Source organism: Centroberyx affinis, unplaced genomic scaffold (assembly GCF_046629955.1).
Source record: "Centroberyx affinis isolate AG114_WGS23_722 - 3 ecotype Tasmania unplaced genomic scaffold, CSIRO-AGI_Caff_v1 ptg004519l_1, whole genome shotgun sequence".
NCBI lineage: Eukaryota > Metazoa > Chordata > Actinopteri > Beryciformes > Berycidae > Centroberyx > Centroberyx affinis.
In genome coordinates, this window is record NW_027282163.1 from 1 (window position 1) to 52,525 (window position 52,525).

Sequence of the window (52,525 nt, forward strand, 5' to 3'; positions counted from 1 at the left end):
TTTTTTTTATTGTTTTCTGTTGCTTTCTGCAAACTACCAGCTCTCTAATCTTATTTATGATAATGATAATATTTAAAGTTGTTTATTAGTTTATTTTATAATAATAATTATTATCGTTATTTTTGGTAGTAGTGGTAGCAGTAGTAGCATTTTATTTTATTTTATATTTAAAAAATATTTTGTGTGTGTGTGTGTGTGTTCAGGAGAGACAGCTGGACCAGGATCAGTTGTGTCTGCAGGTGAAGAGAAACGTGGGACAGAAAACTGAAACCAGTTCAGCAGCAGCCAGCGAGCCTGAGAGACAGCTGGTGAGAACTGACATGGAATAGAATGGAATAGAATGGAATAGAATAGAATAGAATAGAATAGAATAGAATAGAATAGAATAGGTCTCCATTAGTCCCATAAACGATGAACAAAGTCAGACACAGAACATACAGTGCAAGTTAGACAACAGTTCACCTAGAAATCACAACATATTAAGGAGATTTTCTACTGTCTTTTTTCTACTAAATAAGTAAAAATTAGTGTCAGTTTGTTTCTAATGAACCTCTCCTCTGCTCTTCTCTCCTCTCCTCTCTTCTCCTCCTCTCCTCCTCTCCTCTCCTCTCCTCCTCTTCCTCTCCTCTCCTCTCCTCTCCTCCTTGTTTCCTTTCCTCCTCTCTTCCTCTCCTCCTCTCCTCTCCTCCTGTCTCTCCTCTCCTCCTGTCTCTCCTCTCCTCTCCTCTCTCCTCTCTCCTCTACTCCTCTCCTCTCCTCCTGTCTCTCCTCTCCTCCTTGTTTCCTCTCCTCCTCTCTTCCTCTCCTCCTCACCTCTCCTGTCCTCCTCTCCTCCTCTCTCCTCCTCTCCTCTCCTCTCCTCCTCTCCTCCCCTCCTCCTCTCCTCTCCTCCTCTCCTCTCCTCTCCTCTCCCCTCCTCCTCTCCTCCTCTCTCCCTCTCTGTCTCTCCAGGTGTGTGACGAGCCAGATGTTTCCCCTCCCTCTGTCTTCACCCTTCAGTTTTCCCGGCCGGACGCTGCTGTGGACTTCGGTGAGAAAATATCTTCTTGGTTCAGTGAGCGGACCGACCGGAGGACCTGTGAGTTCCCCGCTCTGCTCTGCTCCGCTCTGCTGAGTCTGACCTTTGCCCTCTGACCCCGCAGGCTTCGCTGTCACGGGTCATGTGGACGGAGCGGGGAGGAGTCACGTGTTCGTCAGCGAGGTCGACCCGCTGGGCCTGGCCGCCGGCGAGGGTAAACACACAGGACAGAGACAGAGACTGAGACCGGAATGGATCTCTATTCCCTCATGTGTATTTCCCTATATAGCTCTGCTCTATTAGTGCACTAATTAGCGGTAAATCACACATGATTAATGAGTGAATCCGGACACTTAATTCATCATCAACCTGCATCTGCATTCACCTGCATTCGCATAAACAAATGTTTCAGCTAACATTTGACAAGTTGCCAATATTCCTTCGAAGCCACATATGTGTCACTCAGGGTTTCCGTCCAAGTGTCCCGGAAGATTTCAATGTCCCGGACAAATGGGAGAAATTCCGGTCAAATATTATCTGTGTTTATTGAGCTTAAAGGCAGGCTATATAAAGAATGACATCATCAAGGCATGTCGATTTATAATATTTTTTTATTGAAAAGTAGGCTAATTTTCCTTATACATTATATTCCAAATAAAATAAGTCCCGTCAATAGACTCACGTGCATAACGCTATCTCTCTCAAACACACACACAACGTTACCATGCCAAATAGAAAAATAGGATCATCTACTATGAAAATTTGCACTTTACTTTGTTCCTGAAATGTGTTTTGTTGCCAAATTGCCATATGCTGTCACCATTACGCAATGCCAAATGTGCACCGTGCACGTCCCGTTAACCATCATCACACATTGCCAATTGCTAAATACTCAACTGACAACCAAGAAAAAACAACACAGTAAATATGTAAAAAGCAAAGCCAAGCAAAAAGTCATGAAAATAAACTGTCAAGTCATCTTACCTTCACCTGACACACACACACACACACATCACCATCGCACACGAGCAGATCCGTTTCCTCAGCAAGCACACCTGGCTCTTAAAGGGAATGGGAGATGATGCTCTGATTGGTTGAGTTCATGTTACGCCCAAAACACACCTATGATTCATTAAGGGACTTAACAACCCCTTTGCACCTTGTGCCTTACTTTGCACCCACACTACTTTGTACTTATACTCCACTACATTTTAGAGGGAAATTTTGTACTTTTTACTCCATTACATTTATTTCACAGCTATAGTTACTAGTTACTTTTCAGATCAATATTTTATATTTAAAACATTTGATCATCTTCATAAAATAACTATAAAATAGCATTGTTATAGATTAGACTACCCAAAAGTATAGCTAAATTGTTAAGATTAGCTTCACGTTGACAACTTTAAAATGCTGCTTACATGTACATGTATGTCAATAAATCAGTATTAATATTCCAATATTTATGAAAATATAACTCTCTAAACGGGACAGTTTGCATAATGAGTACGTTTACTTTGATACTCTAAGTACATTTTGCTGCCAATACTTATGTACTTTTACTTAAGTAAGATTTTGAATGCAGGACTTTTACTTGTAATGGAGTATCTTTACATTGTTGTATTGATACTTTTACTGAAGTAAAAGATCTCAGTACTTCTTCCACCACTGGCTCTAGGTTCTCTGTATCTGACCTCTGACCTCCCTGTGTATCAGTCATTTGTAAAAAAATAAAAAATAATAATAAACCCCGTCTGTCCTGGCTCTCCTTCTCCCCCCAGGCCTGCGAGCGGGGAGACGAGGTCCTGGTCCTGAACGGAGCCGGGGTGTCCGGTCTGGACCTGGGCCTGATGCACTCCTTCTTCAGCCAGCAGACGCTCCGGCTGCTGCTGAGGAGGGAGGAGCCGAGCCCCGAGGAGCCCGGCCCCGCCTGGCCCGAACCCGGTGACCCCGCCGACCCCGCTGACCCCGCCGACCCCCCCGGCCAGCTCCCGGCCTGGACTGCAGGTAGTGGAGAGACTTTAAAGGAATAGTTCACCCAGAAATGAAAAACTCTGTTTGTTAGTCCATATCACACACTGCAAAACCTGACAGAATCAGAATCAGCTTTATTGGCCAAGTATGTACACATACAAGGAATTTGACTCCGGTTTTTGGTTTCGACTTGTTCAGTTGTTTTCTGTTGTCTCCAGACTTATCAAGATTATTTTAGGAACTTTTTTTTCAGGAGAATGTAACTTGTTGCAGGACATTTACTTTGAAATTGTGAATTGAAAAGTTTCTGTTTCCAGATTTTCTTCATTGTTTTATGATGATTTCTTGAAAGAAGTCATATGAATCAAGTGAAAGTTACTTGAAACCAGCAGATTATTTGCCAGTGCACTGAGATGATTTGACTAAAAATATCATGAAATAATAGGTCTGGAAACACTGGACAGCTTTTTTGCAGTGCAGCACAACTCTGTACAGCAGCCTTCTCCAAAACAACTGAAGTCAGTTGTTCCGGTTCTTAAGAGAGCAAAGAGTCTGCTGAAGCCAAACGATCACAGTGTGTGGAAAAGACCGATATTCACACCATTATATAGAGCAAATCTTCACTACAACCATTCGTTTTCGAAAAACGTTCTTGAGTGCTGGCACCCAGACCTCCTGTGAATCTTCTCTACTTCCACCCATCCATCCATCTTCAACCGCTTATCCGAGGTCGGGTCGTGGAGGTAGCAGTTCCAGCAGGGGGCCCCAAACTTCCCTTTCCCCGGCCACATTAACCAGCTCTGACCGGGGATCCCAAGGCGTTCCCAGGCCAGCGTGGAGATGTAATCCCTCCACCTGGTCCTCGGTCTGCCCCGTGGCCTCCTCCAGCTGGACCTGCCTGGAAACCTCCCTAGGGAGGCGACCAGGAGGCATCTTTACTAGATGCCCGAACCGCCTCAACTGGCTCCTTTCTATGCGAAGGAGCAGCGGCTCTACTCGGAGTCCCTCACAGGTGACCGAGCTCTCACCCTATCCCATAAGGAGATGCAGCCGCCCTCCTGAGGAAGCCCATTTCGGCCGCTCGTATCCGCGATCTCGTCCTTTCGGTCGTGACGCATAGTTCATGAGCACAAGTGAGGGTCGGAATGAGGATTGCCCGGTAGATCGAGAGCTTTGCCTTCTGGCTCGGCTCTCTTTTGTCACAACGGTGCGGTAAAGTGAACGCGGTACCGCTCCCGCTGCTCTGATTCTCCGGCCCATCTCCTGCTCCATGGTCCCCTCACTCGAGAACAAGACCCCGAGATACTTGAACTCCCTCACTTGGGGTAAGGACTCACTCCCAACTCGAAGTGGGCAATCCACCCACTTCCCACTTCCCCCACTTCCGTGCTTGAAAAAAAAAACTAACATCGGAAATAAATAACAGAGTAATATATTCCGTTTTGTTGGTACTTTACCCAAAGCTTTTACCGGTTGTGGACATGTTCAGCATGAGTGTGCCTGGTGGAAATCAAACCCTGAACCCTCAGCACCTCGCTCCTCACACAGGAAGTGTTATGACAGAGTTTTCTCCCAGCAGAGCGGTCTGTCCGGATGGATTGCTCCTGCCTGCTGGGTTTTATCCTGAAGGCAGATCGATGCTCGTTGACACCAGTCAGATGCAGTTTAAACACCAGCAGAGATACCCCCCCCCCCCCCCACACACACACACACACACACCTGCCCCAGGGGAATTCTGGGAAATCTGCCCAGAGCGCTGTGATGTGAGAATTTCTCCTCACTGCCAGCAGAAGCTTCTAACTATCTATCTATCTATCTATCTATCTATCTATCTATCTATCTATCTATTAATGTGTTTGTTGTTTCCTTATTTATTGGTGACTCTATTCATCGCTAATGGGAGATATAAGGTCAGAGGTCAGAGGTCAGGGTCTGGAGCTGGTAGGGATTCAGTGTCTTGCTCAAGGACCCTTCAGCAGGGAGGATAACTGCAGCACTGGAGCTTTAACCCGGGTTCTAACCTCTAGGACCTACCGCCCTAAATATGTTTTATTTATAGGAAAAGTACCATACTAATACCATGAGTATAAAGTATTATTATCTTCTTGATGATGTAACTGTGCTTCTTCCTCTCACAGATTCTCTGTCGCCCGCTGACAGCGTCCCACCTCCTGTGTTGTCAGGACGTCCTGTCGAGGCCCGGCGAGGACAGCCAGCCGCCGGGACAGGGACCGGGACCGGGACCGGGACCGGACCGGGACAGGGACAGGGACAGGGACAGGTGAGGACAAGCTTCTGTTACAGCGTTTGTTAGGGCTGAACAATTAATAAAATTTATCGAAATTGCAATATGTCCTACTGCAATTTTCAAATCGCAGGAGGCGCAATATTTGTTAAAGGTGAAATGTGTCAAAATAGCATTTTAAAGTAAATATTGTGGTGCTGCAGAGATGTCCTGGCCTACACATCATATTCTACAGACTTAAGAAAACGTCTTTGTTTGGTACAGATCCCCGCAAAAATCACACCATAATCATTTTAATACGTTTTTCAATGAAAATGAGAATAATGATGTAAAATTATCATTCCCTCTAATATCGCAAATCATATCGAAATTGCAATATCAGTCAAAATAATCGCAATTAGATATTTTTTCTAAATCGTTCAGCCCTAGCGTTTGTGGGTTTGGGATAAAAACATCATGGATATCAGTTAGAAAATGCAGACTATCCATACTCAATATTTTTGTTTGTTATTTTGTTTATTATTAGGATCCCATCAGCTGTGCATAATGCAACAGCTGCTCTTCCCGGCTCCACACAAAACATTAAACAAGACGGAAAACTTAATGTTTGCTTACAGTATGTTTCATTACATCACTTAGAGCAGTGAATCTCAACCTTTTTCATATCAAGGACCCTAATTTAGTCCACATTAGAGCCACGGACCCCCATCTGATGAGATCAGATATGATTTTGTCCAGAACTCCATGACTGTCTGTATTGTAGGTAGAGAGATAACAGAGAAACTGTGATCAGAACAGTGTTTTACATTATTCTACATTCTCTAGTAGTGTTAACTTCTTCTAAATGAAATAATGGTGATGTTTAAGAAGTTGAAGTTTTGGGGTTTTTTTTGTTCATAATTGGGCTGTGATTTCTATTCTGTCTACTTACTATATTTTGTTTGACAGTTGCCATGTAGTTATGTTTCTGTTTTGTGTTGTATTGTTATTTTTATCTAATAATATTAATAATAATAATAATAATAATGAAAAAGAAAGACTTTGTGTTATTCTGGAACAGTCCGTTCAGTTTAAAAAACGAAGAGTGAAATTAAAAAAGAAAGAAGAAAGAAAATGCTTTTAATATGATTCTAGTTCTGTCTCATCCCAACCACTTGGATTCCCTGCAAGCAATTATTACTATTATTATTATCAGTATTATTTTGCATTATCATGATTTAATATTAATTTCCAGTCATTGGAGAGGCGTTTCGCTGTAAGATAATTCCTCCTCTGCTGCCTCAATAGTGACTTTAAATAGAAGAATTCATCTGTATCCTCTTCTCTGCTGCCTCAGTGACCCAGTTTGCCCTCAGGGATTAATACAATTCATCTTAATCTTAATTTTAAATTAATATAAAAGCACTTCCATACTACAGACTCCTCTACCTTCAGCAGGAGTCTCTGTCAGCTCTCTCTCCTCTCTCTCTCTCTCTCTCTCTCTCTCTCTCTCTCTCTCTCTCTCTCCCTCTCTCTCTCTCTCTCTCTCTCTCTCTCTCTCTCTCTCTCTCTCTCTCTCTCTCTCTCTGGCAGAGACTCCACTCTCTCACAGATTAACCAGCTTAAGGTTGATTTATGTGGAGTTAAGTTTGTCACCAGGTATCAGGATGAGACTTATTTACATCACTGAAGCTCACCTGATATATTTATATAAACATTTACATGCATATGCAACTAAAGACATAAATTATTACTTACTAATTTAGTTGGATATTTACACATTTAGTCTTTTGTTCCAAAATGAGATATCCAGCCTTTATTATATATATAAAAAAAGTGACTGCTGGCATGAAAGTGAAGCACATTATGGTTTAGTGTTGAAGTTGGGAGTCATCTGAAGACATTTGCTTACAAAATAATTATTTTTTCATATATTGCCTGACGAATTCCAGGTGGGCAAAATCTTTCCAAAATGATATGTAGCAGATTGGAATGAAACCCTTCATATATGCATTTATATTCACTGATACAGCGACATTTTAATCAAAGCTAATGCTGTGTATTGTGTGTATTTCAGTGGTGATTCAGTGGGTTTTGTAGCGGACAGTTCCAATATTTCCCCAAGCTGCACAGACACACGGCAAAAACATGTTCACAACACGTTTTCTTCAATTAGTACATAAACGTGAGAAATAAAGTGTAAAATCGAATAAAAATGAATTAATAAAATGAATCAAATTAAATAACAGACACATATCATAACAAACAGAAATATATAAACAAACGAGCAAACAAATAATTAACAAAAATGTTATTTGTGAGGAAAGCATGTGCTGTTACGGAAATAACATGGTAATTAAAGAAATGTGGATGTTGGCTGCTGCTGCTGATGATGATGAGGATGATGATGAGGATGATGATGATGATGATGATGATGATGATGAATGGAGTAGCAGGTGAGGTTGCGATACAACAAAAAAAGGGCCTTCCACAGTATGATAAAGAGTCAATTAAATAACACTAAAAGTAACCAAAATAACAAAACAAAGGTTACATTATTTTCAGTTGTTTCATTTGTTTTAATTGTTGAAAAGTGCTGCGCTCTCTGTGTCTTCCACCTGGACCAATCAGCTGGCAAAAGCCCTGTGATTGGTCACTTTATTTCCTGTTTGAGTGTCTGGCACTGAGCCACCAGGTGATGCTGTTCTTCAGCATCAGGTGAGGTCCAGACACCCAGAGAGACAGAGTCTGGTCCCTGACTGAACCTCCAGTCTGAGTCTGTCAGGTTTTGTTCTGTCTCCACTTCCTCCGCCGCGGCTCAAATCCTTTCCCAGAATCCTCTTGTGTCCTCCTCGCTTCCTTTAGCCCAGACAGCACGCATGATCCTGAGCAGGCTGCTAATCCAGGCTTAGGTCCTGAGGAGTGTGAAGCAGAGAGAGAGAGAGAGAGAGTGTGTGTGTTAGAGTGTGTGTGTGTGTGTGTGTGTGTGTGTGTGTGTGTGTGTGTGTAAAGACAGACCGAAGGGCTTAATGGCGTCCGGTGCAGGCGGCAGAAACCGGAGGAACCTCGTAGGATGTTGCTCCTGACGAGCGGCGGCGGCGGCGGCGGGCCCCCCAGGCGACCTCTGACCCCGGCCAGGGTGACCCCGCCCTGCTCGCTGTCTGTGGGGGCGCTGTGCTGGGTGCTGCCGCTGGAGGAGGAGGAGGAGGGGGAGGAGGAGGAAGATGAAGAGGAAGAGGTGTTCCCCGCCTCGGCCCGTCCCTGGCGGAGCGGCTGGCCGGGCTCCTGGACGAGGTCACTTCCTGTCTGGGCTGCGACCGGCCCGCCGACCGCATCGTCCTGCTGGTAAACGACCCGGCTCTCCGCGCTCTCCTCGCTCTCTCTCTCTCTGTGGGCTTGTCGGGTTTCATCCTGACAGGCTGGAGGAGTTGACAGAGTTGCTGTGTTGCTGGCAATGTTGCCGCCAGCTGTCGTTGCTGTGTTTGTTGTTGTGTTGCAGCGTTGGTGCTGAGAGGAAACTGTTGCTCTCTGCTGCAGTTTGTCTGTTGTCAGGAGCATCAGGTTCCTGCAGGTTTTGAGACTGAGAGGTTTCTGTAGTTTGGGTTCCAACCATTTGACACACTGTAAAAAATGAGCTGTCCAGTGATGTTCTCTTGTCTCCAGACCTATCAGCTTCTTTCATGATATTTTCAGTCAAATTCTCTCTCTGCTCTGGCAGATAATCTGCTGGTTTCAGTAAATTTCTCTTGATTCATGCCAATATGACTTCTTCTTTCAAGAAATCATCATAAAACAATGAAGAAAATCTGGAAACAAGAAACTTTCTTCAAGACAATTTCACTTTTTACCAAGAAAATGTCCTGAAACAAGTTACATTCTCCTGGGGAAAAAAAAAGTCTCATTTGTAGAAAGCGGTAAAATTATCTGTCAGAGCAGTGAGATGATTTCACTGAAAAAAATCCTGAAATAATCTCGATGAGTCTGGAGACAAGAGAGAATAACTGAACCAGTCTGTCAGGTTTTTGCAGTGAGGGTTTGGATCTCTGTTAGTTGCCTCATTGCTTTGAAACTCACATTTGACTGACATTTAGTAATGACACAGACCACTAATTAGCATTCTCCTTTATGTGGCTCGCCTGTGGAGCTAGAGATACACAAAAGCACGCACATCCAGACTAATACCAGGTGCTGGACAGAAAAACAGTCAATTATAACAAGATAGAGTCCGCACAATAGAAATGGCTCCAATGGTGTTTTTCATGTGCTGGTAACAAACACCACTGGAGCCATTTCTACTGTGCGGACTCTATCTTGTTCCAAACGCCTGTGTAGCTGTGACTCTAGTCTTACTTGAAATTTAAAGTCCTTTTTCTTGTTTTGTAACGTCAAAGTTTGGCTTTTGTTAATGTAGTGTTTACTTTTTTTTGTCTACTACCTGCAACCAGAAAATCCTTTAGAAACAAAGCAGAAAAAAACACTTTACAGTAAGGGTACACTAAGTTAAGGGTTAGTTCATGCTTAATAAGGGTTAGTTAATGCTTAAAACCCTTAATTAACAGTTTAATAATGTGTAATTTACTAATGGTGTTCATGTTAACTAAGGTATTAATTTATACATTATTTCATAGTTTATAAAGACGACTATTAAATAATGTATAAATTAATACCTTAGTTAACATGAACGCCATTAGTAAATGATTACCAGACACATTAGTTAACTGTTAATTGAAGGTTAGTTAATGCTTATTAAGCATTAACTAACCCTTAACTTAGTGACCCTTATTGTGAAGTTTTCCCTGTTTTAAGAGGTTTCAGGGGTCGGAGGGTCATGAATGAATGATTTTGGAAGCTTTCAGTTTAAGTAAGAAAAAAGAAAAACTGCTTGGAGACTCAGTATTTCTCAGCAAACCTTCTTCTTCGTGCTTTTTGTGTCTCAGCAGGCAGACTGGGGCAGTTTGGTGTCGAGACTTTAATATTTTGCTGAGTTACAGTGATGCTACTGCCTACTCTGTGTGTTTAATGGACAGTTTCTCCACTTCTTATATCATATATCGCATTATATTTCCTCTGTGATTTTATGCAGCGGTGGAGTCCGTCCGTATCGACTTCCCACTTCTTAAAACATTCCTCCATCATGATAACAGCGCTAAATCTAAACATTACAACTCCACATCTTTATGCTTTAGAAAGCAGTTATTTTAATTTCCCACGTTCCCCAGCAGAACTGAAACGTATTACAGGCGTATATCAGCTTCGCTCCTCGGAGACGGGGAGGAGCAGAGCATGCTGGGAAGTCGAAAGCGTATGAAAGTGAAGCGGTGATGAAGGAGTATTTCTCACCTTGGCTCTGTCCGCAGGTTATTAAAAGCCGGGTAATAGTCCGAAGCTCAGGAATCTATCGGTTTGTCAGCAGTTTATTAGAGCCTGGCAGCAGAGGTTATGATGATGAATGAGGTTCAGCTGCTGGTCTCTCTTCACACTCTGACAGAGAGAGAGACCGCCGGCTCATATCTGCTGCTGCCTCAGAGTCTTTGGTTCTGGCTGCTGTGACTCTGACCTTTGACCTCCTTACTGTTGGTTGATCTAGGAATTGAAGCTCATTCTACTGTTACACTAGTAGAAAGTTGCTCTGTCTAACATCTCCAGCTAAATGCCTGGAATACACATACAGTACATGTCAGGGAGGCAGCCGTCCTCCACTGAACGGTTCTGGCCTGATACTGATACGGTTCTACTGATACTCTGGCCTCCCCGTCGTCCATTAATTCCTGATAATGGACACCTCGAAGGGCGTTATCCCGCTTATATCATGGTCACTTGCCAAAGGAAAAAAAAAATAGGACCATGAATTTATATTTTCATGCGTTTTGTAATCAAAATCTAAAGTTTTTCACAAGCCATAACTCAGTTTCCCTGGTAACACCTGAGGGTTTGACTAATACCTGGAACAATCATTACCGTCCCATAAGGTTCTTATGCAACGGAAACGTTGTTCACTGCTCCAGTAAATAGGACGAACCTTAGATAGGACTTGGCAGCAGGAGATATTTCTAGTCCGCTCAGCTCATAGAACCCTTTGGCTCAGCTAGGAGCCAGAAAGCTAACGTTATGCTAGCAACATTCAAAGTCAATAACAAACAGTAAATATAATTTGACAACAAGACTAGCTAGCTATCCAGCCATGTCATTGTCCCCAAATCAATATCAAGATTTTCACGAACATACAAATTGTAAATGGAGGCTTTGACTGCGTCCCTGTTGCTATGGTTACTCATTTTAGATACAGGCTGATGCTACGTAGCCAGCGCATTAATTTAGAACAGTGAACAGACAGTTTCACTGGAACTACTTAGTAGGTGTCCATTAATGGACACCCTGCAGCCAATCAGAATCAAGTATTCACCCAGACCATGGTATAAGTCAGGTTAACTCACACTCTCCCAGTAAATTTGGCATCATTCACCTGTGGAGACACTTCATCATGTTGTCTGGCTCAGGATCCGTTCACACTGCAGGACTTCAGGCTCAATTCTGAATTTGCTGCTCATATGTGATTGATTTTTTGATGACTGTTATATATCTATTCTAGGTTGTAACCCATATCTGATATATCACTATGAACCAACAGTGATGTCGACACTGAGCAGAGTAACAGTAAGAAAAGACGTCACATCTGTTTTTATTTCAACACATTTCAGCTCCAGTTTTGACCGAATTGAGGCGTCCAGTCGTCTGTTTGTCTCGTTTCCTCCATTTTCAAGCTGCTCAGACAAAATTATGACAACCATCTCCTCGGGTGGATGATGCCAGATTTACTTGTTGTCATGGCAACGCTCACAAATTCTGCTCTGAGCGTTTAAATACAAGTCGCATGTAGGTCAGAATCTGATTCTGTAGCTCATGTCCACGAGGTTCAGGTGGGATTCAGGAGAAACTGCGACTCCATGCAGGTTTCTGCCGTTCACACTGATTAGAAAACATCAGATCTGAGTCACATGGAGGGAAAACTTCCAGCTGCAGTGTGAACAGAGACGATGTTCACTAGATTTACACAAACGCCGTTGTCCCGTGAAAACCTTGTAACTCCAATCATGAGGATTTTCATGTTTTAACTGCAGCTGGGGGATCACATGCCCCTCTGTGGGTTGACAAAATTCTACCCTAACCTGTAGCATAAACTCAAAAATGCTAATTTGATAAAGCTGAAAAGAAGGCTGTTTTTCTTGGTTCCTGAAAAGTTGACATTTTGGAGTACAGTGTGTTCTCTTTAGGAAACATGCTTACTCATCATGTTTCCACAGTGTGAGACCGACAGTCAGGAAAGTCTGTGTTTTGACTCTAGTACTTTAAATTGATGAGCCGGCGTTCTCCCATAGCACTGTATTAAGGCAATTCATTATTTATTATTTATTCATAGAGCGTTTTTAACAGAACAGGATCATCACAACATGCTTGCAGACCAACAAAGGACAAAAACACATGATAGCAAATAGCCAAATGCATCATTTTAACTACTGTGAGTGTAATGGTGAAAAGCTGCACACTACTTACAGAAAGAGAATTTAAAAAGATTATTGCGAGATCACGCTTTAATAAAAAGTGACGACGCTTTGGTCTCAGTTGACCTTCCTCAATGTGGGAATTAACTACTGTAGCGTGTGTGTGTGTGTGTGTGTGTGTGTGTGTGTGTGTGTGTGAATACATGTACATGCGTGTATATACTTATTTGTATATAGGTATTAACCAGTATACCTTTTACCACTCTGTTGTTCAGGTGTGACCTACCTTTATTGGCCTGTTTATGTGTGATTTACCTTTACCAGCCTGTTGTTTCTGTATTCAGCTGGTCTACTGTAATCTGCTGAGTGAGTCCCTGCTGTAATCAGTACTGACTGTGTGAAGGAGCGTGAGGTTTTGGCTCGAGCCCCAGCCGTGTGTCGGTGTCGGTGTTTAACCTCCGCTCCGCTGCGTCCCGATCAGCCCGCTGACTTTCAACCTGCTGAAATCCACCAGGACGCCTTTACCTCTGACTAAACGACTCGATGGGAGGGCCGCTTTACACCGGGCAGGGTGATTAAGAGGTCGAGACGAGCTTCCTCTGACTCAGGGTGAAATCGGCCGTCTTGAAATACAAAACAGAGGCTTTTATTTCTTTCTGAGTGTAGGATCTACAGGGTGAAAAAATACCATATTCTATTTTTTTCTCTCTGGCTCTCATTTTGCTCCCTGTAATATCTCCATCATCCATGATCATTCTCGGGTTACAGGCCAAGGTGCTGTGACCTCTGACCCTTGACTGAGGTCATTATCGTTAATGAAAACAAACGAAATGACGAAAACTAGGTGTGAAAAAACATTTTCGTTAACTGAAATAAAAATAAAAACGAACTAAAATAAACTAAAATTATAGAGAAAATGTCTTTAGTTTTCGTCTTTGTCAATTTATTTCATACATAAGCCTAGTATTTTGGGTGGATATGAAATCTATCTTCCAATTTTTTTATTTTTTTTATTTTTTTTTACCTTTTTGAATCTCCCCGCTGACAAATACCCCACATTACAAAAAAAGACTAAAACTAACACTGAAACTAATAAAAACTAAACTAAAACTAAGCATTTTCAAAAAATAAAAACTAAACTAGCAAACCTGCTTTAAAAACGAATTAAAACTGAAAACCAAAAGTCAAAACGAAATAAAAATAAAAACTAATGAAAAATGCAAAACTATAATAACCTTGCCCTTGACCCCCTTATTGTTGGTTGTTGGTAATGTTTGTGATCTAGGACTTAAAGCTAATTCTACTGTTGCCCTCATTGGAAATCAGTTGGGTAAAGGCCTGAAATGCAATGTGCCTTTTAGTGTAAGTGGATCAATCAATAAATGCATCCATCTGTCATCCATCCATCCCTCTGCTCCTCCGTCAGAACGTGGAGCGGGTGTACTCTCTGTACCAGACCTTCCCAGAAGGCCGTGCGGCGGAGGCGGACGTTCCCAGGAACCCGTACGGGGCGAGCGCCCCCCCGCCCCCCCCCTCCCCCCGACACACCAGCGTCTGCCAGCGGCTCCGAAACGTGATCCAGGAGCTGGTGGACACCGAGAAGAGCTACGTCAAGGTACTGATCACACACAGGACTCTACTACTACTACTACTACTACTACTACTACTACTACTACTACTACTACTACTACTACTACTGAGACATAGTACTGATACTACTACTACTACTACTACTACTACTACTACTACTACTACTACTACTACTGCTGAGACATAGCACTGATACTACTACTGCTGAGACATAGTACTGATACTACTACTACTACTGCTGCTGAGACATAGTACTGATATTACTACTACTACTACTGCTGAGACATAGTACTGATACTACTACTACTACTACTACTACTGAGACATAGTACTGATACTACTACTACTACTACTACTGCTGCTGCTGCTGAGACATAGTACTGATACTGCTACTACTACTACTACTACTACTACTGCTGAGACATAGTACTGATACTGCTACTACTACTACTACTACTACTGCTGCTGAGACATAGTACTGATACTACTACTACTACTGCTGAAACACAGTACTGATACTACTACTACTACTACTGCTGATAGATAGTACTGATAGCATAGTACTGATACTACTACTACTGCTGATAGATAGTACTGATACTACTACTACTACTACTAATAGTGCTGCTGCTACTACTGATAGTACTGCTACTACTGCTATTAGTACTACTACTACTACTACTGCTACTGATAGTACTGCTATTAGTACCACTACTACTACTACTACTACTATTATTACTACTACTACTGCTACTGCAACTACTACTGTCGCTACCACTACTGCCACTACTATTACTACTACTGCTTCTACTACTACTAATACTACTATTATTACTACTGCTACTACTGCCATTACTGATAACGCTATTACTGTTAATACTGTAACTAATTCAGGTCGTGCTACTACTACTACAACTACTAATAATACTTTTACTACTAATAATACTAGTGCTAATGCTACTAATACTTCTATAACCACTGCTACTGTTGCAGCTGCTACTACTACTGTACTTCTTATTCTCATTCTCAATCCCTCCATGTATAAAGTAGCTTATAAAGCACCACATTGTGTCAAAGAGTTTGGTATCAGTTCCACCTTTCTGTATCCTGTATTCATGTTCTTCTCTACATGCTAACAGTTAAATACACTGTGAATGTTGAGTGGAGAGAACAGGATTCATCTTCACAGCATCAAAACACACTAAACACTGAGAACACAGAGGAGAAACTGCTACCAGTCTACTGATGCTCTGTGGGAAGTTGATGGGAGTTGATGAAAATGATCTTGTTTGCTGAAAGCTCAGTATAATCCTTTAATAAAGATGATCCTTGTCTCCCTGTCCCTGTCAGGATCTGGTCTGTCTGTTTGACATCTACCTGACTCCACTGCAGAGCGAGACTTTCCTCAGCAAGGAGGAGGTGAGAACTGAATTGCAGGGACGCAAGAAAAGAGTGATGGACAGAAAAAAACTTTCAACAGTTTATTTTACCAACTATGAAATATTCTAGATAGATAGAAATTGAAAATGTGACAGTGTTCCTCTTCCCTCCCTCAGATGGAGGCTTTGTTCGGCAGTCTTCCAGAGATGCTGGACTTCCAGAGAGTGTTTCTGCAGACGCTGGAGGAGAGGATCGCCTCCTGTCCCAACCTCGGCTCCCTGGAGACGCCCGAGCAGTTCAAGGTACCGGCCGCTGTCCCGTACCAAGAGCTTTAAAACTGCCATTACTACTACTGAGGGGAACATTCTAGATAGGAGCACAGGGTCCGAAATCAACATCCAGCAAGACCATTCAGAAAACTTTATTGTCTAATAAGAGATAAAAACATCCATAAGATTAGAGGTAAAAGAGTAAAAGTGCAAGTCCAAGTTTTCTTTGAGACTGTTTTATTGACTTCTGTTGCACTTAATGATGAATAACAAACATGATCCATTGCACTAGTGAGTCAACAAGTTTTAAATTTACACACAGTACCTGATTATATACATGAAATAGCACTCAAAACGCAAAAAAATCTAAAATGAAAAGTAATTTCTCTGTCTGTCTGTTGTCAGAAACTGCTGTTCTCTCTGGGCGGATCCTTCCTCTACTACGCCGATCACTTCAAGCTGTACAGCGGCTTCTGTGCCAACCACATCAAGGTCCAGAAGGTCCTGGAGAGAGGTGAGGAGGACACAAACATCCTTCTTACCTCTGTTTATGTTTTTAAAAAATGTCTTCTCTAACTCCAGGTTATGGTCTGGACTAATTGAGTCATTGCAGTCTGGAAAAAGCCTTGGGATCTTGACTAGAATTTAAAATAAAGTTCTGTGGGTTTGAACAAAGCTCGGCCGTGCAACATGCGTCTGTAATGACGGACCAGCAGAGTGGAAGAGGTTTTAAAGGAAAAATGTGCATGAAAACCCCTGTTGAGATGCAGGTCCAGGAGGATCATCATCACTAACTGATCCTGTGGTCTCATGTTGGTCTCTCTGTCCAGCCAAGACGGACCGGGCCTTCAAGCAGTTCCTGGAGGCCAGGAACCCGACCAAGCAGCACTCGTCCACGCTGGAGTCCTACCTGATCAAACCGGTGCAGAGAGTCCTGAAGTACCCGCTGCTGCTGAGGGAGCTGGTCTCTCTGACGGACTCCGAGAGCCACGAACACTCACACCTCACAGGTAAATACTGCTGTTAATACTACTACTACTACTACTACTACTACTACTACTACTGCTGCTGCTGAGGGAACACACACACCTGACTGAATGAATACTGTTAATACTATTACTATTATTCCGACTACTACTACTGCTGCTGCTACTACTACTACTACAAACACACACACCTGACAGGTAGACACTACTACTACTACTACTGCTACTACTACTACTGCCACTACTTCTACCAGTACTTCAAACCCTATTTAAAAAGGTTATGGAAGTTAGAAAACATGAAAACAGAATATAACAACGAGAGCACAGAATGAAAAGGGCAAAAAATAAGTGAAATGGTATAAAAGACAAGACAAAAGTTGGGAGCCAACACAGGCACACACGTGCATGCACACATACACACACACACACGCACATACACATACACACACACACACACACACACATACCAAGGTTATTATCGTTAACGGAAACTAACGAAATAACGAAAACTAGGTGTGAAAAAACATTTTCGTGAAATAAAAATAAAAACGAGGCTTTACAAAAAAACGATAACTGAAACTGTATTGTGTGTTTACAAAACTAAAATAATAAATAAGTCTAGTATTTTGAATTTTTGAATCTCGCCCCTGACAAATACCACATATTACAAAAAAAGACTAAAACTAACACTGAAACTAATAAAAACTAAACTAAAACTAAGCATTTTCAAAAAATAAAATCTAAACTAGCAAACCCGCTTTAAAAACTAATTAAAACTAAACTGAAATTGAAAACAAAAATTCAAAATGAAATAAAAATAAAAACTAATGAAAAATTCAAAACTATAATAACCTTGACACATACACACACACACACACACACACACACACAGTGATAAACTTCATGGCTTGACCAGGGTTTCCAGTGTTTTCCCTGCTGACATCCTGGTTTCCTCTCCTCTCTCTCTCTCTCTCTCTCTCTCTCTCTCTCTCTCTCTCTCCCTCTCTCTCTCTCTCTCTCTCTCTCTCTGTCCCTGCAGAGGCTCTCAGAGCGATGGAGAAGGTGGCGAGTCACATCAACGAGATGCAGAAGATCTACGAGGATTACGGCACCGTGTTCGACCAGCTGGCTGCAGAGCAGAGCGGCCCGGACAGGGAGGTACGGCCGAGCCAGACTTTATTATTCCTTTATCAGAACAGGAACACAGGGAGATTAGTTCAGTCTTCTTCCATCGTCTGGTTGCTGTGGATCTGACTCTTCTAGTTTTAACAGGTTTCTTGTAATGATCTAGGAACCTTGGTGATCATGGAATTGAAGCTTATTCTGTTTATACACATCAGATAAATCCCTAAAATGTCAAATAGTTGGTTTTCACTAAATGTAATGTTATAATGTCTATTGATGCTGTGTTTTGACATCCTGGTGACCTGCTTTCTGTTGGATTTCTGCCCCTGCTGCTGCTTTTTAAGTAGATTTTTTCAGTCTACCGGGAGGGAATTTGTAGAATTTACCAGCATTTGAAAAACAAAAAGCAAAAAGCAAACCAAATTGACTTTGTGACAGCTTCAATTCAGATTATATACTACAGGCATCACAAAATAAATCCCTCCTATCTCTGTCCTATTTCTTTTATTGCATTTCATTCTTACAGCATATGATGGGCACAGGAATATTATAAAGGCACTTACACTGTGAAATTTGCACTCCTGCTTGTGATTTTTGCTGAACTCTGAACTGAAGCTGATTCTGTTGCTGCTCACTGAGAGTTTCAGCTAAATGACTGAAAGGGAAATGTGACGTTCACTTAGAGAAAGTGTTTCTTGGCGCTTCATGCCCAAACCCGCCGTGCCTTCTCTTCCCACGGCGCTGTGATGATGATGATGATGATGATGTTGACGCTGTAAATCCCAGAAAAGTCCTCCAGGGGAAGAACAGAAAACACAGCTCACTCTTCTTAACCCTCTTAACCCCTCCTAAGGTGACGGAGATCTCGATGGGAGAGTTCCTGGTCCACTCCTCGGTGGTCTGGCTGAACCCTCTGCCCTGTCTGGGCCGACTGAGGAGAGACCCGGAGATCACACTGTTCGGTGGGTTCAATACACAGTGTTAACACTCAGTCACAGAACACACTGGCTTCTGGGAAAATCCATTCTTTCGTAACCCTTTAAATCAGTGATTCTCCACCTTTTTCACATCACGGACCCCAAATTTAGTCCACATTAGGGCCACGGACCCCCATTTGATGATATTTTGTCTCTCGGACCCAAATCTGAGAATATTTTTATTGTTAGATATGATTTTGTCCAGAATCCCATGACTGTCTGTATTGTAGGTAGAGAGATAACAGAGAAACTATGATCAAACAGTCATTCTTCTACATTCTCTAATTGTGTTAACTTGTTGTCAATTAAATAATGGTGAAGTTTAACAATTCATCAATTTGCTGGGGACCCCCTGGAACCTCCTCAATGACCCCTGGTGGTCCCCGGACCCCAAGTTGAGAACCACTGCTTTAAATTACAGGCCATTAACAAGTAGAAATAACTAAGTATTTTCCAAGCAACATAGATGTAATAACTCTTCAAAGCATTGGAATGACTGGGAACTACTGAGTAATATACATTTTGAACAATACAACAATGACAACAAATAAAAGTCAAACTGAGAAAATAAAGTCAAAGTCAACTTTATTGTCAATTCTGCCATATGGACAGGACATACAGAGGATCAAAAAATGCCGTTTCTCTCAGATCACGGTGCAGGCAAATACAAGTACAAAACAAAACAACAAGGGTATAAAAAATACTAGGATAAAAAGGTACTAAAAGGACTAAGAATTTAAATAATTATAAGTTAAGCTGGGGTCTAGGAGGACAATAACAAGGCACAGATCAAGAACAAAGAAAACTGCAATAATAACAGTAGTGGAAGTAGTCATAAAAGGATGTGGAAGTAATAATAAATCATCCACGGGATGAGTAGCAGCAGCAGTTTTTGTAGTAAACCTTTGTACAAAGTAAAAAAGGAGCCAATTCAAGAAGGCAAACACAACTGGGATTTAACCGTAAAACTTCTACTTAACACCTGTGCTGCTATTAGGAGCTTTATGGTAAAAGCATCATTAGACCTAATGGACCGGATGAGAGGACTTCATCAATAAAGTGACAGAGGCTTGACCGTCTGACATGCCGCTGTTCTCTCCTCAGTGTTCAAGCGGGCGATCATCCTCGTCTACAGAGAGAGCAGCAAGCTGAAGAAGAGGATGGTGAGTCTGACGCTCCGATCCGACTTCCTACACTTCTTAATCGAAGCAAAACAATTTGTTTTTGTTTTGTTTTCTTGCTTCAATAAAGTGTACAGAAGTTTTAATTTCTCAGTTCTGCCTTACTTTCTGTGGTTTTCCTTCGATTTTTCCTATAGTAGTCTACTTAAAAATTAGTCAAATTAAACAATTTACAGTGTAACTGTGGATTCAGACGTTTAGCTTTGTCTCTCTGTGTGTCTTGTTGTGACAGACCGGCTCCCGCCCAGCTGATCTGGACCCCTTCAGGTTCCGCTGGTTAATCCCAGTATCAGCTGTCCAGGTCAGACTGGCCAACATCACAGGTTAGTGACTGGGAGACGGAAAACACACACACACACACACACACACACACACACAACCAGATGGACCCGTCCTGCTGAGGGGTCCATGAGCAACACACTGACCCCCTACAGCTCCAGACCCTGACCCCTGGCCTCTGAGCTTTGACCCTACAGTTTCCCTTCAGTGAGCAATAAAGTGGCACATTCACATACTGGAACTCTAAATACCGTTCTGTTTTACATTCAAATTTACAGTTGAGTCCAGACTGACTTACAGAACCTTCAGTTTTTATTTTGCACTACATGTTTTATTCCTTTGTTTTGAAAAGTGTCATATAAATAAAGTTTATCATCATTATTATTACTACAGAGAGCGAGCAGGTTGGAGGTTCAGAGTCTTGCCTTGCTCAAAGACACTTCAGCAGGACACACTGACTGTAGCAGGATTGAACATGTGACCTTTCAGTTACAGGACGATTCATACACATTCTACATTTATGTTTTTCCTTTTAACCTATTTTCTTTTGAATTTGTTTCTCTCTCCTCATATATTGTACTATTTTTGTTTCTGCGCCTACCTTAAAGGATAAGGCTGGTGTTTTTTAATGCATTTCTTACCATCAACAAATCCTATGAAAATAACAAAATCAGCAATGAAGTCTGGTCCATGTAGTCGGGTCCCAATGCAGCCATGTCCCAGCAGCCGTAGAACTCCATTGTATTAAAAAAAACGATTAAAAACCCGTCACAGAGCCATGCTGCTGCTCTTGTTATGCACCTTTTGGTGATAAGCCCCGCCCTCCACCACGCCCCTTTTGACCAATCCACATGAAAAGTTCATCAGTTCTTCCTTGGCCCATCACCAACCTTCATACCAAGTTTTGTGCAAATTCGTGCCCAACTTTGCATATCCTAAATGTGTATAGTAGAAATATGTTTTTTTTCCTATCCCATAAATCATCTCGCAACCCGCCAATATTATCTCACAGCCCTCTGGACGGTCCTGACCACCACTTTGAGAACCACTGACCTAGAAAAGTGATTCTCATATCACAAACCCTTAAATTAAACAAACGCATTGTTGATTTTGTTATTTTCATAGGATTTGTTGACAGTAAGCGATGCATTAAAAAACACCGGCCATATCCTTTAAAGCACTTTTAAAACTCTGCTTTTAGAGAAGTGCTTTAAAAATAAAGTTTTTAAATTATTATTATTATTATTAATGAAAGTCATGTTTAGCTGTCAGACGCTGCCAGTCCTTGTGGCAAAAGCTCAGACAGTAAATTTGAAAGTGACAGTAGCTTTATGACAGTAGTGGGGCGACACTGTTTCAACAGGGGGCGCTGTGTGTTAGTGGGTGAAGTGTGTGTTTCTCTGGTGTGTTAGTGGGTGAAGTGTGTGTTTCTCTGGTGTGTTAGTTGGTGAAGTGTGTGTTTCTCTGGTGTGTTAGTGGGTGAAGTGTGTGTTTCTCTGGTGTGTTAGTGGGTGAAGTGTGTGTTTCTCCGGTGTGTTAGTGGATGAAGTGTGTGTTTCTCTGGTGTGTTAGTTGGTGAAGTGTGTGTTTCTCTGGTGTGTTAGTGGATGAAGTGTGTGTTTCTCCGGTGTGTTAGTTGGTGAAGTGTGTGTTTCTCCGGTGTGTTAGTTGGCGAAGTGTGTGTTTCTCCGGTGTGTTAGTTGGTGAAGTGTGTGTTTCTCCGGTGTGTTAGTGGATGAAGTGTGTGTTTCTCCGGTGTGTTAGTTGGTGAAGTGTGTGTTTCTCTGGTGTGTTAGTTGATGAAGTGTGTGTTTCTCCGGTGTGTTAGTTGGTGAAGTGTGTGTTTCTCCGGTGTGTTAGTGGATGAAGTGTGTGTTTCTCCGGTGTGTTAGTTGATGAAGTGTGTGTTTCTCTGGTGTGTTAGTGGATGAAGTGTGTGTTTCTCCGGTGTGTTAGTGGATGAAGTGTGTGTTTCTCCGGTGTGTTAGTTAATGAAGTGTGTGTTTCTGTTCCCCCTGGCAGGAACGGAGAACCCGTGTGTGTGGGAGCTGGTTCACACCAGGTCTGAGGTGGAGGGAAGACCGGAGACGGTGTTCCAGCTCTGCAGCAGGTGACACAAACACTTTATCATCTTTATTTTCATTCAGTTTATTCACAAGGAAAATAACACATTCATTTCAAGTGTAGAGACACTGAGCTTCTGCAGAGATTACATGGACAATTGGAGTCATCAAATACAGCAAAGTAAAGACAAAAAAAAATTATCTCTGGAAAACTAATTCACTGATTGAAAAGTTTCTGTGATAATTTACAGCTTTACAGATGAACAGTTTGCACATGCTGCTCAGCATCCAAAACACATTTTTCCACAATGAAAGGAATCCAGAGTTTTCAAGTGCATCGATATTGCCCATCTGCGGTGCTAAAAAAAGTGTGGAAATTAGACTAATTAATATGCTAATGTGTTGCAGTGATATTTATAGATTATTGAAGTTGTGTTCACACAGCGCTCAGCCTCTCACACCCATGTGTTTGTTGTTTTGTTGCAGTGGTTTGGAGACGAAGGCCAGCGTGGTTCGAGCGCTGCGCTCGCTCAGAGACGGATCCAGACGGGCCGTCCCGGCGGACCGAACCCCCCGAGACTCCGGCTCCCTGAGGAGGACCAAGCCGTCCTCCGAGCGGGGCGGGTCCTGGAGGAGGAGGCAGCAGCAGCGCCGCTCCGAGGCCCAGAGGACGCCGCTCCATCAGCGGGACGAGAGCCTCTTCCTCACAGAGACCCGCTCCGAGCCGCCGGCGCCCGGCCGCTCCGCCACGCTGCCCCGCCCCGAGGCCGACGCTCTGGGGAAGAGGGCCAGGCTCTGCTCCCTGACCGGAGACCTGGAGGCCCAGCTGCAGAGGCTGAACTTCACCGAGGAGGCAGCGCAGGGCGACCGGGGGTTCGACCGGGGTTCGGACCGGGGCTCGGACCGGGGCTCGGACCGGGGTTTGGACCCAGGACTGGACCCAGGACCGGCGGCGGCCCGGAGGAGCGGCGGCTCTGGGGGAGAGATGCTGGAGGAGCTGCACAGCCTGCTGGAGAGAGACTTCAGCGTTCAGAGCATGACGTCTGTGGTGAACGAAGACTGCTTCTACGACTCGGTGCTGGGAGGACAGAAGGCCGCCATACCGACTCTATAGAGACTCAGGACTCACCAGGCTGCAGGACTCAAATCCAGGAAACTACTTCACTCTGCAAGGCTGAAACCCAGAAGACAGCTGAACCCATCACACTACAGGGTTTAACTCCAGAAGCTTTCTGTACTCTCCACCATATCCAGCTACAACCTACAAGACTGTTGTACCCATCATGCTATAGGGCCAAACTCACCATAAAAAAAATTGCCATACCCAGCACACCATAGGGCTAAAATCTAGAACAGTGGTTTTCAACCTTTTTGGCTCGTGACCCATTAAAACGAAGCGATACCTACTCATTACCCCCCTGTCACAGATCCCCCCCCACTATCACAATCAAAGCATGATTTTCCTTTTTCAGGTTGTTTCATTTGACTCATTATCAGAGACGACCTAGAGACTGAAAACTATTCAGTATTTCACAAGAAAAAAGCAAAAATTCGAGCATAATCAGAAAAGTTACACATCATAACTAGAAAATATGCTCAGCAGAGCACAGACCCCCGCCATGTGTGACAATATCCCGCAAGGAAGTTATGCACCTTTTGGTGATAAGCCCCGCCCACTGCCACGCCCCTTTTGACCAATCCACATGAAAAGGTCATCAGTTCTTCCTTGGCCCATCACCAACCTTCATACCAAGTTTTGTGCAAATTCGTGCCCAACTTTGCATATCCTAAATGTGTATAGTAGAATTTTTTTTTTTTTCCTATCCCATAAATCATCTTGCAACCCACCAAAATTATCTCGCGGCCCTCTGGAGGGTCCCGACCACCAGTTTGAGACCCACTGACCTAGAAAAGTGATTCTCATATCACAAACCCTTAAATTAGTCCACATTAGCCACAGAGCCCCATTTGATGAGATTTTGTCTCTCAGACCCAAATCTGAAAATATTTTTTTGTTAGATAATTATTTTGTCCAGAATTCCATGACTATCTGTAGATAACAGAGAAACTATGATCAAAACAGTCATTCTCCTACATGATCTCATTGTGTTAACTTCTTGTAAATTAAATAATAGTGAAGTTTAACAATTCATCAATTTGCTGGGGACCCCCTGGAACCCCCTCAAGGACCCCTGGTGGTCCCCGGACCCCACGTTGGGAACCACTGACCTAGAAGACTGTCAAACTATCGGTCTAAACTCCAGACGCTGAGACCAGAAAACTTTGGATGTGTGTCAGTTTGAAGCCAAGCAGCGTTTCTTCCCTCTGTCCTTAAACTCCAGAGGTTTTCTGCACCTCCAGGCTGTAGGGCTCATATCCAGAAGACTGTTGTACCCATCATGCTTTAGTGCTGATACCTCAGAGCAGCACTGCCACCGAGTCACCAAACCAAGTCCCAAGTCCTCAATGTTCGAATCCGAGTCTGAGTGACCAAGATCATCTCCGAGTCGAGTTTGAAGTCCTCAGCACTCGAATCCGAGTCCGAAAAACCAGTTTGAGTTCAAGTAATCCATGTCAGGACAGTCTCTTTTCCTCGATCGTCCTTTACCATATTTTACATTTGCCAAGTTCACAATCTTACTTACCGTATACCCTGGGCTCCAGAAACTCGCCGTATTACCCACAATGCTTCAGGCCTGAACTCCAGAAGACTGCCAAACTTTGAGGAGCGGACAGCAGACAAAAACAAACCAAAACATTTCAGGAATTACAAAACAAATGCTTCTTTTCTCAATGGATTTTTGCAATAACACAGCGGGGGATTTTCCAAGGAAACTTTAAATTCATACAAGACAAACACCAGACTTGGGAGTTCTTCCAAAGACGTTTTTTTCAGGAATAATGAAAGGAAAGGATTATTTTCTCACTTTATTTTTTGAAATCATACAGTGGATTTAAAGGTTTTCATGGGACCAAGGGCTACGAAACTGTCTCATCACATACATGACCATGAACACTTTGAATTCACACGAGAAAAACACCGAACCTGGAGTGGAGTAATGTTTTGTTTTGTTTTGTTTTGGGTTTTCAAGACAGCAGCGATATTTCTTCCTGGTTTTTTCCTTTCAGGGTGTTTTTTTTTTTTACCATTTTATTTGGTTAAATTTTGTAGCTACAGTCTCATTTTCCAGATGAAACCAACAGGAATGTGATTTGTCAGATTTTTTTGGACACACGACACCTGTTCGTGTCCGATGGGAGGACATGCTTTTCTTATTTTTTGTTCCTGATCCCATTGCATCGTTTTCAAAGAGCGGAAGTCGAATATGGACGAATGCTGGACTCTTGTCTTTATTATCATGTTGCACTCAGCTGCCTAAACTCAATATAATTCCTTTTTTTGTTTCATCCGTTGTTATTTTGTGTTGTAAATATTTTTTTCTCTGTACAGTTTTTCAGTTTCAGTGTAGCTCTGTTCTGTTTCACATGATGTTTTTGTTGACAAAAGCAGTTTTTAAGGTCATTTCTGGAACTGCTTGATCGGATATAAAAAGCCTTTTGTATATTCTCCAGGTTGAATTATTGTATTTATATATTTTGTTTTGTGTATTTCAGTATTCTGACTGAGGCACTAAAAAGACAGCAGTGTCTGTTTTGTTTCTAATGAAGTGAAAAAGCAACGTAGAGCTACTCTTTACTTTCCAAGTGATTTTTATTATGTATTTTCGCTGAGAATATGACTGTTAAAGTTATTTTAAAGTTAATTTGTCATTTGGTAATTTATTTTCCAAAATATTTGTGTACATCTTTTTAATGACTTGATGCTGTACAAGTTCAATAAATGGTGTAATATTTAATTTTAAAAAATATATTGTGCTTAATCTTTTTTGTCTTGATGTTAGCATTACCTAAATTCCATAACCTGCTGTGTGTTGCAGTCTCTCTGTTCTGTGAAACTTGAACTGAAAAACGAACCGGCTTGACGAGCTGCCAGAGGATGCTAATTAAGCAAACCAAAAACATCCGGTAATATATGGACTGCAAATTAGAAATTAATCAAAAATAGGCATCATAACACGGATATATGCCTATTTAGATAGTCGTATACCACCTCCTGGAATTTTGTTTTTTGCAGGGCTCTAGGAACCAGGAGAAGCAGCCGAGCTTTCTAGTCACGACTCGTATGTGTGAAAACGCAACACTTTTGTTTTTGCTCCCGTTTTTCATGAGTCGAAATAAAAGATCTAAGACTTTTTCTATGCACACAAAAGGCTTATTTCTCTCAAATTTTGTTCACAAATTTGTTTAAATCCGTGTCAGTGAGCAGAGCACTCCTCCTTTGCCAAGATAATCCATCCACCTGACAGGTGTGGCATATCAAGATGCTGATTAAACAGCTGATTATTGCACAGGTGTGTCTTGGGCTGCTCACAATAAAAGGCCGCTCTAAAATGTGCAGTTTTATCTTGAAAAAAGACATTTATTAGGCACTGAACTATGGATCTCACATGACTAGGGCTACAGATATGCATTTTTTGAAAACCAGTCAGTATCTGGTGTGACCACCATTTGCCTCATGCAGTGCGACACATCTCCTTCACATAGAGTTGATCAGGTTGTTGATTGTGGGCTGTGGAGTGTTGGTCCACTCCTCTTCAATGGCTGTGCCAAGCTGTTGGATATCGGCAGGAAGTGGAACACGCTGTCGTACAGCCGATCCAGAGCGTCCCAAACATCTCAGCTCAATGGGTGACATGTCTGGTGAGTATGCAGCCATGAAGAACTGAGATGTTTTCAGCTTCCAGGAATTGTGTACAGATCCTCGCAGCATGGAGCCGAGCATTATCATGCTGCAACATGAGCTCTGGTGGACATTCCTGCAGTCAAAACCTGCGACATCTGTGGCATTGTGTTGTGTGATAAAAACTGCACATTTTAGAGCGGCCTTTTATTGTGAGCAGCCCAAGACACACCTGTGCAATAATCAGCTGTTTAATCAGCATCTTGATATGCCACACCTGTCAGGTGGATGGATTATCTTGGCAAAGGAGAAGTGCTCACTGACACGGATTTAAACAAATTTGTGAACACAATTTGAGAGAAATAAGCCTTTTGTGTGCATAGAAAAAGTCTTAGATCTTTTATTTCAACTCATGAAAAATGGGAGCAAAAACAAAAGTGTTGCGTTTACATTTTTGTTCAGTGTAGTTAATCTGAGCAGCTTTTCTCAGCGGAGAAACGACTTCAGAGTCTCACCGTTTCCTGTTATTTTTTTACACTCAACAATGACAAAAAAAGAAAGAGAAATTGCATATTTTAGTTGGCTATCCCTTTAAAGCAATATTCCACTGAGTTTTAACATTAGGTTATTTATTTGAAAACCAGAATATAATCTCCTCACCAAGATCAGATGCAGCTGGACCAGTTTGTAGCGTTCAGATTTTTTCTTCCCATTTATTTGAATGGAAACTGACATTGAACACAAACAGAATTTCACCAAACTGCATTTTTATTGATAGAAGAGAACACAGCGGAGGGATACCATTTAGGAGAGATAGTTCCTGTTTGGGAGACCGGATCTACTTTTATTTTTTAAATACTAATTTTAGTGTAAACCAAGAATAGAAATGCAAAATGAGGACGGACCAGTTGCTGCTTTATTGTCTTCCAGCAGGATCTGATGTTGAATCTGTTCTCCAGCCTGTTCACTGTCAGTTTTCAGGAGATTTTCGCCTCATTCAAACTCTACAAACTCGTCCACCTGCATCTGATCTTGCTTGGTGTGTAGATTACATTCTGCTTTCCATGGTTAAACTAAGTGGAATATTGCTTTAAGTCTAGTGATAAAGTTGCCAAGTTGGCAACAGTTGTCAAACCCTGGCAACAAACACTTTATTTCAATATTATGTAGATTTAGCAGTTGTTAGCTGCTGCTGCAAGATGTGAGCCGACGATAATTGCATCAGTAATTCAGGCCTGATCTTTGTATGACTCACTGTTTCTGTACACTGTGTGTGTGTGTGTGTGTGTGTGTGTGTGTGTGTGTGTTGCAGCCTTGAACCACAGTGAGTCATAATTGCTGCTCTCTCTCTCTCTCTCTCTCTCTTCAAGTCTTTTCTTTCTAATCAGATCTGCAGCGAGGCTCTTTGTTCTCGTCTTCGCTGTAACAACGAACACGCTTCTGCAAAAAAAACAAAAAAAAAACACACACTTCTTCAGGAATGAAAGTGAATAAAGCTTATTTTCTCGGTGATGTCCATATTATATTTTGAAATGGCAGGATGGAGGTTTCAGCAGGTTTCAAAGGGCCAACGGTCCTGAAAATCACTCTGCACATAATGAGGAGAAATCTTTAATTCAATGAGAAGAAGAAAAACACCCAAATTGCAGTTATGTTTCTTTCCCAACAGCAGTGTCAGGTTGCAGTTGATTAGCAAAAAATTTTTTTTCCCAGAGAAAGAGCTTCTAAAATGCCCAGACTCGCTCATAAATGTGAAACTTAAAGTGGTAATCCTTCAGTTCCTCATTGTTTTCCTTCAGTCTCCATCTTCCTCCCTCAGCCTCTCTGTGGTGTTTCTGCTCTGCTCTTCCCACAGATCACCTGTCAATCAAACAGTGTGGGCGGAGCTTGGATTTTTCTGTTGATGCAGTTTGAGTTTCTCTTTTCTCTGTCTGTTCAGTCATGGTGGCTATCACTGCTCATGCTAACTACCCAGTTCTTCTTCTTCTTCTGTTGATTCCAAACAAACCGGAAACGTAAAACGCATCACTTCCTGTGCGGCAGAGGATTTTTCCCGGGAAAGAGCGACCAGACACTGGCTGTTTAGAACAGACAGAGGAGAAGATTTATGAACTGGAGATAGGTTGGATCACTGTTGAGTTAGAGAGAGAGAGAGGAGAACAGACAGTTATTTAGAGGGAAATATGAATTAATGAAATTAATTGATGAAAAAAAATATTTCTTTAAAATATTGGCAATCAGTAGGTTCAGTCCTATTGATAATAAGTATGGAATAGAGGAAGGGAGGAAGATATGAAGAGAGAGAAAGAGAAAGAAAGGAAAGAATTGAAGGAAAGAAAAGAAAGGAAGAAGGAATGAGGGAATAAAGGCAAAAATAAAAGGAAGGAAGGAAAGATAGGTAGGAAGGTAAGAAGGAAAGAAAGAAAGAAAGAAAGAAAGCAAGAAAGAAAGAAATAAGGAAGGAAGGCATGAAGGAAGGATCAAAGGGAAGAAAAGAAGGAAGGAAGGTAAGAAGGAAAGGAAGAAACTGAACAGTTCATACACCGGGGAGAGAGAGGAATGTGGTGTGTGTGTGTGTGTGTGTGTGTGTGTGTGTGTGTGTGTGTGTGTGCAGAGTGGGTTTTCTTCATTCTCCTCCATACAGGAGTTACTGTGGCAACAGGAATTCAAGTGACTCACCACACAATACACACACACACACACACACACACACAATACGCACACATGCACATAGTACACTTACCTGCATAATACATGAATAATATGCATATGTATTCCCACTCTATACACACAGAACACACACACACACACACACACACACACACACACACACACACACACACACCAGCAAGACATCAGCATCAGTAAACTCCTCCTGTCAATCATCCATCATGACAGCAACAGGTTCAACACAGACACTTTATATTGTAAATATACATATATTTTATATTCATTTTATTGTACATACATATATATATTATAACATGTGACTCTGATCTGATCCAGGTTCAGTCACAGTGACTCTCAGCTGTTGGCTGACATGTTGGACGTTGTGGGAATTGAACCTGTGACTGTCAGCTCACAGCCTGCAGTCTGAAACACCTGGAAGACAGGATGAGATGTTTTTCTACCTGGAAGAAGATTCTCTGTCCTGACGTCTGATTGGTCAGTGTTTGGAATAATGCACCCCATCTGTAAGTTGTCAGATTTAACTTTACACTCAAATTAAAAAAAATACAATTTTTATTTATTTATTATTTTATTTTAGTTTTTTAGTTAACTGGCAAACTTGAAATGCAAATAAGGAATTCTGGTCAAAATATACATAAAAAATTATAAATAGTAATTACTTCTTTTTTCATTCATTTATGATGTTGAAAGTCAGCAGCTAGCTAACTAGTTTACCTAGATAGCTACAGGCTAGTATGGCTAGTTTGAACTTGAAGGTCAGCTAGCTAACTAGCTAACCTAGATAACTCAGTATGGATAGATTGTATTTTTTCAGTTAGCAGCAGAGCGCTAACACTCTGCACCATTGCACTATTGTCCTAGTGTTGTTTACATATGTGTGTGCATATATATCTATACACACTTTTTTTATATATATATGCATATTTGTACATAGTAGTTAAATGTTTATGTTTACCTCTGTTCATCTTGTTGTCCTTGTTTTTAGCTGTATATTTATTCTGTGCAAGTACATTCTACATTCGAGTCAAATTCCTTGTATGTGTTCATATTTGGCCAGTAAAGCTGATTCTGATTCTGATTCTTACCTCTTGTCTTTCTCACTGAGCTTCAGTTTAATGTTACTGAGCCTCGTTCCTGTCAGATGGGAGGAAGACTTCCCAGCGCTTGGAAGCGTTCACGCGTTCCTTTCATCGTAAAACTCAAGATGGCGGCTGTGCGCTCAGTCTTCTTCTGAACGACTTGGAGGAGCAAAGGAAACGAAAACGGTCATTTTAAGTTTAAACTCATATTGTAAGTTGTATTGTAGCTTAACAACCATGGCTCTGTTCGAAACCGTTCCCTATTACAGAAATAGTGCGCTATATAGTGTATCCGCCATTTTCTACTAGTGTCCGAATTCTCAACGGTTAATTTGATTCACTAAATAGTCCACTATAAGATACCCACAATGCACTACAAATTGTAGTCAACAGACAGTGTACCCTACAATTTCTCCTGTATACCACAATGCAATGTGATCGTGTCTTACCGAAGAAGAAGAAACAGCTAGCTAACATGTTAGCTAATAGAAACTGGTTTATTTACCGTTTGACAGCGTTAGCAAATCAACAAAAGACGTATCAGACTCCTCAGTCGAGTTTCCTCCGTTTTGAACCAAGAGCAGCAAAACTGCAGGAATCATCGTTACAGGTCAGCTGACTACTTTATCCACCAATACAGGACAGGAGGTGATATGAAAGCTTCTGCTAGTCATTAGCTCACAAGCTTGTTTACCAAACCAAAACAGCTTGCTGCCATTAGCAGACGGCACCAAAGTTGACAAAACCACACTTGCACATGATTAGAATTTCAACAATTTATTTGTAATTTAATGTTGAAAACTTGTCAAAATCAATACGACCTGAGTCCATTTCAACCTGCTGTCATGATGCTTGGTTTATTTACGTGATGCTGGGCGCGTCCCGGTGCGTCACACCAATATCCAGCGCATTTTTTTGACGCAATTATATTTACTGTAGTGTCCGAAATTTCGTTTGGTCGTTGCCCATATAGTTCACTATATGATAAACACTACATGGGGAATAGTGAGTGAGGGAATGAGTGAACCATTCCGAACGCAGCCCATGTTTGTCGCTGCTCTGACACATGGAATATCTTGGAGCATTTATTAACGAATTAGACGGAGACTGAACTCAGAGTCTGGCTAGTTTAATCACATAGTCGACTCTACAAGAATAATTACTCACTCTCTATAGTGCTGATACCTTTACAATCCAATAGGTGGATTCTGTGTTTTTTACCGTCAGGTCGGAGATATCGGAGCCTTCAGAAACTTCTCATATTTCCCCTGAACGGTTTTTCCCATTCAGAAGCCAGTAATTACAGTAACTCCCATATGACAATAATGTGGCATTAGACTGAAAAACTGTGGTTTCTTTGGCTCCGCCCACTGAGGGTTAACTCCAAGAAATATTTGTAGAATTAAAACTACAAACTGCATATGCTGGTTAGACATGAAGTTGAACTAGACATTAATTATATTAGACATTAATTAACATACTAACATACTTTTATTACTAGAAAAGCTTGCTTCTAATGGTCTTACATCCTACTTTACTTACTTATTTACAGCTTTAGTGATTTGACTGTGATTTGAGCCTCAGTGTTCAACACGCTGACAGAGTGTTGAGCTGGAGGAATGTGCTGCGTTGAGCTTTACCTGCATTCAATACATAACACCACACACACACACACACACACACACACACACACACACACACACACACACACACACACACACACACACACAAACCCCCTCCTTTCACCTGACAGGGAAACGCTTTGTGGGAATCCCAACCTGCTCTGAACTATACTCATACATGCACCTGTGTGTGTGTGTGTGTGTGTGTGTGTGTGTGTGTGTGTGTGTGTGTGTGTGTGTGTGTGTGCGTGTGTGTGTGTGTGTGAGAAACACTCTCCTCTGAGCTGCAGTTGGATAAACAGTGTGCAGAGCTCTCACTGCTGGTAAGTGTCTGGAGTTTCTTTCATTTATTCCTGTTTCTGTCTTGATGAAAATATAGAATTCATTTCAAAAACACTGAAATCCGTCATTTAGCATCTCTGACATCCAGAGGATCCAGTCAGTGAAGGTGTTTTCATTTTTGTTAGCTAAGGATTTACCAACAGTATATCCTTTATAAATATGAGAAGTTTATTTAACTCTCAATCATTTTAAATCTGTCGGAGTTTTACATAAACAAGACTAGACAGGACTAGAGTAGATGTGACTGTTTCTGAATGGTAAGTATCTCATTTTGTAATGAAACTCTTCATCTGCTGGTTGGGTTTCTACTTTTTATATTTATTTTTAATTTGACTGATATGTACAGCAGGATAAGCTTCTGTTATCCTGGACCTAACGCTTTATTCTGATGTGAGCTGGTTTATTTAATTTATTCCATTTTAACCCGTTAACGTTAACAGCCTTGAATCCGGTTAGGAAACAGGATTTAATTACAAACAGATTAGAAAATGTATCATGATGAACTTTATTGATCCCTGAGGGGAAACTGGATCACTGCAGCAGCAAAGAGAGGCGATCTGCAGGTTTCACAAAGACAACTTTAAGACTTTTCAAGACGTTTTTAATGCGACCTGGAATTAAATTTAAGACCAATTTAAAAATCTAAATATAGAAAAAATCTGGGAAAATCAGCCTGTTTCTGATTGAACTATTTCTGAAACTTTAAATAGGCAGAATAAGAAAAAGGACACCATGATTTCCAAAAATGTTATAAAGCAGATATGATGGAAAGAAATTAACTTTTCCTGTTCCGTATTAATCTAAGAGTGAACTTGCAGCACAAAGAAACAGAAAACTAAGACCTCTCATAACCGGATTTAAGACATTTTAATACTTTTAAAGGCCTTTTAATTGAAATAATTTATTTTAAGACTTTCTCAGCCTTTTGAAGGACCCTTTGATACCCTGACAGAACAGAGGTGTAGGTTGGCAAACAGAGTAGAAAAAAAGGTACAAATGATACAAAATATTGAGGATGGATTATCTTCATGGTGCTCCTGATGTGTCACTGTGGTCTTCGACAGATTTACCGCAAACAGATGTTTGCGGTTTACAGATTTAATCTCTCATATTGCGTAAGACCCTTTGCATAGGAACACTGGCATGGAGAAAAGGTATCAGGACGACATTTTGCGATAGCTGAGAATAAAAACCAGCGCTGGCACCGAAGTGTAAATCAGCCTCGGAAACTTGGCATCAAAGATTTCGCGGCTGATTTGGTTCTGAAATGGAAAAGTACAGAACACCAAGCCAACACAGGACATGTAAACACTGTGGGAGTGTGTGTGTGTGTGTGTGTGTGTGTGTGTTAGGGCGGTAAAGCAGCTCATTTATATTCCTGTCAGTCTCATGACTGATGGCTGCAGCCGGAGGCAGAACTCGGCCATGCGGAGAGCCACTGAAGGGTTTTACGCTGCCATATGGTTTGATTTGGCTCCAGACTGTTATGACTGTGGAGGGGAAACACTGGCACACTGACTGAGTTTACATGGACCTGAGTGTCCCGGTTATGAGGCTTATCCCGGTTTTGATCATATTCGGGATATGGCGTTTACATGGAACACAGAGAAATCTGGTTATTCATATCCCCGTATACATGATAAATACTAGTATCCCGGTTACTGATGACTGCATGCTGTTTGCACCTGTGATGTTTACAACACAAACTGGCAATTTTGAAATCGTTAATCTGATATTCCTCTGTAACTGTTCACCTTAAATTAATTTGACTGTGGCTGTTGAAAATGAGCCCACTTTGGCTTATAGCGGGCGGTGACCAAGCATCTCGTCCAAAATGTTGTAAAATTTGAAAGTTGCTGCATCAGAGCCACTTCTTTTGTTTTGATGTCTGGCTGTAGTAATGTTTCTTTAGTATTTTCCACCTGACCTGACTCGCTCCACTGTGCGTGTTGGAAACCGGCCTCCTGTAGTCTGTACACTACAGACTTGAACAGCTCAGCATTTCCATGCTTTTTCCCATCTAAACTGCCGAGTGTATTTCATTCTTTCATCACCGGAGGACAAAACTCTGTTTCCTCATCACTCCAGAAGTGAGACGCTCTCGTTGTTGTTGTTTGTGTTTTTCTGTTCCGTCTCTCGGCTAGCGTAAACGGGTTTCTCTCGGGATAAGGGCTTATCCGGGTTTCTGAAATCGGGATGTGATGTTTACATGCGCAAACACAAAAACAGGATACTTCAAAAACCCGATCATAACCGGGAGACTCAAGTCCATGTAAACGCAGTCAATGAGGACCGAGAGGTGAAAGTGCAAATCGTCTGCTTTAATCTGAAGGTAATTTCATACTGGATGAGCGGTTGAAGAGATGCAGCCCTTTTTTGTACGTGACTGTTTCTCTTTACTATGAGGAACTTGAAGCTGCAATGAGATGATGTGAAATAAGGAGAATTATGTACAAAATTGATTGTATTTCTTTAACTTTTAATCAGATTTGGCTGAAAATCCCCTCAAATTAAAGCCAGCGCTTCTGCACTTTAGCCTCCTCCTCATTGTGTCATTTCACGCCCAAACGAATACGAATATGGAGAGAGATACGGAGCGAAAACATCCCAAAATGTGTGTGTGTGTGTGTGTGTGTGTGTGTGTGTGTGTGTGTTGTAGTCACAGAGATCCACCCACATGATGTCTTCAGGCAGAGAGGTTGTGTTTCTCTGGGTCTGACTCACATTTACTGTGAACTTCAGCTGATCCAGATCGCACAGCATTTCCTCGACTGTACGTCTAATTTCTACAATTTGAAAGATGTCGTTTGTTATTTGGAGTCTCTCTATCTGAAATAGCTGTCGTTATTTAAAAACAGATCCGGAGGTTTGTGTTTGGTTAAACTCAGTGAACGAGCCTTTTAGGAAGAGAAGAGCAAACAGAGTCAAATGGATCAAATGGGTAATAAACAGGAGGCTGATGGTGTGTTCAAACCGTACGAGCCATCGCTGTAGAGGTCAATAAAAACTCTTTGGCTGTTGGGTCGATGTCAATTTTATAAAACAAAAGCATTCAGTTTTCCTGTAATCTTGCTATTTGTTTATATATTTATTTATCTGATGTTGCCTTTCTTTGTTGTAGGGGGTGGTGAGGGTTGGGGAAGGCAAGACAAGGCAAGTTTATTTATATAGACACATTTCAGCAACAAGGCAATTCAAAGTGCTTTACATGAAACATTAAAAGCATCGAGACAAAATGAAAAGGATAAAATTCAAATAAAAGACCAAGAAAAATAAAGTTAATTCAAGAGCTAAGAGAATAAAAACCAAAAAAAAAAATAGGCTAAAATAGAATAAGACAGGTTGGACATGGATATAATGTCCGCTATTTTTATTTTTATTTCTTATATTTTTATTTCTTATTCTTACCTACTCGTTTTATTTGTCATGACATGTCTGAGCTGTTTTGTTCTGTGTTGTATATGAAAAATGCAATAAATATATTCTTAAAAAAAAAAAAAAAAATCTACAAATTCCTAGCTGATCTCAAATAAAGATACTACCCCCCCCCCCCGAAAAAAAATAAATAAAATAAAATACAAAAATAAAACACAAGCATCAAGAAAATCTTTTAATTTTTTTGAAACTTTTTGCTGCACTTTCCAGTTCATGATGCCTCGCAAAGACTAAAACACAAAGAAACCTGAGTTGGACTGTCCTGTAACTGAAAGACCACAGGTTTGATCTCCAGAACAGACGTAATGTCTTCTGCCAAAGTTCCTTGAGCAAAAAACACTGAAGCTGCTGCATTCATTATATCTCGGTTTGGGTCACAGCATCAGATCAATCAGTCAAGTCAATCAATCGATCAAAATACTTTATTCATCCCTCAAAGGGAAATTCAAGGCAGTGAGTTCTTAAACAAAAACAGACCACAACATACAGTCGTGCATACACATAAAGATAAAGAAGAAAGAAAAAAACAAGAATAACAATATAAAAACTAAAAATACAATGGCTAGACCACAATATAGTTCTGTCCAGTCCAGAGGAAAGTGCCGGTGCGTTTCTCAGTCTAGATGCTGTGTGAGAATATTTACTGTTCACAAGTCTTATGGCTTCTGGAATAAAACCAAACTTTCTTCTGTTTGACTAAAAGCGACTAAAATATTCACACTAATATAATTTCTCGCCCTGCTGGGAGAAATCAGAGGCTCCACTAGCTGGTGAAGAGGAATAACAATCCACATTTCAGTCTATAGACAGACGACACTTATCAATACATACTGTATAGACAGACTATACATATTACTGTATAAGCTTATACAATATTTACTATAAGGAAAGTAATGTGGATCTGCAGCACCAGCCACAGAAAACTACTAGACAGATTTTCAGGACAAATTCATTTTTTTTCCACCTAGTAACACAATAAGATCCAAAAATAAAATGTGTATCTTTTCATTCATGCTACAAAAAAAGGCCTGTCTGCCAGCAAGTACTGAAGTGCCAGAGAACATATTCCAATACAATGAGATCATTTCAAGATTAACTGAGGTCAAGTTTCAATAGTTTTTTTTAAAATGTCTTTATTATTACATACTTAAACATAAACGGCTGTAAATACCAGAAAGAATGTATCAGAGAAGTCCACATGTACAAGAAAATGTTTTAGTTTTGTCATTTATCCCAGAAGACATTTCAAACTGTAAACAAGACAAGACAAGAGCCAAGAACAAATTAAACACCTTTACTATAGAAAGAAGAACATTTATTTCTCTGTTTTTTCCTCCTATGCTTGAGATAATTGCTGTGAAAATTGTAAATTGTTGTGAAAATGGTAAAAAAAAAAAAAAAAAGTCCCGGATACCAGGAATGTCATGTTTTTTTTTTTACTCTATATTCCTCAGTAAAAAGAAAGAAGAACATTTAACACAATTCCAACGAAAAACAAAATGGAACACAAAGCTATAGTTGTAGCTAAAAGGGAACAAGTCACATGTAAAAGGCATACTGAACGTTTTGATCTTGAGCTGCTGCAGTCTGTCCTCTGTTTGGAGGTTTGGAGCCTGAAGGCGTCCGGCTCAAACCTCCTGAGTCCGGCTCAAACCTCCTGAGTCCGGCTCTAATAGCCTGCCACCTCCGTCCCATCAGCACCGCTCCCTCGACACTGATATTAATACACCTCCGACAAACACTGTTACAGAATGTGGGACACACACCGGGACTCTGTTACCACATGCAGACCAGACACACACACACACACACACACACACACACTAACACAGCAGCAGTTTGGTTTGGTGTGTGTGTGTGTGTGTGTGGAGTCAGAGAGGCTCACAGCTCTTCATCTCTCTCCCGCGAAAAGGTTTTTTTTTCCTTCATATGAATATATTTTTTTTCATGTTTCCACCTGCCAGTGCATGTGGCAATATTTGTTTCACATGTGAAAACTTGTGATATTTCATAAACAGACAATTCACAAGTGAAAATGTCAATTTCACACAGGAAATAATAATAATAATAAGAACTTTATTTGTAGCACTTTTCTAAAAAACAATGTTTACAAAGCGATTTACATACAATAAAACCCAAAAGCAGCAATAAAAGAAAATAGGAATAAAAGGTAATATATGAGGTAAACAGGTACAACTAAAAACACACAAACAAAGAGATACAATTAAAAACAGATCGAACTTTACATAAAAGTGTGTGCTGAAAAAAATGATAAGAAATAGGAATAAAAGGGAATACAAGAGATAAACAGGTACAACTAAAACAAACAAACAAACAGAGATACAATTAAAAACCAGATGGAACTTTATATAAAAGTGTGTGCCAAAACACAAGAAAGCAATAAAATGGACATACAGGCACAAGTTAGGCTACACTACCGTTCAAGAGTCCGGAGCCACCAAGAACCCTCCATGCCCCCGGAAGAGACCGATATCCCCGATCCACCAGGGCAGCACCAAACCGATCAGAAATACAGCCGAGAAATGCCGAAATGGGAAATTGACATTGTGTTCACGTGAAAACCAACGTGTGTCCAAAAAAAACACATCGCTGTTGTCATGTGAAAACCTTGTCACGCCAATTTAGCTGATTTTCATGTTTTCATTGCGTTTGTAGGATTTCTTTCTGCTCTGTGGGTTGAGAATATCCTGTGACCTCTGGGCTGATGAAACTCTTTAAAAACACATTAACAGCAGCAGTCCTCCGGCTGTAGAGCAGCTGAGGCTTATAACATATCATAGGCACAGTGTGTGGTGAATTATGAATTCACTAGCTCAGTGTGCTCACTCAAAACTATGGCTGGTGGTTTTTAATGCTTCAACAAACCCTATGAAAATAACAAAATCAACAATGCGTTTGCTCTACTCCCGTTACTTTCCGACTTCCCACGTTCCCTTTTTAGCCTTCAACCCGGAAGTTAGGGCTGGGCGATATATCGATATTATTTCGATATCGTGATATGAGACTAGATATCGTCTTAGATTTTGGATATCGTAATATGGTGATATGGCATAAGTGTCTTTTCCTGGTTTTAAAGGCTGCATTACAGTAAAGTGATGTAATTTTCTGAACTTACCAGACTGTTCTAGCTGTTCTATTATTTGCCTTTACCCACTTAGTCATTATATCCACATTACTGATGATTATTTATCAAAAATCTCATTGTGTAAATATTTCGTGAAAGCACCAATAGTCATCCCTACAATATTGTCGCAATATCGATATCGAGGTATTTGAAAAATCATTGTTGATTTTGCTGATTTTGTTATTTTCATAGTTATTTTCATTGTTGACGGTAAGAAAAGCATTAAAAAAAAGACTTATCCTTAAAGCTTTGCAAAACCGGTGCTGGCTCCCTGCAAAAAAAAAATATTTTAAAAAATATCTTCATAAACCCATATTGGTGGAATCCTATAATGTCAAACTTATTTCAAAAACCAGACTGCACTGAAGACAGTTCGCTTATTCAGTGTAATTCATTAATCTACACACACACACACACACACACACACACACACACACACACACACACACACACACACACACACACACACACTGGCCCCACATGTGCTTGTCCAGTCTTGTGTTTTTCCATCCTTTGCTCTGTGAAGCAGTTTGTAATGAAGCTTTTTGCTGGAAGCTTTCTGAATAAATTTCCCGGCAGCTGCTCTGTTCATGCAGACAGCCGGCTGATCCACATCCTGATCAGATCAATCACGCTGAACGATTGAAGTGTTTACAGTGCAGTGCGGTCAGGCTGGGAAGTTACAGCACAGAACCACCAAGCAGGGAAATACTGGAAAAATTTAGTTGTAGCCAGTAAGTTTGTACGGAGGCCCATTGAGGACAAATATTCATACATTTTATTTACTTTCTACTTTCTTTTTCAATGAAAGACAAAATATATAATAATGACAAAAAATAACTGAGTGATAAAAAAGACAGTACAAGAAGGGTGTAACGATAAAAGGTAGAAAAAAGAAAAACGTTTCTCTACTAGGGTCACGAAGTAATACAACAAAAAGAAAATATATACAGTATATCATAATAATAAATACAAATAATGTACAATACGAGTATAACGATTAAAGAAAGTTCCTCTACCTGTTTCGAGGTTCCTGTATATATTTCAAAAATCTGGTAAAACTGTTAAAGTTTCCAGTGAATTTTTTTAATCCTCGAGCCTCTGCAGCCAGCAGGCAAAAAAAAAAAATAAAATAAGAAATTTTATCTGTGGGAGAACACTGAGCTCCTGAATTCATAATTCATTACACAGTATGAGAGCTGCGCTGCCCTTTAGCCCAAACACTGCTGCTGTGAGGAGGATGAAGGGAAACCTGGAGTCTGTCTGGGTCCCGGACCTGATCTGAGTCTCAGACCGGCTTTTAGGACGGCCCAGACGAGTCAGACCGCTGCACATGCTGATCTCTCCTCACTGAATGATCTCCCCTCTCTACTTTGCCTGATATCAGACAGAACTGTCAACTCGTTCCACTCCGTCTCCATCTTCAGTCTTCATTGCCTCCACTAACAGATTTCCGTGGGGGAGGGGGATTCGATTTTCCCTAACCAATCACTAGAGACCGACGTATCCGCCTGAATCTAAACGTCATTTTAAGTCGACACTGATGCGTAACCATGACAACACCAGAGACGGTTCAGAAAGTATAGAGCATCTTTGACAACACGGAGCGAAGTAAAAACAAAGTATTTCGGATTTCAAAGTAATTGGTACTTTTAATGGATTCAGAACAGCCTGGATAGCAGCGTCCATCTTGTCTATAGCGTCTCCATTGTTGTTATTACTCCTCCTTGGTTCCAGCAGCTTGACAACAGCTTGACAATGGTGTTAGTCCCGCCCGTGGCTCTGATTGGCTAATCGTTAGCCCCCCCCCCCCGGCGCTCATTGGACCGATCGTTTTTCAACCAAGAAACCGCTGTTTCATGTCACGATGCCAGACCAGAATCAGTCAGCTGGTGGAGTGGGCGGAGTCAAAGGTCTGGACCCAGGAAACTCTCTACTCACTCTCTGCTTAATCTCTTTACAATAATAATAATGATAATAATAATAAACTCTATTTATATTAGTCTTGGGCGATATCCAAAATTTAACATCACGATGCTGTCCAGCCAAAACATTGCGATTTAGGATATTATTGTATTTTATTTTATTTCTTCATTTCTTCTAATTAACATCAAACGAGCAAAAACAACGGCCATCTGGGTTAATTTGCTCATTCCTGCCTTTTCCAGGAAAACGGGTTGATTGTGGAAAATGGAACCCACTTGAAATAAAACGACACATTTTTCACTACAATAATGATTTGTTTTGTTTTTTACTATCCTTCCACTAGTAAAAGTGAGTAAAAGCAGGCTAAAAACCAAACAGACCAAAAACAAGAAAGTATAAAGACAAAAATCTAGAATAATAAAGAACCAGGGCATTAATAATAGAGCTGTTATAAAAAAGGCTTTTCTATAAAAAAAAATACATTTTTAGAAGAGCTTTAAAAAATTCTTTATACCTCTCTCCTTAGTATTTAAACATTTATTTAAGTCTCCGAGTAAACTGAGGCAAGAACCTTCATTTACAATGCAGCTGAGAATACAACAACAATCAAATTAAGTCAATCAATCACTGTCAAAACAAAGCAAGTTAATAAGTATTAATAAAAATATATATATATATATATTAATTACCTTTAAAAAAAAACAAAAAAAAAAAACAGTTGCATTCAAACTGTGACAGATTTAAAATGAGACATTTAAATTATTTTAGTGTTGGGAGCGGATCGACCAGCTCACAATTACTAAAAGCAGAAATATTTACTCTATTTATTATTTTTCCAACACTTTGCCCTTACATGATCCTTCACAACTCAGAATAATGACCTCACACTCTTTATTCTGAGTTGCTTGTATTTTTTTGTTGATCTTGGTATTGAAGCTTATTCTGCTGTTGACTTCACAGTAAACAGTTGTGATGCCTAAAATGTAAATATAAAACCTCGTTAACAGGCTGAAAAATGGCGCTTGAAATAATTGTTCTGATACTTACTGGTTCATTAGTGCAGAGAGGAAACAGACAGGAATGATTTGAAAGTCGGGTTGACAGCATCAGCCTCGTTGGAAGCAACGGGGCTGATGGGAAATGTAGTCTTAACGTGGAGAAACACTAGAACTAACAATACTACTGGAGACGGAGGAGAACAATCGTCTCCAACATGATCTCATTTGTTTACGGTAATTAATTAATGATATATTGACGGTTAAAATGACACCCGCAGCACCTTTAATGTTGTCTTTTCCCACAGAGAGGGGGGTGTGTGGGGGGGGGGCAGCTGGGAAGAGCCTGATAAAAGCCTGGGAAGAGCCAGGAGAAAATGGCTGTTTTGTGTTTTAAGGTTTTAAGGTTGGTGGTAATTGCTGGTGTGTGTGCAGGTCCGGAGATGATAAGGATTACGGTAATGATAGGCCGGGCTGCCGCTGCGTTCAGACCGGCCGGTGGGCGGGTTCGGACGCTTATCAGAGTGTTGCAGTGGGTCGTTCTTCACACACACACACACACACACACACACACACACACACACACACACACACACACACACGAAGGGCGACACCTTCCTTCACACCGCTACTGAACAAAGAACAATTCAAGGGTTTCATTACAAAACGCTACGTATCCATACTGGGAACAAATTATTACCTGGTGTTCTTTGTGCTTTATTTTAAAAAAACACAAATGATCCTGTCATTATGACTCTAAACGCTTAATATAATCAATAATAGTCAATTGTGAGTTTTGATTTAATACGCATAATACGGCACATTTTTCCGACTCCTCTTCATCAATTGGTTTGTGTCGTATTCTCTGATTAAATCTGACGCAGCGAGAGACGACAACCGAAACCTAAACGGTGCGTCATCAAAAAAAAAAAAAAAAAAAAAACCAAATGATTGAAGACAAACATTTCCCAGGTAAAGAAGCCGCTTTTTCCCGTGCAGTTTAAAAGGCGAAGGTGAAGAGTGTCATTTCTGTGGCGCGTTATAACATTTTTCACCTCGCCATCCACTCCGTTTGATAAGAACGCTGCTCTGCGGCTCTTGTGACTGAGCCGGTGACCTTCATGTTCAAGCACCAAACCCGTTTTCTCCAACAATACGTACGGACAACACCACACCACACCACACCACACCACACCACACCACACCACACCACACCACATCGGCCCGGCGCTTCGGTCTGTTCAGTGGGAGCTCACAGGCAAAAAATAAATAAATAAATAAATAAAAAAGAGGGACGCCTGGTGCATCTCTTCCAGGACATTGAAAGGGATGAAATTGTATGTACAGTTGCCAAGGAGACAGTAGGAAGAGGGGTAGTTAGAGGCTGTTAACCCACACACCCGGTGTTTTGGTTCAGACTGCTTCTCTCTCTCTCTCTCTCTCTCTCTCTCTCTCTCTCTCTCTCTCTCTCTCTCTGTCCTCAGGAATCACTTCAGCAGACCGCTGCCTGAGACGCTGCACAGGTGAGACCGGCTGTATTTTTCATGCTCAATTTACTTTTTAAAATGCTGAATTCGTGCTCTCTCGTTGCAGATAAGCTTAAAGAGTATGTAATCAGGTAGAGATTAACCAAACCAAAAGAACTTAAATGCCACGTGACTATATAGTTTTCGTCCTGTAGTAGCGTTTCTTGCATGGTAGTTAAAGTGGAAAAGCTGTTTTGAAAGAGTAGTGAAGCTTGAGCCTTGAGGGACGCTGCAGCTTTAAATGAACATAATTGAGTGTCAATGATCACCACATCAGCTGGACCGCAGAGTAAGTCACACATGCCTGCCCTCTAAAAAAAAAAAAAGATGGAAAAAAAAAAAGAGAGAGAGAGAGGAGCGCATTCCCGTTCCCGGTCCCCGGCGCCTCAGCTGTGTGTTCGTCACGCTCCCTCGCTCAGTTCAATTCTCATTTCGCTTTTTATTGCAGCCCACCGGAGCCCTGCGCTGAGGAATTATCTGCTGTCAGGACCTGTGTCGGTGAGATAGGGGGGCGGCGGGGGGGAGGGGAGGCGGCGCTATCCGGGACCACGGCGAGGCGAGGCGAGGGAACGCCACAGGGGACTCCGCCATGCTGTCCTCCGCCGTTCAGATCCTGGCGTTCGCCCTGGCGCTGCTGGGCGTCCTGGGCGCCACCGTGGCCACGCTGCTGCCCAACTGGAAAGTGAGCGCCGACGTGGGCTCCAACATCATGACCGCCATGTCCCAGATGCAGGGGCTGTGGATGGACTGCACCTGGTACAGCACCGGCGTCTTCAGCTGCACGCTCAAGTACTCGGTGCTGTCGCTGCCCGCGTACCTGCAGACGGCGCGCACCGCCATGGTGCTGTCCTGCATGACGGCGTCCCTGGGCCTCTGCCTCGCCTCCCTGGGGCTCAAATGCACCCGGTGGGGGGGCAGCCACCGGGCGAAGGGGCACACCGCCATCGCCGCGGGGGGGTGCTTCGTCCTGGCCAGCGTCCTCTGCCTGGTCCCGGCGTCCTGGTTCACCAACGAGGTCATCACCAGCTTCCTGGACGCCAACGTGCCGGAGAGCGGCAAGTACGAGCCGGGAGGCGCCGTGTACGTCACCTTCATCTCCGCCGGCTTCCTCCTGGCCGGGGGGGTCATCTTTTGTCTGTCGTGTCCCGGGAAGAGAACGGGGCAACTGGACTACGCCTCCTCCTCCACCGACCCGGACAAACTCGTGCAGCAGCGGCGGCGGCAGGAGAAGCTGCAGCGAGACCGGCTGGAGCAGGAGGAGGAGGAGCGGAGGAGGAGGCGGCGGGAGGAGAAGGAGGAGGAGGAGGAGGAGGAGCGCGAGCGGCCGAAAAACAGCCAGAGCAAAACGGTCCAGCTGCAGACGGACGACGTGGAGCAGGAGAAACCTCCGCAGGACAAACCTCAGCAGGACCAGGAGCAGCAGCAGTACTACTCCCCCTCCAAACTCCCTCCGAAAGACATCAAGGCCGGCTACAGCCTGCAGGACTACGTCTGATCCTCAGACCGCCTCACGTTGTGTTGTGAAATGTGGAGTTTTCAGCTGAGGCTTTTCTGGCTTTCTGCCTTTTGTGGGAAGGGTGTTGAGGAGGAGGAGGGGGGGGGGGGGGTGCAGGGAGAGGAGGAGGAGGAGGAGGAGGATGGGGGGGGGGGTAATGACTTTGACAGCCTTATCTCCCACTCTCATCGGGTTCCTCTCTCTACAGCATGAACAAGCAGGGAAGGTAATTACCAAGTGTTGGAAAAGACAGCTTGTGGATTCAGAATTTGCAGCCGAACGTCTCGGCAAGCCGCCGTGGGCGAAAAAGATAAGCTGGAAATGGGTTTGGTGAGCGAGAGAGGCGCCGTAAAAAAAAATAAATAAAAAAAAATGCAAAGGCAAAGCAGGAAACACTGTAAATCCTTTAAAAAAAAACTGCCGCTGCGGCTTCTCCATACCAAAGGTTTGAAGGCGACAAAAAAAGAAGTGCTGACCCCCGCTGACGGTTAAAAAAATAAAACCTCTGCGTCATAAATTCATGCAACTGAAAAGGAAAAATTGAAAAGCCATCATTTTCCAGCTGTAGATGCCTTGTGAGATTAAAATAGAACTCAACAATCATTTTCTACACTGCAAAAAAAATCCTCCATCTTAACGAGTCGTCTAGTCTCATATTCAGACCTTCAGATCTTCTTGTTCTTAAAGCAAGAGAAACATTCTGCAGTGAGGAGAGATAACTCCACTTGTCTCCAATGCAGCTTCACTTGTTTCAGGAGTTTTCTAGAAATGAGTGTCGGTCTGTAGAAACCAGTCAGAAGAAAATGTCAAGAAAATGACTCTTGATTCTACTGAATTCTTCAAACAAGTTGATTTGCATTGGAAACAAGTGAAATTATCTAATGACACTGGCAGATTTTGTCACATATTTTAAGAAAATTACGATTTTAGGACTCAATAATTGACTAAATGACTTCAGATGGAGATTGGCTGGCTGGTTGCTATGCATGCTGTCAGTGACTCGCTTTAAACTGCTGCTTACAGCTTAGTCAGTAAAACTAGAGACTGTGCCTGAAGTAAAAGATGTTGTTTGGTTTATAATTCATGATACAGTTGAGAGTCCAGATCCGAACCGTCGCTCTAACAGAATCCAGTCCGTCTTTTCCCGGGAGTCGGGGGGGAGGGGAAGGGGGGGGGAGGAAGAGGTGCAAAGCAGCATAGAGAGAGGTAATGATGCTCTTTGCTTTCCCATTATCCTCTCACCACGGTTGGATGCACACCGGTCATTCAATCTGCACGCACACACACACACACACACACACACACACACACACCACACACACACACACACACACACACACACACACACACACACACACACACCTCCTACACCAGCTGTAAGAAAAGGACAGCCAGTCATTTTTCAGTGTATTGCAGCCTGCTGGAGGCTGCAGAGGGTTTGGTGGGCGTGTGTCCTTTAACCTGAGCGGAGCTGTCAGTCACACCCAGACCCTGTTCTGTACTGAATCGTTGAAAAAAATAAATAAATAAATAAAAATGCTGAGCAGAACGCCCACATTGCTTCTCAGGAAAGCTTCGAAACAGACAGAAACTCATTTCTAAGAAAAAAAAATAGCATCTGGTTCGTCGAGATTTCACCTTCAAAAGAGAGAATGACGCATTATGTGATGTGTAGAAAACAAACAGAGCAGCTCTGAACTGATGATCGGCTTTTGACTTTTGACAAAAAAGCATGGCAAACAACCATCCAGAGAGTCATTTCTATGCTTTTACAGCACATTGTGGAGCTTACTGCTGCTGTTGGATCAAAACCTCACACCTCCAGAATATAATATTTTCAGGAATTAAGAACATTATTTTTTAAAGATGGATGGGCAGTTTTGAAACTACACAATGGGTTTTGAAAGGCTTTATAAGCACAAAGGTCAAAGTGTTTTCTCAGCACAAAGCGGAGTCCACGGACACCCAGGGGTGCTGGAGGGGTGCTGAGGGGGAAACCACATCAAATAGGGTTATTTCATTCATTGGAGATTAGCCCACTGAGAAAAAAATTATAAAAATTATCATTCTGATTGTCGATTTCACTTTCCTTGCTGTTACCTCTCAGTACAGTTGTGTAGTTTTAAACTAAATTACTACTAAAATCTTGGGAAATGGGATCAAACTTGGCTCTGCAGCCTTATGTGGATCTATTTGGGGTCTGTGAAAAAGTTTGGGAACCGTGCCATAGAGGACCACAGGATCATCCCATTCAAGTAAAAACATGAAGATCACCAAAAACTGGAGTTACTTGGTTTTCATCTGATAACAGCGATAGATTTCCATGTCAGGCCATGCTGTTTTTCCCTTTAATGCATCTAGTATTTGTAAAGAAAAGAAGGGCTAGCAAGGGAAAAATTTCGTTTTTTGTGAAAAAATGCTATATATCGATTTTGAGAAAAAAAATCATTGCCTGATGTTCACTGATTAATATTTTAAAGGTCCCATATTGTGTAAAGCAGGACTCCCCTTGCCTCTGTGATGATAAAGGAGTTGGATGGTCTATCTAAACATGGTGAAAGTATCAAAACTAAATCCACACAATCCATATTAGTGCAGCGAGCCTCTAAACGAGCCGTTTGGACTTCCGTAACTTTGTGACGCCACAAAGGTTCGCTCATTATCATTTTTGTAAGAAATAATAGACTAACAAAGTGTTTTTTTCAAAGCGGTTGAGCGGTTGTCATTGTTTATTACCGGAGAGTTTTCCCTACCTGTAGCCGCCGGGCCGCGGCGTCTCACGTTTCACTCTGGAAACGGTTAGCCGATCGGAACGGAGGGGTCGTTAATATTAATGAGCCTTAAAGACACGGAGACAGAAACGGCCTGTTCTTGGTAAGGCTCAGAGAGATGCTGGAAAATGAACGTGGAAAAATGGATTGAGAGTGTTTTTGGTTCATGACACCACACACACAGCTTTGAATGGACAGAAAGACACAAAATAAAACTCTGGACAGTGAAGAATATGGGACCTTTAAAAAAATACTTATTATACCCTCTTAAATTTTAAAATGTTGCAAGATAACTTCAATAATAACTGAAAGCAAGTTTTAGTTTCACACCAGCAATCATTTTATAACTGTCAGTTTCACATTTTTCAGTTGGTGGATAATCACTGAAACTCTTCAAACTGAATATTCATGTGTGTTTTCAAAATTGATTTTCAAAATGAGAATGTAATTGATCTAGAACAGCTAGCTAAGGAGCATCTTGATGTTTCAGATAATAACATTATCACTGTGTTCGCTCTTCTAGACTATCAGCAAATAAAAGATGTATGGATTTAAACCTTGATTGAGTCTGTGCTTTCCTGATTAAATATACAGTACATGCCTATACAATATGCACTTCTGGCATTTAGGCTTCGTATTTTATCTCCTTTTAGCAATAGCAGGGTATCTGCAGGCATCAGCAAATTTAATTTAATGCTTTTTAAGACCTTTTCATGCCACTTTCAAGACCCTGCACAGTAGGCTTCTCGTCATTTACGTCAATGATGCTCAACCATGCCTGAAAATCTTTCTCTTCCAGCTATTTTTGTGAAAATTAGCATTTTCGCATCTCTGGATTAGCTAGCTAGCTCTTGTACATCTGTGTGTCTGCAATGACTTTCCCTCTCGTTTCTCACACTCATCTCACTCTAAAGTTCCCAAGCAGCCAGTAATGATGCATCAGCGTTGTTTTGGTCTGAATTAATCGGTTAGAATTATAAGGTTCCACATAGCCTGCGGCATGCCAACACAGACAGTAGCAAATTACCGGCTAAATTTAAATCGGAATTAAATAATATACAGATTTATTTAGTTTTTAACAAGAGATTAGGTGACGGGATCAGTAATATGGACTCTTTAGTCACATCTAACGGCAGCCATAGGAAATACAACAACATTGGCAAATGTGTGTTCTCCTCAAGGAGGTTCTAAGTCGCTAAAGCCCCAGCTCAGCTCCGCCTCTCACCCCCCCTCCCGTCCCTGTGAACTATAGCGGCCTGAAACTGACAGTATGAGAGTTTATATTGTATGAAAACTGGAGTTTTTAAAACAGACACCACCTAGCCAAGTAGTGTTACACTTCAGAAATGTCAAGTGAAGGGGAAACATATCCCATTGCACATTGTGTGTTTAAAACATCCCACAGAGTTACAGAACTATTTGAAGTCAAGTAAAAGATGGAATCAATAGCTAGCGATGCTATGCTAACAGCTAACCCAAAGGTCTAGCAGCTCAAGCTGTAGCTTACGCTAACCAACTTTACACAATACTCTTTAGCTGCTGACTAGCAACAGGTTGTTTGTTAGCATATTCCTTGACAGATATCTTTATCGAAGTGACAATTAGTGACATGTGGTCGTGGAAAGAGCAACAACCCCCCGCGCTGTAAGAAAAAAATCATAGGGGAAACACTGGAGCTAATATTTGCTCTGTAGGTTGTGGTCAACGTTAGCTACATCATAGTTTGCTCACCTGTCCAACAAATGTAAGACTAACTCTGCATCGCAGTGTTCACCCTGGTTTTGGAGCAGCTTTGTCATTGTGGGTTTTGTCAGGCTTTAGGCTTCGTTGCAGTTCGTTCTTCAGTGGTTGAACAAATGAAACTGAAAGAAGTTCTGAACACAAGGAGGGGGGTGAAATAAGTTAAATAAGCATGAAAATGTCCGATGAGTTACGCCAGCTTCTGAATGAAACTTTCCCATTAAAAATATTTTCTTATTGCAAGTGCAGTAGACGGTGTGTTCTACTTCAGTCGGCCCATGGTCTTCTCTCCTACGCACCTGTCGATCTACAGGTGTGCAAAAGTTCTGCTCGTTAGTCCATATAACACACAGGGAGGCTGCAGCACAACTTGGTAGCAGCCTTCTCCAAAACAACTGAAGTCAATGGGGACCTGTTCTTTAGAGCTCCAAAACAAAAACAGACAAACAATCACACTGTGGATAGAAAGACCTATACACCATTATTTGTTGCAAATCAATCAGCTGTAGTTCAGATTTGCACTAAATGATGGTGTAAATATACTGTAGGTCTTTTTGGAACTCTGAAGAACTGGTCCCCACTGACTTCAGTTGTTTTGGAGAAGGCTGCTATGGAGTTGTGCTGCAGCCTCCCTGTGTGTTATATGGACAAACTTCACCTGTGTTTCAACTGGCATGAGGGGGAGGAGATGAGGACAGGATTTTCATTTTTGGGTGAACTATTCCTTTAATGGCCAAACTTCCATTGTCTAAAAAGGTCAAATCTCCAGCAACACTTTAGAACAACTTTATTGTTAGACCAGGTATAACAATAAAGTTGCTTTATATACTGGTCTAACAATAAAGTTGTTCTATATACTACTAAGTGTTGCTGGAGTTTTGACCTTTTTCCCTTCTCCATGCACCTTGGAAGTAGGTGAAGTTGTCCCAGAAACCTCCACTCAAACTTAACTCTAAACATAGACGCCATCTTTTGGTGTACCAGTCAAAATACCATAGAAATCAGTGGAAAGACTGTTCTGTCCATTCAAATTCTGTGGACCTGACTGTCCAAAACTAGATCACTCCACCAGGAACCACCTTTCACCCCACAGCGGTCTGTGCTGCAGCAGAGAAAAATAGTTCTGTGGTCTTCATTGTTTTGAGAGCTTGATTGCATTTTGTGCATGGAATTAAAAAAAATTGTGTATTTTCACTGTGTAAGATACACATACAGCTCTGTATCTCTCAGTTTGGCTCTGTGACCTACTGCCAGTGATAGTGCTACTGCTACTACTACTGCTGCTGCTGCTGCTGCTACTACTACTACTACTACTAATACTACTACTGCTACTGCTACTACTACTAATACTACTACTGCTACCACTACTGCTACCACTACTGCTACCGCTACTACTACTAATACTACTACTGCTACCACTACTGCTACCGCTACTACTACTACTACTACTAATACTACTACTGCTACTGCTACTGCTACTACTACTACTACTACTACTGCTACTGCTACTGCCACTACTACTGATACTACTACTACTACTACTGCTACTACTACTACTACTACTACTACTAATACTAATACTACTACTGCTACCACTACTGCTACCACTACTACTACTACTACTGCTACTACTACTACTACTAATGCTACTACTGCAGTAGGGATATGACTGTGTATTAAAGCTGTTATTGGTACAGATGTTATAAATATGACATTAACAGTGGTAATTTTAATACTGATATTATATATATATAAATACGATATACTGATAGAGACACATGGAGAAATGTAATGAATGTTCACTGCCCTCCAGTGGTCACAGTGAGTACCTGCAACACCCTTAACAACTGCTAATATTAATTCTGATATTAATCATTATAGATATTAATAATTATTAGATATTGATACTGATGTTTTAAATACTGATAATAATGTTAACAGTAATATTGGCTACCTGTTAGTTTTAGAATTGATTTTGAGATTCTTTTATTGGTCTACAAATCATTAAACGGTCTCGCTCCCGACTACATGTCTGACATGGTTTTGAGATATGTACCCACTAGATCCCTCAGGTCCAGGTAGTTGTCTCTTGGTTGTTCCTCGGGTTTCGGTCTAAGAGCCCCGGCGAGGCCCCAGCCTGTGGGACGGCCTACCAGAGGACCTGAGGGTGGCAGAGAGTGTGGGATATCTTTAAAAGAAAACTTAAAACACACCTTTTTAGCCTGGCTTTTATCTAGTGTGTGCTGATTTTGACTTGCAGTTTTACTGTTATACTTTATTTCTTATTTTATTATTAGTTTTATTATATTTTATTTTATTTATTCATTTCTATGTTTCTATTTAAACTCATGTTCTTTTTTTATTTTTTATTTCTTATTCTCACTTTTTATGTTCAGCACTTGGAGTTGCATTTTGATGTATGACTTGTGCTGTATAAATAAAGTTTCATTCA

At 41.6% G+C, this 52,525-nt stretch overlaps 2 protein-coding genes across 5 annotated transcripts; both read left to right on the forward strand.

Annotated features, from left to right (window-relative positions):
• Positions 1-203: 203 nt before the first annotated feature.
• Positions 204-23,679, forward strand: LOC139665300 (rho guanine nucleotide exchange factor TIAM2-like; the record flags this gene model as incomplete). The annotated part of the gene is given in 20 exon segments (XM_071544315.1): positions 204-308; positions 952-1,030; positions 1,143-1,232; positions 2,800-2,810; positions 2,812-3,025; positions 4,034-4,098; positions 5,131-5,273; positions 7,848-7,934; positions 8,262-8,469; positions 14,142-14,330; positions 15,656-15,724; positions 15,862-15,987; positions 16,360-16,468; positions 16,785-16,964; positions 17,980-18,098; positions 18,919-19,027; positions 20,147-20,205; positions 20,456-20,546; positions 22,525-22,612; positions 23,052-23,679. Coding segments are annotated over 20 exon segments (2,769 nt in total), but the record flags the coding sequence as incomplete, so codon positions are not given.
• Positions 23,680-44,656: 20,977 nt separating this feature from the next.
• LOC139665301 (claudin-20-like) lies at positions 44,657-45,562 on the forward strand. 4 transcript variants are annotated; one of them, XM_071544318.1, is made up of 2 exons: positions 44,657-45,305; positions 45,465-45,562. In XM_071544318.1, the coding sequence occupies exons 1-2, from the start codon at positions 44,657-44,659 to the stop codon at positions 45,560-45,562; spliced, it is 747 nt and encodes a 248-aa protein (XP_071400419.1). The 4 variants fall into 4 exon arrangements, with proteins under 4 accessions (XP_071400419.1, XP_071400420.1, XP_071400418.1 ...); XM_071544319.1 differs by having other exon boundaries at positions 44,657-45,304; positions 45,470-45,562; XM_071544317.1 differs by having other exon boundaries at positions 44,657-45,279; positions 45,346-45,562.
• The last annotated feature ends 6,963 nt before the right edge of the window (positions 45,563-52,525 follow it).

What these genes read in the sequence shown, in the direction of transcription:
- LOC139665301 (XM_071544316.1), top strand. Translation starts at nt 44,657, where the DNA reads ATGCTGTCCTCCGCCGTTCAGATCCTGGCGTTCGCCCTGGCGCTGCTG.